The 72,089-nt window shown below is 42.7% G+C and overlaps 3 protein-coding genes across 5 annotated transcripts; all 3 read right to left on the reverse strand.

Annotated features, from left to right (window-relative positions):
- Positions 1–7,076: 7,076 nt before the first annotated feature.
- rinl (Ras and Rab interactor-like) lies at positions 7,077–29,918 on the reverse strand. 3 transcript variants are annotated; one of them, XM_080771404.1, is made up of 15 exons: positions 29,692–29,918; positions 28,889–28,938; positions 27,727–27,907; positions 22,409–22,517; positions 22,004–22,076; positions 20,086–20,177; positions 17,911–17,993; positions 16,717–16,951; positions 15,237–15,477; positions 12,146–12,380; positions 11,196–11,493; positions 10,466–10,783; positions 10,162–10,293; positions 7,606–9,578; positions 7,077–7,336 (listed from the first exon to the last, which is right to left on the reverse strand). In XM_080771404.1, the coding sequence occupies exons 2-14, from the start codon at positions 28,927–28,929 to the stop codon at positions 8,947–8,949; spliced, it is 2,670 nt and encodes an 889-aa protein (XP_080627530.1). In that variant the 5' UTR covers positions 28,930–28,938; positions 29,692–29,918; the 3' UTR covers positions 7,077–7,336; positions 7,606–8,946. The 3 variants fall into 3 exon arrangements, with proteins under 3 accessions (XP_080627530.1, XP_080627529.1, XP_080627531.1); XM_080771403.1 differs by lacking the exon at positions 29,692–29,918 and adding an exon at positions 29,138–29,159; XM_080771405.1 differs by lacking the exons at positions 7,077–7,336; positions 29,692–29,918 and having other exon boundaries at positions 7,579–9,578; positions 28,889–28,949.
- A 175-nt stretch (positions 29,919–30,093) lies between these two features.
- On the reverse strand, positions 30,094–45,590 carry sirt2 (sirtuin 2 (silent mating type information regulation 2, homolog) 2). Its single transcript, XM_080771752.1, has 16 exons — positions 45,467–45,590; positions 45,259–45,305; positions 44,173–44,224; positions 43,475–43,585; positions 43,119–43,160; positions 42,834–42,940; positions 42,173–42,229; positions 40,655–40,723; positions 39,112–39,241; positions 38,414–38,473; positions 36,348–36,403; positions 35,995–36,071; positions 35,753–35,804; positions 35,583–35,650; positions 32,949–33,015; positions 30,094–32,052 (listed from the first exon to the last, which is right to left on the reverse strand). The coding sequence occupies exons 1-16, from the start codon at positions 45,480–45,482 to the stop codon at positions 31,912–31,914; spliced, it is 1,152 nt and encodes a 383-aa protein (XP_080627878.1). The 5' UTR covers positions 45,483–45,590; the 3' UTR covers positions 30,094–31,911.
- A 616-nt stretch (positions 45,591–46,206) lies between these two features.
- dmac2 (distal membrane arm assembly component 2) lies at positions 46,207–51,978 on the reverse strand. Its single transcript, XM_080771772.1, has 6 exons — positions 51,946–51,978; positions 49,971–50,314; positions 48,721–48,801; positions 48,297–48,436; positions 47,897–48,059; positions 46,207–47,203 (listed from the first exon to the last, which is right to left on the reverse strand). Exons 1-6 carry the CDS (start codon positions 51,961–51,963, stop codon positions 47,005–47,007), a joined length of 945 nt encoding a protein of 314 aa, XP_080627898.1. The 5' UTR covers positions 51,964–51,978; the 3' UTR covers positions 46,207–47,004.
- Between the last annotated feature and the right edge of the window lie 20,111 nt (positions 51,979–72,089).

A 72,089-nucleotide genomic window follows, 5' to 3' on the forward strand; every position in this document is an offset into this window, starting at 1 on the left:
GTAGGCCAATATTGTATTGTTGCGACCACAAGTCGCAACAATACCATTTAAACTCGGTTGACCCAGGGCAACCAAGGTTAATTAAATAAGGTTAGGAAGCGAAGACGGTGGACTCCATGTTGCTCCATGGAATGAAAGAAACAATTGAGACCAAGGAAGTGTTCGCTGCATATAGCCCATTGCACATGTTTCTTTCCTTCCAGGGAGCAACATGGAGTATATATATATATACACAGTTAAGGCCAGGCCCTAACTGGGCGTCTGGGCCCTCATCAAACCCTGTACAGTGTACACTCAAGACAATCCTTAAATCTCCATATATGGAGCTGACCTGTTCTGACATTCCATATGTGGATCTGACCACATCAAACCCTGTACACTCATCACACTCTCGCGTAGTCTCGCGTAGCCAGACAACTATTCCGCACAATCTCAGAATGCTATATAGAGTCTGGAATTACACATCCCGAGTTAGAAAGCTGCTATTTCCCTTCACAAAAATATATTTTAAATTATCATTACATTTTATTTTTCTGCTAAGCAACAAGCTATATGTTTAGATGATTTCTATTTATATTAGGATAAATCTGTGCGACTGTATACGAAACGGAAGTGGGGAGGAGGCTCCACTAACGCTTTATATTTTACTCATGATAAAACCTCCGTTGCTCCAGACTGTATGACAGAAGCATTTGGTCCTTTGACATAGATATAGCAAGTTAGCAACATTTTTCCAGAAAACTGTTAGGATTTAGGACATTTTGCGGAACTGGCCCTAGGTCTTAATGTCTTAACAACTAATACATAAACCTAGGCTATGCCATGCAATGCAAAGAGGAGATCAGTGTAATTCAGAGCTATGGTGATGCTGTTCAGAGGAATGGTAGCTCAACTCTAGTAGCTTCCTGGGCCCGGGGAGGAGGGTGCGACGACAATAATAGGCCAGTTGTTTTCACAAGTCATAAAGAGGTCCCTTAAGTTTCGTCCCTGGCCCTGGGAATATCCATTGCAGCCCCACCTGTGTCACTACTTGTGGTGCCTCATTGTATATAAGCCTATAAGTTAGTCAGTTTCAGGATAGAGTATAAGCAGCTTGCACCAGTATATGTGAAGGGATTGTTATTTGTAAGCTTTAAACCACTTAAACTCTATATACTTTGTTGTATAAAATATAAAAACTAGCTTGAAGATATTTTCACTCCCAATCATAAAGGCATAGGATTGAGAACGTTTGACTGCAGTAGAGACACCAGGGTTGATGTGGTTAATCTGAGGCCCAAAGTTCATGACATTAATTGCTTCCGCTTATTCTTTCCATTCATTCATTCAAACCGTAATCTCTGGAAAGGGATAAGTTAGCTCACAAGAATAACTAACCCCTTGCAAACATTCCGTCCATCCTAACCTTTCTCACCCCCTTGTGTACGAGTCACATCCATAACATCCACCTCTTCCCCTCATTACGCATTGAAATCTTCACCCTCTGCACCCCAAAAACACAACCGACCCCGCCGCACCGCGCCCCGCCCCGCTACACTACGCCCCCACTGGGCCTGGAGCAGCAGGGGTCAGGGGGCAGAGATCATCCAGAGGTCAACAGGAAATGGTTGTTCTCTCTGGAACTCAGGTCCTGACCCAAGCGCCCCACCACTTTTCATTTCTCTCTCTTTTCGTTCCCCCTGAAAATGCACAAGCCCGTCCGCGCACACACACACACCCGTTGTCTGTCAAGATGGACCCTTTTCTCACCCTCTCTTCTCCTGCCTTCCCATTAGCTCCTACACAGGAAAAAAATAGTTCAAATCTGAGAGTATAAAAATGCACCCATAAGCTGTGTATTCTGTTCGTGAGCAGTGGCATGTGAAGGCTTTCCATGACAGAAAAACACACCAACCCCAAACACAAATATAGCTTTTTAGTTTTTAGTATAAGATAACTGTACATCGTATTGCAGTTGTACAGAACAGTATATGAATCCTGAATACGTTCCCGCTGGCATGCCAAACAAAAGATTAAGCCTTAACAAACTACATTTTACAGAAAATAAAAGCTTTTTTCCCCCTGTCGAAATCAACTGAAATGTAAGCAATGTTACTGCTCAGCACATTATTAAAACTCTGTACAAAACATATATATTTTTAATTCTCACATGCAGGCACATTCTACCCGTTTGCTTGTGTGTACAACTGAGCCTGCAGTGAACAAGAATGCAAAGTGCACCGTCTGTCAGCCCAGTATAGAACATTGCGATCCTTAACACATTGAACAGTGGCTTACAGCGTCAACAACACAAGGCAACAGTCTGGGGATGAAGCAGCAGAGAAGACTGAGAGGGCATTCATTCACACAGATCAGGTTTAGGATTGTGTCTGTTGGTTCTGCTGCCCTGCTGCCAGGCCATTCTCTCTCTCACCAACACACACTTCATTAGACAGTGAGAATGCATTATATTATATACAATGCATAAGATATGTGCTATGCGTAGTAGGTTCAGAAGAGAATTGGCGAGGGAGGGTGTAGCATCCACACCCGGTGCGATCGTTGTGTGTTGTGTTTTTAGATACATTTTGTGTGTTGCATTCAGTAATGTACTATAAAATGATGTGTTTATATGAGTGTGTGTGTGTGTGTGTGTGTGTGTGTGTGTGTGTGCGCGCGCGTGGCGTGCGTGTACTCGCGTGTGCGTGTATGTGCGTGTGCATGCTTGGATGTCTTTGTGTGTGAGTCGGGGAGCATTTACTGTAGGCCTACGTCTGAGCAAGAGTGACTCGTGTTTGTATGCTTCTTAGTAACTAATTTAACTAAGTAACTACATTTACTCAAGTACTGTACTTACTGTAAGTACAATTTTGAGGTATTTGTACTTTACTTGTATTTATAATTTCCAGTACTTTTACTTCCACTCCACAGTCCACTACATCTCAGAGGCAAATACTTTTACTCCACTACATTTATTTGAAAACTTCAGTTACTAGTTACTTAGTAGATTTTGATTATTATTACAAAACATACAGTAACCACTTCAGCCCTATATACAGTACATTTTAGTCATTTGAAAATAGCCGATCTACAAGCTTGTAGATTTGCTATTTTCAAAAGATGTTTATACATTTTAAAACTTGAAATGAGACACTCTGCACAATGAGTGCTTTTACTTTTGGTACTTTAAGTACGTTTTGATGTGGATTTTGAACTTTTACTTGAATTGAGTACATTTTCCAGCACTGACTCAAACACACACACGTACAGTATATATCAGAAATGATTTGAGTCATTGCACTGTCAATATTACAGTATGAAGGGGGAGGTATACCTAATAGTCATTGCACAGCTATACAGTATGTGAGTTATCAGAGAGTCATGGTACTGTACATACACGGTACAATATGCAAAGATGTGCACTGTCATGGTACAGCGCAAAGAGATGTGTGAGTCAGCGCACTGTCATGGTACAGTGTGCGAGTCATATGGTAGAGTCATATGGTACAGTATGAAGAGATATGTGTGGTGTCAGACTTCACTGGACGCAGCCTGTCGCTGCATGGCTGCTACAGTACACTGGCTACAGTGTGCCTCACTGCTCCTGCTGGTTTGAGTTCCAACATTTGAGCTTTGGGGATATTAAAAGGCAAAATGAACACACGTGTGCGACGCGAACATGATAATGCCTGTGTGTGTGTGTGTGAGAGAGAGAGAGAGAGAGAGAGAGAGAGAGAGAGAGAGAGAGAGAGAGAGAGAGAGAGGGGGAGGGGGGGTGGGGAGGAGGTACTCTGGGGATCATTAATCATTCAATTACACACCTGTCAGAGTTCAGACAAGGAGGAGGGGGGAGAGGAGGGAGGGGGAGGCATGGGGGAGGAGGGGGTGTTAAGCGAAATAGAAAGGAGTGGAGGACTGCAGGAAAGGGGGGGGGACATGGAGGAGGCATACAGGGGGGTGGAATAGACACTGGCAGGGAGGGAGGGGGGTGGAATAGACACTGGCAGGGAGGGAGGGGGGTGGAATAGGCACTGGCAGGGAGGGAGGGGGGTGGAATAGACACTGGCAGGGAGGGAGGGGGGTGGAATAGGCACTGGCAGGGAGGGAGGGGGGTGGAATAGACACTGGCAGGGAGGGAGGGGGGTGGAATAGGCACTGGCAGGGAGGGAGGGGGGTGGAATAGACACTGGCAGGGAGGGAGGGGGGTGGAATAGGCACTGGCAGGGAGGGAGGGGGGTGGAATAGACACTGGCAGGGAGGGAGGGGGGTGGAATAGACACTGGCAGGGAGGGAGGGGGGTGGAATAGGCACTGGCAGGGAGGGAGGGGGGTGGAATAGACACTGGCAGGGAGGGAGGGGGGTGGAATAGGCACTGGCAGGGAGGGAGGGAGGTGCAATCAAAGCATGCCGATCGAGGGATACAAAACAAAAAAAGGAGGAGAAAGAGCGTTGGCAGAAAGACCAATAACAACCCAACTGACAGGAGAAAGATTCTGGGCTGTGACCGTTGACGAAAGGCCAGGCAAAAGACACACATGTGTGCGCATGCCCACACACACACACACGCACACACACGCTCGCACGCGCTCTCTGCAGGGCAACGGACTGTCCAGGTCAGTCTGGGACAAAACAGATAACACTGTCACATACATAAAAGAATACTTTAAGATGATCCTATGCACAATACATTCCTAACTCTGTGAGCGTAGTACGAATGGTGAACCATTGTGGGTCTGTTTTGTTACACTTGTACACTCTCCGAGACCGAGTTACAAATGCATAAATTAATACACAGGATTTTACCGTGCACAGAAACCAAAGTACAAATAAAAAGGGAGAAGTTATGCTACCGTCACATCTCCCATCATGACAGACATCAAACACTCTCAGTCTATCAGCTGGGCAAAATTCAATGTGTTAATTATTCCCTAACTGCACATTATTCATGAATAAAATATTCATTATCCATTCTTCATGATGCAGTAATAATAAACCAGTAAGAGCCTCTATGTCTCTGAATTTGATTATTTTGAATTTGAAGACTGACACGAAAAACCGTAGCTAAAATAAGGCGTCTAGAAACATTTACAAATGGATCGTTTATCCAATGCCATGCATTTATGTATACCGGTATCTAACCACTTGAACCAAAGTCTATTTTACAAGCTCAAAACGCGTAGCATGGGGCACGCCTTGTAGATAGATGAAAAAAGAGTTGACAAAGTACGAAGAATAGAGGGTTTAAGTGGTTAGGTATGATTATAAGAGTGGATCCTTAGCACTCATTTTCACTGTGTGCTGCTAGCACGATATCAGCTTTTCCATAATCTCTGCAAGGGCAAGATGTTGACTCTCTCTGAAACACACACACACACATTCAGACATAACCATAACAACATGCATGAGTTACAAGAATACAGTTGTTTACAGGGATGCACCGAATGGGATATTCTTGGCCGAAGCTGAATGCCGAATATAGGAAACAGTTGGCCGAATACCGAATAGCCGAAACTGATTACTATTATGTTTTACCATTTTTTGTACCATTGCTGTCATAGCATGGGGCGGCGGTGGATCAGGGGTAGAGTGGTCGGATGGTAACCACAAGGTTGCCAGTTCGAACCCGGGCTCCCCCAGAGTTAGCATTGAAGTGTCCTCGAGTAAGACACTGAACCCCAAATTGCTCCTGATGTGCAGGTTGTTGCCTTGCATGGTTTCCACCACCAGCTGTGTATGAATGGGTGAATGTAATGCACAATCTATGTAAAGTGCCTTGGATGAAGGCGCTATATAAATGCACCATTTACCATAGCCAAACCTTTGTTGTAGAGCTATCTACAGCTAACTACAATTTGTGTGCGCCGCGCTTGAAGCCGTGTTTTGATCACGTCATCTCAACAAAACGGTAGCTTATACAAAAGGTTCTTTGACTACCGGTATTGTTTCCGCTCGAAAATCAACCAAACCGAATACCAAATATGCATTTCTTTTGCCACTATTCGGCCGAATATTCGGTGCATCCGTAGTCGTTTATGAGAATGAAACAGAAGTGAATCATAAAATGTATTTATTCCACACACTATATATGTGTCTGTGCAGGATTTTGTATTTGTATGTACTGTTTACGTAGATGCAGTGTGGCCTCTGTTGGTGTGTGTGTACTGCGCAAAGGGCGCACACGCATGCATGCAGTGGTGCAGCCTCTATATGTTTAGCAGCAGTACCCAGCACTGTGCCTCAGGCCATAGCCATCTGTGCACCCCCCCTCTCTCTCCTTTCCTTCTTTCCTCCTCTCCTCTCCTCCCTCCCTCCATCCCTCCCTCCCTCACATGCCACCACCATGGCCATATATCTAATTTATGGCCGCCCTGAGTGTGCTACGCACACCCAATGTATGCATAATATATCACATGTGTAAAAGAAGTGTGTGATCGTATGTGGGTCTGTGTAAGGCACCAAAAGGTAGGTGTGTGTGTGTGTATCTCAGACTGTATTCCTTCCTCAGTCGTATCCCCTGATCTGCTACTGTAGTGTGTGTGTGTGTGTGTGTGTGTGTGTGTGTGTGTGTGTGTGTGTGTGTGTGTGTGTGTAGGCCCAGCTGTTTCTGGGCTTGACATCCACATGCAGGCAGAATGCCAGATGTCTCATTAGGCAAATTTGATTGGCTTGGTCATTTAGAATTCAGCAATGAGATGGTTCCATATGTACAGATGCATAGTATGAGAAGGTGAGTGTTAGTGTGTGTGTGTGTGTGTGTGTGTGTGTGTGTGTGTGTGTGTGTGTGCGCGTGCATGTGAGAGAGAGATTTACATAAGAGGCCCTATCTATAAGTATTTACATGTGTATGTTGTTGCCTATGTATGTATATGCACTTTCATTAAGGCTTTGCATGCGCAGTAGTATATATGTAAAGTTTATACGTATAAATTTCATTATATAGATATTCCACTGTTACTTTCTTAGCTTACGCATGTTTCATGATGAATGTTTTTATGTGATGTATTCCCATGCTTTTGTTCTTGCTTAATGTAAGTCGCTCTGGATTAAGAGCGTCTGCTAAATGCCTAAATTGTAAATTGTAAATTGTTTGTGTGTGCGGGCAGCAAGGCAATGCATTTATGTGAGTGAAATGTGAGATTATTATCCATGTTGTAAGATTGTGTTCCAAATACTACTATAAGTCTACTTGAGGTGATATAAATACATACTGTATGGCCTACTAGTTATTTTCCAGTACATTCGAGAAAAGAACAAAGATATCTCAGTTCTATCAACACTATCGCCTCCCTTACCAACAATCCACGTCATAACACTTAATTTAACAGTCCAAACAGGTAAACATATTCAAACAGTGTTGCTGCAATGCAAAGGCCACACACACACACACACACACACACACACACACACACACACACACACACACACACACACACACACACACACACACACAAACACACAAACCAGTATCAGTAAAAGTACAGTAAACCTGTCTTTTCTTTTCAAGGTGTAATGCTGCACTCTAGTGGTCAAAATTGAAAACACACAAATATCATTGCTGGTCATAAAACACAGCAGTTTGGATCAACAAATGCAAAATGATGACAGATATTGGAATTTTAATCTTACGGTAAATGTTCAATACAGCCTGTTGCCTCAGGAGAGGATTGAGGTGGCTTCGCTGCTACACATAACTGTAGAGAAATAAAAAATAAACATCATGTAAGTAACACTATAGTTTAGATCAGAGGTTCCCAACCACTAGTCAGCTCAGGTACTAGTGGTACCTGAGCCCCCTCCGCTGGTACACAGAGGAGTCGCCCAAAAAGGAGAAAAAAAGACAAAAGTGGAATGAAATATTTATATTACTACAGGTAGTTCTTCTGACCAAGCAATTGTTTGAAATAGGCTCTCCAGCCGTGCTGAAATGAGCATGACGTACAGCACGCCTAGCCAATAGAAGATTTATTAGAAATAGGATTAATCACATTAGAAATATCATCCGTTGTGCTGATTAGTGATTTGACAGAGTTTTGTCAGAGCAGCAGCATTATTGGCTTAGGAATGGAACAAAAGGGGCAGCTCCTGTATTTTAACATCAGTTATTATGGTGGTACTATTTTCTGAGGTGGTATATAAGTAGCCTTGCCGAGCCATGGGGCCCATAGGGCAGGAGCCTATCTCCTGTTTCTGTAGCGTGAGGTAGCGTGATGTACAAGTACACCCCCTGGACATGATGCTAGTATGTCGCAGGGACTTACCCCCAATCCAACCCTTGATGCTGAGTGCCGAACAGGGAGGCACTGGGTCCCATTTTTAGAGTCTTTGGTATGACCCGGCCGGGGATTGAACCCCCGCCCACCCAGTCTCAGGGCGGACACTCTAACCACAAGGCCACTGAGGTGGTCACTGAGGTGGTACTTCAGTATAAACCAATGGTGTAGACGGGTACACCTTCAAAGGAATCCCTGAACGCCAACTGTACAAAAATAAATACATATGAAATTAAAAAAAAAAAAAAATTAGACCTTTAAAAGGGGGGTCCCCCACATGATTTTGGGGCGCCACCAGATGACAGCGAAGTGACAATTTAAGGATTTTAAAGTCAATTTCAATACCGTAAAGATGGAGTGCCACAATTTTTGTATTTTTCCAGTTTTTCATGTGTCTATGAGGTGACAGTACTTCATTAGACACCCTGGAGTCGTTTTTATGTGCAATGGTGTATTGACTTTGTATTTAGGGTTTCTTCCTGGAGGCTGAACCCTTGACAGTCAAACGGGCCAATGAAATAAACAATAATATAGTGACATCACACTATCAGCCCCTCCCCTAACCCCTCCCCCTTTATCATACAACTACAGCTGTGGGTGCGGCTTCAGTTCAGGTGGATCACCACCCATCACCACCCACCATTCAGTCCATTTAGGGGTCCTTGACATGAAAAAGTTTGGGATCCACTGCACTAAGCTATGGCGGCTTATGTGTTGTCCACGTAACATCACAGTGGTGGTAACTCCTGTGAACAGGAGCGTGCATGCTCTGCCCCTCCGCTCCTTCACCTTTTTCTCCTGGCTCTCTTTCTACTTCATCCCCCACTCCCTTCTTTTCCTCATCTCTTCTCCTCACCGCTGACCTCCGTCCGCCACTGCTCTGGGCCGGTGTTGTCCTTTGCAGCGGTGACGGTAGTGACGGAACATCACCACCGTTATCGTCATCCTGTGCCACCGCTTCCATCACCGGCTCTAGGGTTTTACCGGCGCCCTCGCTCGGCTGGGGCGGGTCAGCCGCGCCGCTGGAGGAGGGCACCGCGGCGCCCTCGCTCGGCTGGGGTGGGTCAGACGCACCGCTGGAGGAGGGCACGGCTTGGGTCCGGTCACTCTCTCCGTCCTGCTGTCGCTGACGTACTCTGTCGGTGCCATGCCTGCGGATGGTCCGGCGGTGCATGCTGCGGCGCGGCTTGTTGCAGTGCAAGGTGCGCCTGCGGTGCCACTGGTTGAGGGACTTCTGGGCCTCGAAGCTGAGCTGGCGGGCGGCAACCCGCGGTCGGAAGCTGCTGATGTAGTACAGAGAGGCGTAGACCGACGTCAGGTAGTAACCCTCTGTGGAGAAGAGGGACAAAAACACACTGAATAACTCAGAGAGGCAATGTGTCGCTTGCCAAAAATAACAGATTTTAAAACGTGACATATAGCCTAATTATACAACAGGTCGTTTTGAGGAAGCATTCTGATTGGTTGAAACCGCTTTTTAGCCGTGCTTAAAACACGATATAGCAGTGGCTAATCAAAACAAAGAATTCAGCCGTGCTTTTCTCTCAGAGCGCAGCAGACTCGGTGGCGAGGCAAGCTAGTTTCTTGGGACATTTGTGGTCGTAGTGACTACATCTGTCATTGAAATCTTTTAACTTTTCAGCGATTCTCTTAGATTTAAAAGTAACTGTTGTATAATTGCAATATTACACTCGAGTCGAGGGTGTTCTTTATCGTCAGTAATTACACTTCTGCGATACCTTTTGGCACCGCAGGCGTGCATTAATGACTCTCGTATAATATTGCTTAAATGTGAATGCTAGAAAGTGTAATTGTGTTTGAATGAGTGTCCTGAGAGTAGTATGTGTGTGTGTGTGTGTGTGTGTGTGTGTGTGTGTGTGTGTGTGTGTGTGTGTGTGTGCGTCTGTCTCACTCTCTCCTTGCAGCTGTGTGGGGTCCAGTAGCTCCATCATATAGTCGGTGTCCAGCTGTAAGGTGACCACATCACTGCGAAGCAGAGTCCACGTCAAGCAGGGCAAGAAGTCATCTGCTCCAAACACCGCTCCTACAGCAGAGGATAGGGAATGTTCATTGGTCTTGAACTTGGAAACATCTTCATCTGAGGTTTATGCAGAGGATCTTGACACAAAACAAGTGGGCCAGTGACGGAAGACAAACACATGCTAAGTCAAAGATGTCAGAAGAATCATAAAGCGAGACAGAAACATGGAATATACCTGGGCTTGCATTGGCGCTCATGCTCCTGTAGACGCTCTTGCAAACCTTGAGCAATATCTCCACCTTCTTGCTGGGGGAGTAGGCGTCGTGCATGTGGCTCCACCTCTGCTGCATGCGCTCCAGGGTCAGGCCGTCGGGGACCCCGGCCCCTGCGGACCCCTCCAGCTCCTGCAGCGTGCGGTCCTCCAGCACACGCTGGTTTCTGCGGAGCGAATCCAGGCTTCCGTCGTCTTCTCGAGGCGCTTGCAGGGAGGAGTATAGGTGGGTGGAGACTGGCTTCAGCGCCACCTTGTGGAGAGCCAACTCCACCATGGAGTCTAGAGGAGGAACGACATATATCATTTATCTGGATGCCTAAGAAATATAAAAAAATATTTTGTTGTCATTTCACAGAAGTGCTGAAGATGTTACAGAAGGGAGCTCGTATCGCTCTCATCCTCTCTCTTCGCATGGTGTGATTAATTTTACATTCAATATCGCTACACTTGATCGATAAATGTGTGTATTCTCTGTATTCATGTCAAGGTGCAGGTTTGTCTATAATGTGTTCAAATATAATGTCTATGTACTTGCCAGAGAATCACAGTTTACTTATTTATATCCATATTCATACATTTTCCCTCAAAAACACAGATTAAATTTCTTTGCTAAATAGTTACTGTATCGATTTTTAAATCATTGAATCGTATCGTATCGCCATCAAGTGCTAAGAAGTTACATCTCTCTCACCAAAGTCTTCTTGTGGCGCGCCGTCCAACAGCGTCTGGATGGCAGCGTCTGGAGAGTCCAGCAGCGGGTCCCTCAGTGCCGTGAGCGACAACCTCACCTCCTGCAGGAACTCCAGGCCTCGGACCCCGCCGGGGTCCACGCCTCCCCTCAGCGTCGTCTCCACGAATCCCCTCACGGCCTCGGCGAACGCCCCGACCCCCCGGTCGCACAGGTCCTGCGCCCGCATGGCCAGCCTCCTGTTGGGACACACCAGGCCGCCTATCGCCTGGCCCACCAGGGCCGATAAGCGGTTCTTCACCTTCGAGTGGTGGGGAAAGTACAGACGTTTTACTTAAACCCCCTTTAGGACTATTCCGATTCTAAAAACGCCTTCTAAATACTTCAATACTAATTAAAATATTCATTAAAAAATTACAAAAATGTTATGCGGCCAATATACTGTACATAGCAACAACAACCCCAAAAGGGGTAAAACACTAAAAGGGGTTCCCGCTTTAAGTTAAAAGTCAGAATCAATACTGACATATAGAAATGCTAATATAGAAATGCTCCTTTAAAAGTAAAGGTCCTGAATTCAAAGAGTAAGAAGTTAAAAAGTATTGGTATCACATTGTACTTAAAGTACCAAAAGTTGAAAGTACTCATTATGCAGAATGTCCCATTTCAAATGGGTTTTCAAATGCATACAAACCGTTTGAAAATAGCAGATCTACAAGCTCACAATGAGCGAAATGCTTCTGGGGCTGAAGTGTTTAATGTATGTTATCTACAAAGTAACTAAAAGGTTTCAAAAAATGAGTACTAAAAGTAGAACATTTGCCTCAGAGATGTAGTGGAGTAAGAAGCAAAAGTACTGGCAATTGGAAAATATTCAAGTAAAAACACCTAAAAATTGTACTTAAGTACAATCCTTAAGTACATGTACTCGGTTACATTCCACCACTGTTCACCTTGCTGGCCAAGCCGTGTGCGGACGTCAGAGTGAGAGATGTGAGAGTGTCCGGTTCGTCCTGGCTGTCCATGCTGCTGTTGGACAGCGAGTCCATCTCCAGGGAGTGGGGGTCCATCTCCAGGGAGTGGGGGTCCATCTCCAGGGAGTGGGGGTCCTTCTCCAGGGAGTGGGGGTCCAGGGAGGACGGAGACCTGGGCGGAGGCCGCCACACGCCGTCCTCTATCCACGAGACCCTGCCAAGTACAGGTATGGGACAGGTTATCAGCGGTGCACTGGTGCTCAAACTGTTTCCATGTCAAGGACCCACAGAGTTACCTGTATGTGGCAGTGGACCCCCAGTGAAATGTGCATAGGGTGGGTGGGTTATGACAGGGGTTCTCAACCTTTTTGCCTGAGGACCCCCGGAAATGCTTTGGCCATGTCTCGCGACGCCCGCCCTGCCCCCTCCCCACCCCCAATACAAACTGACTGCAAAAATAAGCTTATAATAGAGAAAATATATCATAAATGAATACTGAAACCAGATATAATCATTAAGGAAAGTTTATGCATGTAGTATAATGTAGGCCTACTATGTAAACTCTTCATTTCCATATTCCAGCCATTCAGTTGCAAAAAAAAGATACCAAACTAAACCTAACCCTAACCTCAGTAAAACTACACCAAACAAAACCTAACCCTAACCTCAGTAAAACTACACCAAAATCATGGCCCGTAGCACTTGCCCTAGCCCTTAGATTAGCACTTTAAATAGACTTAGGTAGCATTATACTTTATAGCATGTTACGTAGACAGCACTAGAATTGTATTTTACTAGAATTTCGTGCGCGCTATGCGCGCACTCATCCCAGAGCTACTTCGCCACGCACTATGGGAAGAAATAAATTGCGGGAGTTGACTCCACATGTAGTAACGGATGGGTTATTGGAAATGTACCATTGTTTTGTCCTGAATATTTCCACAGCCTAATTACTAAAGGATTGTGACTGTGGGACAGACATACAGTCTGACATACAATAGGCTATATATATATATTTACTATATATTTGCTGTTCATATATAATAGGAATGAAGTGATTTACATAGCATTTTGAAATTGGCGTGTGTACTACTTGCAATGCGATTTGCGCCCTCTCCCCCTATTTGACCGTGAGAAGTATCACATTCCAATGGTTACTACTTTACATAACAACAGCTTTCTGGTTATACCTGAGCGGTGAGCGCAGGCAAGCATGCACCCAACTTACAGCAGTGGACTGCTATGGCTGCTGTGTGGTGTCCATTAATAGCATATTTGTTAATAGCCTGGGCACCATTTAATTTCGGTATATGATCCGGGCTGGAGCCGGATGATATGCCTACGTCATGTTGTAGGCAATGGTTTGCCTACAAGAAGCTGTTTGTTGCTTCCTGTTTGATTAAAAGCAATAAAAGCTCTCGTAAGCGAGAGCTTTTATTGAGAGGGAAAAGGAAGTTGTCGCCGCCTGTTCATCCTGTCTGGCGACTACAAAACAATACTACAACATGACGTAACCACATCATCCGGCCCCAGCCGGGATCATACGGACTTTTGAAACAGAGACCAGGCTTTCCTCCGAGGCGGTGGAAAGCCTGGTGAGGCGAGGTTAATTTGTTAATAGCATATTTGGTAACAGGCCAATTCTGGTATGGAAGCATGAAGCTGGCCAAATTGTAATGAAATGGCCAATACGAAAAGTCAATTGAAATGAAAGAAATGGTTTTTCATTGTCAGGTCATGAACGCTTTTCATGAGACGAAAATAAATTTAAAATGCAATTGCTGACGCATCTACAGATTAGTTACAGATGCATGCATTCGTCCAAAGCAAACTTCACACACACGCATGTAGCAATGACGCATCTACAGATTACAGTTTCAGATGCATGCATTCGTCCAAAGCAAACTGCAATGGTGGACGTACACACAGACTCACACAGACGCATGTACCAATGACGCATGTTGTAGTTACCTGCAATTGTGGAAGACGTGGCGTCGTGTCCAAGTGACAGGTAATGGTGGAAATAGCCGTAGTCAGAAGTATCGTGTCCAAGTGAGTTTTTCCCGTTGGTACCACGGCAGAACTGTGGTGTTTGCATGAATGAAACTGTATGTAATCGCGCGTCGAAGTTGTAATCGTGTGTGGGACTGTGTGTGTTCACTGTGTTGTGCTTCTTGGGGAGGCGGGACTGTGTGTGTGTGTGTGTGTAAGGGCCTATAGTGTTGCCAGGCAGTGTTGCCAGGTTAGCGAATTGTAAGCGAGTTGTAGTGTGTGTAAGTAGCGTGGTTAAAAGGCCTTGTTTGTGGGCCTGTTGGCCTTGTTTCTGGCCCTGTTGGGGCAACAGCATACTCGGGGGTGTGGGTGATTGGGCCGATAATGTTTGTATTAAACAAATGCATTGCCGGCGTGAGTGTGGAAGGGAGGCATTAATTTGGCAGTGCAAAGACTAATGTTTGACGGCTGGTGGTCTGCTTTGTCGTCGGTCAGCTTATGAGGAGATAGCTTTTGAACACTGCGAAGGGTAAGTGTGTGACGTCACTGGCCGTGTGAGTGTGTGTGGGTGTAGTGTGTAAGATGGTGTTGTGGGTGTTGCAATAGCGACGTAGCTGTTGTGGCTTTGGGTTTCTTCTGGGTTCAACGTATTGCGTACAGCTTTTTGGGTACCACTTCTCCAATGTATAATAGATGTAGTCATAGCACTTTTAGTATAAAGTGTGTGTATAGTATAGTATGTAGAGTTTATATGTATAGTTTCATTATATAGATATTCCACTGTTACGTTATTAGCTTACACATGTTTCATGACAACTACTTTTTATTTATGTGATGTATTGCTATGCTTTTTGTTCTTACTTAATGTAAATCGCTCTGGATTAAGAGCGTCTGCTAAATGCTTAAATTGTACCTAATCCTAACCTCAGTAAAACTATACCTGGTCAGGAGCCAATCATGTTAACCATGTTAAGGTGGGTCTAACCTACTATATAACGTTGGTGGGATTCATAATCACGCCACTCCTACCTACTGTACCTGTAAGGGGATATGACACTGCTTGGGGGCTCACTCCTACCTGTAAGGGGAGCTTGGAGGCTGGAGCGCTGAGCTCATATCGGAGGACGTAACCCTGGAGGTGTCGGCAGTAGTGGGGAAGCTCCCCATGCTCCCTGCCTTCAAGCTGGAGCCGGAGGAAGAGCTGGGCCGTCTCAGTACCACCGTCTCTGTGGTGGTGGTGGTGGTTGTGGTGGTTGTGGGTGATGTGGGTGTGATGGTGGGCTGGTGGGAGATTACCTCTGACTGGGCTCTGGTTAGACCTGGAGAGGACAAAACATAATGCTGTAACCACAGACGTAGAATTAAAGAAGAAAGGGAGAGCCTCTTGCAATGAAATAATATGTCTTTGCTGTCGGGAGGGAGATTATCCTTTCATTGTCAATGGCATTTAATGTTTGTGTTGCCACAAAAAGCCGATTTGTTCAGACACATATGACGTAAATTCTCCTTTCATTGTCAATGGCAAATGTGACACATGTTGTGACGAAAAGCTGTATATAGCCTAGCGCCCCTAAAAATACTGAAAATAGCCCTTCTAAAAGATCACAAGTAGAAAAAATATGGAGATATGATGTTTCTGCCAGACAATTAACGATGATGTTTTGACCACTTGAAAGGCATACTTCATCCCCAAAATGACTCTTGTTCTTCTATCAATTACTCTATTAATTACTTACCATGAAGCTGTGATTTCATGGAGAATCTTTGTTTTTTTGTCACTGTTCACAGTGAATGAAGAATTCAGAAAATGAAAGTCACGATTAACAGCAAGACTATATCACCAATCTGTTTATAAACTCCAAATCCAAAAAAGCTTCTCACAGTACAATACTTTACTTTATTTGTTTATTTGGATGGGACATTGCATATGGACTTTACATGTCTTGTCTGTAGCGTAGTCAGTCATGATGGAAGCGCAGGCAACATCGCCAAAACTGCACTTCACTGGACACCAGAGGGCAAACGCAAAAGAGGCCGACCCAAGAACACCTGGTGTAGGACAGTGGAGGGAGAGTTGAAGACCCTGCATCACACCTGGGGATCTATAAAGACGCTGGCCCAGGACAGACTGAAGTGGAGATCCTTTGTTGCTGCCCTACATGCCAGCCGGCATAAAGGGCAGTACGTAAGTACATGTCTTGTATCCAGTTGCATTATTAGTACTACCAAAATACTGCATTATCACTCAAAACCTATTAACCTAGTATTAACACTTCCGCTATAAACTGTCTCAAGAGTGCCTGGATGTGTGCGTTGGGTTCAACATGAGCCGAGTTCAACTGAACGCAGATTTTTTTAATATAGTTTTGCTGTTTGCTGTTCATTTTGGACCCCTAGTGTCTTCAATGCAGCAAGGATTTTTGGAGGATTTTTCCTTCACCGACTAGTCAAGATATCATATTATACAGTATGATGGATTATTGCCATAACGTGACAGTAATCAAAGAACAGTAATCAAAAAAGAATCAAAAGGAAAGTACCAAGTAACACTCCCTTACCTGAGCTCTCTGTGCTGCCGTCCCTGATTCCCTGATCCAATGAGCACGCTCTCTGCTGGCTGCGTCGCCCCAAGCCTCCCCATGGCCCGGCGCCGCTGAGACGCCGCTCCTGATTGTAGACGCTCAGCTGGGTGGAGAGCTGAGGGCTGAGTGGCTGGTTAGCGAGCCAATCATCTCCGTGCTCGTGCAGGTAGAGCCGGTTGATGAAACACACAGCCTCGTTGGCTGGCGTCATCTGAGAAAACGCATACATACACACACACACACACACACATGCACGCACGCACATAGCTGAAAATATCTTGTATGTCATGTTGACAGATGGTACGTATTCACAGATAAAAGTAAACATTACAACGCAACAAAAATGTAATTTATATAGCACATTTAACACGACAAAGTCAACCAAAGTGCTGCACAGGTTAAAAGAAAACAAAGGGATATAAACAATAATAACAACAATATAAACAGACATTAAAGACACGTAGAATAGAATATATCTATTCTACGTCCGAGCGTAGACATGGTAACGCCCCGCCTGCCTCTGATTGGCCTACCGACACTGCCGGCCTTACCAGACTTTCCTCCGAGGTGGAAGATACATGCTGGATATTCTGCCGTGAGGTTACTCCGTGGTGAGAAATAAATAAATAATACAAGTACGATATAATACAAGAGAATGACAGCTAGGCACGCGCGACAGTATCTTTTATGTTTTGTAGAAGAGGCAAACTAATATATTGTTTATGCCGTTTATTTTACATGTGTACAGTGTAAACTTGAAACATTATTCTACTGTAAAAAGGTATCTTTTCCCTTGATCTTTATCTTTTTTAGTATAATAGTATTACTTTACTAGAATTAGATTAATACACGATAATCAACACTAACACTTTAATTTAGAACACACCCAAATCAAATCATACAAATACGTGTTCAATATATTAGTTTTCCTCTTCTACAAAAATAAAAAATAAGTCTTTATCAGGGATTTAAAAATATCTATTGACTGGGCGGCTCGGATATGTAGAGGCAAACCATTCCAGAGCCTGGGAGTACAGAGACAGAGACAGACAGACAGACAGACAGACAGACAGACAGACAGACAGACAGACAGACAGACAGACAGACAGACAGACAGACAGACAGACAGACAGACAGACAGACAGACAGACAGACAGACAGAGTGTTTACCTGTATTGAACACATGACAAGGTTTGGCTCCATGTTGGTCAGGTGATCGTCCTGTGGGTCAGAGTTCACGCAGAGCCAGGATTCTATATGTGCAAGAGAAGATTCAACTATAACAGTGGTTCTCAAAGTGGGGTTCCAAATCATGGACCCTTATCTGGAACCCTGAGCACGTACACGTGGAAAGTTCCATTTCTTCACTCTCAGAGTTATGAGTGTCCTTGCATTGTTGATTTTAACAGCAACTTTTGATTTAGTTTTAGTCATTGTCTTCTGAATAACATTTCATTTAGTTTTAGTCAACTAAATATAAGTTTTTAGTCCACTAAATCTACAGTTGATTTTGTCGATATATATTGGTTGGCCTTGATTACGTCGAAATGGCAGATTTTACACTTTGTTGCATGCTGAAAATAGCCGATCTACAAGCTTACAACGAGTCGTTCTGCGACGCGTTGTGAGGTTGTAAATCGGCTATTTTCAGAGCACAACATCTGAGAGCAACCAAACGAAAAAATACGTGTTTTTTAGTTTTACTGGATCTTTTCTCCACAGAATTGACAGAATTGTATAAAAGTATAAAGTAGAGGGGTGACTAGGTCCCTGTAGAAATAAAATACAAATAAATAATAATAAATAATAAAGCCACTTCACAGCATAAGCCTACAGTAAAACCACACATAACAGCACACTGCCATATGACAACAGCATTAGGTCAGGAACACAATAAATACACAGTATTAATTGATTGATTGATTTATCCATTCGTAGCTCTGATATTGTACAAATATAACCAAATGGAGTCCAACTGGTTACCTTTGTAGACTGTTAATGCTCTTACACACAAGGAGCAAGGAAAAACCAAGGTTGGGCTGAAAAATCAACCTTGTCTAGAAAGATAATTATGCCGCTTAATAGCCTCGTTATAATTGCAATGTACTTTTCTTATAACACAAACAGATGTATAAATTAATACAGAATTAATCGCACGAAATTAATGCTGCTGATTACGGACATTAGCATTAAACTAACCCTTATACGTGTGTGGGTATGTGTGTGTGATTTGTACAATATACATTTTGTCTCTGGAAACCCCATACTGTATCTCCAAAACTGTTACTTTTCAGGATTCAAATTAAAACATGGCAAATGTAGCAGATGTAATGCGTTTGGAGCTTGTAGTGAATAGATCCAAAGTGTTCATTTGAGGGACAGAAGTATCAGTGTGTGGGACAGGACGAGATGGGATGGGATACTTAAAACCTAACAAAAGGTAAACAAAATTAAAAAAGAAGGTTGCCTCTTATATCCATGGCATATTTTCATATTCCAAATTCCAAATTTGGAGCTCTGGCTCATGGACTTCCGACTTATTTTGGTATTTCCATTAACACCTGAATGCAGCCCGACTACTGATCAGTAATGTAAACCAACCAGAATCTCAACTGAGAATACAGTTTCTGTTTCAAGTTGCGTCTATAAACCCTGTCACCCTGCACTGCAGAGCCACTATTACATAGACTTCACAGACAAGCACTCACTTACTGTTGTTGTTCTGTAGCTGCTGATGCCCTTTTAGTCTGACCAGAATCAAATCCAAACTGTTAATTTGAGGGACAGAAGTATTTGTGTGGAACCGGGGGGACGGGGCGGCGTTAGCAACTTATTACTCAAATGCGTTGATGTTATATTCGACCATAGGCCTAATAATGCCTATCATTTTATTATTAAACCCTTCTGATGTCACATTTGGTTTTAAATGCAAATTGGGTAGTATGGCTGACTTGGTACCCTAGCCTAGGGGATATTTCTTATGTTATTTTAACAGACTTATTAATAGTAGGCTATACATTTTGCAGGAAAGAGGCAATGAGAGCTTTACAACAGAAAGCCAACTATTAGGGGACTATAGCGGGCATTTGAACACTGCTAGTCACAATGTGGGACATGGTCTCAATTTGTGGGATGTCCTGGCAATGAGGGACTGTCCCACACAAAGGGGGACATCTGGTCACCCTAGCTACTTCTGATGCTTTCGCGTGACGCTGTAGATTGATCAAGCACACAAAAAGGCAAAATACGGAGATAAGAGGTTTCTGCCCGACGATGTACCGTATCTGTGTGCATTGTAGCATTTCAAATGAAACACAGGCTAGTATGACAGAGAGCAGAACTCACTGGGATCCAGCTGAGAGAGACGAGCGTCCGTCTGCTCCGTCACTCCGTAGTAGACCCATGACGGGATGGACAGACACACAGACAACACATCCCTGACACGCGCACACACACACACACACACACACACACACACACACACACACACACACACACACACACACACACACACACACACACACACACACACACACACACACACACACACACACACACACACACACACACACACACACAATTTATTTATGTCCACATAAAGGAGAAACAGTCACAAAACCATGGCATACTGTATGTCTTCATGCTATAATAGGCATGTCATTCAGTACTCTAAGTAACAGTGTCTCCAATTACAGCAGAGACAGCACAACGTGCGCGCACGCACGCACGCACGCACAAGACAAAACAGAGCATACAGATCTGTTTTTACGGATAGAAATAAGTATGAGTCTGTACTGATTCCATAGAGCTTCTCAAAGTACAGTAGGTGGACACCACCCCAGGTTGACTAGAGCAGGGTTTCTAAAAGTCTGTTAAAAGACAGCACTGGAGCTGTCGTTGTCTGTGAATGTGTGTATTTGTCAGGATCTGCCGGGATTCTGTGTGTTGTGTATGTTGTTCTTGAGACTTATTTTGAAGTAATGATATGGTGTTCTTGATTCTTATTTTGAAGTGATGCTTTTGTGTTTCCTGTCCTCCTTTGTAGTAGTTTCCTGCCTTGTCTTGTCTCACCTTCCCTGATCTTTGGTTATTTGTTTCACTGTTAGCCAATCCTTGTGTTGATTTGATTTGAGTTCACCTGTGTCCTGTTAATCGTGTGCCTATTTAAGCCCTGTGTTTGGTTGTGTTCTCTGTTGGATTATTGTCTTGTATTCCGAGTGTCAAAGTCTGTTCGTTTGATAGTGTTGCTCTCCTGCAAACCTCTGTCTAATTAAACTTCCACTTCAAGATTCTGACTTCCTCACATTTGGGTCCTACTTGGAAACCACCTCCTGACAGTATTGCTTTATTTAAGTCACAAGACTAGTGGTTTCCCAACATGCATGTTGGGAAACCACTAGTCTGATTGAAGCAACACTAGTAAGGTGGGGGTGGACCGTGTTGAGACTGTTGACATCAACATCTGTGTGAAACGCATACAGTACGTATACATCTGAGTCAACAGCTTTGCATATATGCCTGTACTAGTGTGTACAGGCAGGAGTGTCAGGAAGGAGAATTATGATTTCAGTATAATTATTCATCTTGAGTTATGTAAATGTTCATTTAAAATTAAGAGATTAAAGCTATATACACACATACAATATAAATGTGTATATACTGTATAGCTTTAATCCTTTTTGTCCTTATGCCATGTCCTTTGATTGTACCTTACCTGTATTATTGGATTGTTTTTATGGTTATCATTTGTAGGCTTAGTTGTTGCTTTTCTGATATTTATTGGTTTGCAGTTAATTATTTATTTTCCTGCACCATTGTTTCAGCCCACCCTAGACTATGTTATTGGTTCTACTATTGGCCTTTGTGCCTAATATAATAATATTTCTACTTGACTATGCTCTAAAAATGTATGGTTATGTCAGTAGATGTGGGGGGGTGTGACTGTGACTTGACTACTCTGATTACCTTCATTGCAAAGACAGCTTGTCGACCTGTATATAAAAAACGCCTACTTTGTTGTATACTCATTCCTGATGAAGACCCGGAGGGGTCGAAACGTTGATTCCTGATCCCTTAAATAAAATTGATGGGAGCTTAAAGAACTTAGTGTGCGGACGTCCTACCTTCTTCCTGTATGTATATTTTTGTCCTGCACCCGTCAACATTTTTGAGATGTGTGTGCTTCCCGTTTGGAATGTTCTCTCATGGTTCACAGTACACACATGACATGACCGATCAAAGTGTCTTAATCCAAGGTACTCACCGAGTCAGAGAGTAGAAGAGCACCAGCTGAGGCAAGTCTAAGAAACCTAGATGAGACTGAGACAGCTGGAAGGCTGAGAGAGAGAGAGAGAGAGAGAGAGAGAGAGAGAGGAAATGACAGAAAATGCAAAAAAAAAAAAATGTTTCACAAGATAGTATTACTGTTAATGCAAACGCAGCTCCGTTTACACGTTTATTTTATTGCTTTATCTTCATTGTTTTGTTCCACTTTTGCTTTGGCAATGTAAACGTACGTTTTCTCATGCCAATAAAGCTCATTTGAATTGAATTGAATTGAGAGGGAGACAAAGAGAGGAAAAAGTGTAGTTTTTAGACACATTGCTAAAAACCTTGCCAGGTGTGTGCCTGTATGCTCTAGTGAATGTGTGTTATGTGTGGTCTCTACCTGCAGGGCTACGTTGTATGGGGTAGTCAGCGACCTGGTCCCCGCCTGTAGACACACACAACAGACCGGGCTCAGACCTCGCGGCGGCGTCCCTCACAGCCAGGAAACTCTGGAGATAACGATCACAGAGACCACACACAGACACACGGAAGGTGTTAATAGCATTATGTCTGTGTATGAGGTGCTGACGTGTGCCTGTCTGTCAAACAGGAACATGTTTGGAGTGTTAACTGGCTGCCACAAGGCTTGGCTTTTCCCCCTGATGGCTCCTCCTTGGCCACACCCACACAGCAAATCCTAAAAGAAACCTAGAAGAATTATCATGGAAAAATATGGGAATTTTGGCCTATGCCTATAGGGGAGACGATCTATTATGGGAACTGAGCAAAATTCATTGTATTTCCAAGTCCCAATGTATAAACAAGTTAAAACAACAAACCCATTTTTTTCTCACAGTATGAGTAAGGTGTGTGAGAGAGAATGGAGGAAGAGATATGCAGCATGGGGGGGAAAATCCTCTTCCTGGGGCATAGTGGCAGCTCAGCCAGTCAGCACACATACCACACACAGTAGACACACATCCAACTGTCAATCTCAAGGTTCCAGATGACTCACTATATGTCACATGATCACATCCCCTCAAACAAGTGCTTTGGAAAATGATTTTATAGGAATGATGTGACCAGTTCCTGTGTGTGTGTGTGTGTGTGTGTGTGTGTGTGTGTGTGTGTGTGTGTGTGTGTGTGTGTGTGTGTGTGTGTGTGCGCACGTGCATAAATTACAGACACTGTGTATACAAAGGTTAGTGCACCCTTTATTTTGTGCCCTGTGTTCCAGACTCCAGTGAATGGAAATATTAGGTTCCCATCCATAGGTACAGTAGGTCCATGTCCTGTCTCCTGTTACACAGGCCCAATGTTGTGTGTATTTTATTTTATCTCAGCTCTTCCATCCATAGGTAGGTCCATGTCCTGTTACATCCATAGGTAGGTCCATGTCTGGTCTCCTGTTCCATCCATAGGTAGGTCCATGTCTGGTCTCCTGTTACATCCATAGGTAGGTCCATGTCCTGTCTCCTGTTCCATCCATAGGTAGGTCCATGTCCGGTCTCCTGTTACATCCATAGGTAGGTCCATGTCTGGTCTCCTGTTCCATCCATAGGTAGGTCCATGTCCGGTCTCCTGTTACATCCATAGGTAGGTCCATGTCCTGTCTCCTGTTCCATCCATAGGTAGGTCCATGTCCTGTTACATCCATAGGTAGGTCCATGTCCTGTTACATCCATAGGTAGGTCCATGTCCTGTCTCCTGTTACATCCATAGGTAGGTCCATGTCCGGTCTCCTGTTCCATCCATAGGTAGGTCCATGTCTGGTCTCCTGTTCCATCCATAGGTAGGTCCATGTCTGGTCTCCTGTTACTATAGGTAGGTCCATGTCTGGTCTCCTGTTCCATCCATAGGTAGGTCCATGTCTGGTCTCCTGTTCCATCCATAGGTAGGTCCATGTCTGGTCTCCTGTTACTATAGGTAGGTCCATGTCTGGTCTCCTGTTCCATCCATAGGTAGGTCCATGTCTGGTCTCCTGTTACATCCATAGATAGGTCCATGTCTGGTCTCCTGTTACATCCATAGATAGGTCCATGTCTGGTCTCCTGTTCCATCCATAGATAGGTCCATGTCTGGTCTCCTGTTCCATCCATAGGTAGGTCCATGTCCTGTCTCCTGTTACATCCATAGATAGGTCCATGTCTGGTCTCCTGTTCCATCCATAGGTAGGTCCATGTCCTGTCTCCTGTTACATCCATAGGTAGGTCCATGTCTGGTCTCCTGTTACATCCATAGGTAAGTCCATGTCCGGTCTCCTGTTACTATAGGTAGGTCCATGTCTGGTCTCCTGTTCCATCCATAGGTAGGTCCATGTCCTGTCTCCTGTTCCATCCATAGGTAGGTCCATGTCTGGTCTCCTGTTCCATCCATAGGTAGGTCCATGTCCTGTCTCCTGTTCCATCCATAGGTAGGTCCATGTCTGGTCTCCTGTTCCATCCATAGGTAGGTCCATGTCTGGTCTCCTGTTCCATCCATAGATAGGTCCATGTCTGGTCTCCTGTTCCATCCATAGATAGGTCCATGTCTGGTCTCCTGTTCCATCCATAGGTAGGTCCATGTCCTGTCTCCTGTTACATCCATAGATAGGTCCATGTCTGGTCTCCTGTTCCATCCATAGGTAGGTCCATGTCCTGTCTCCTGTTACATCCATAGGTAGGTCCATGTCTGGTCTCCTGTTACATCCATAGGTAAGTCCATGTCCGGTCTCCTGTTACTATAGGTAGGTCCATGTCTGGTCTCCTGTTCCATCCATAGGTAGGTCCATGTCCTGTCTCCTGTTCCATCCATAGGTAGGTCCATGTCTGGTCTCCTGTTCCATCCATAGGTAGGTCCATGTCCTGTCTCCTGTTCCATCCATAGGTAGGTCCATGTCTGGTCTCCTGTTCCATCCATAGGTAGGTCCATGTCTGGTCTCCTGTTACTATAGGTAGGTCCATGTCCTGTCTCCTGTTCCATCCATAGGTAGGTCCATGTCTGGTCTCCTGTTCCATCCATAGGTAGGTCCATGTCTGGTCTCCTGTTACTATAGGTAGGTCCATGTCCGCACACACACACACACACACACACACACACACACACACACACGTGTGTTTGAGCGTGTGTGTGTGTGTGTGTGTGTGTGTGTGTGTGTGTGTGTGTGTGTGTGTGTGTGTGTGTGTGTGTGTGCGCGTGTTCGCTCACACGCTCAAACGGATGGAAGAGGAAGTGGGTTTTATTCTCGGTACGTTCAGACTATAAGTCACCAAGCCAAAAGCATCAAACACATGCAGGCAGCATTGCAGCTCGTGAGCAAGAGAGGCACATACCTGTCGATTGCCAATAACTCCACACAACCTTCACTTGTTCTACAAGTTCAACACTGACAAAGACAAACTAGACAGACAGTACTGACTCCCTCAGCCTCCCTGCAGGTTAAGGAGAACGCCTGCACCCTTTTTTAAGTGCTCATGAAACTTCCTGTGGTCCTATGCAGAGAAAAGGGCATAGAGCCCTGGCACATTCTTCTATTACCACATTACTCACGTGTCAGTGGCTTGTCGCTTGCTAAATAAGTCTTTGTCTCAGTAACTATGTACAAATACAAGTACGAGCTGTTTTTTGTTGTTATAATATCAATATCCCCTTCTTTCTTACCACAATACCACATGCATTCCGTTTTTTTCCTTTGCAGTACTAACAGGAGGTCTGTATTGTAACCTTAAATACTAAACACACCCTTTTATAGTAGCACCACTTCCCCATTAACCTCTGAAAGCAGCACTATCTGATGACCAATAAATAAGGAACTGCCTTTAAGATGACAGTTAAAGAGGCAGCTCACTAGATCGACCACATAAACACTCTATCCTTAGGAAAAAAGGGGCCTGCTAGGTTTTTTACTGTACTTGGGCCACGTTTTTCCCTCTAATACACCACATTTTGTTTGCCAGAAATAGCCAATCTACCCATAGATCGAATGTTGTTCCTCCCAGAAAAGGAATGCTGGGATTCAATGGTTCAATGGTTAACTGACTGTGTGCACCACAAAGCTGGCTCTACATGCACAGGGCCCACTGAATTCCCAATTACTGCTAATACAATCTGGCAATATGTCCCCTCCCGTTCCCTCAGGTCTGGTGATGCAAACCTCCTTGAGGTCCCCAAAACCAAATGGGGGCTGCCCTAAAGTTCGACATCCCTACTGGATTAAATACCTAAAATCTAAAACTCTCAGCGATGCCCCCCACTAGCCTGGCTAATAAGCCAGACTATTAGCCAGGCTAGCCCCCCACCCCTTTAAACCTTCAAACCACGCTCCAACTATTGATTTTATTCCTTAGTATTTTCCTCCTAATAAGTTGTTTTTAATTGTTGTCTTAAACAGCATGTGGTAGGCTAAAAACACAAAAAGGTCCTTCGAACTCGTTTCCTATTTGACTATTTCTGTGTTTGACTGTGCTGTGTTATGTTTAGTGTTTTTTCTGCATCATTCATGTCTCCCGAGTTTGGTTTTGAGTTTTAAGTTCCTGCTTATGGGTCCTAAATTTAACACCAGTTCCTGACAATTGGGTTTTAAGTTGTTAAAGCTGCACCCCATCCATCCATGCAACCACATTCAGGTCAGCACTGACTGGCATTCTGGTTAAACCGCTAAACCAAACCGGCGTGGGCGGAGGTTGGCGACCATCTCACAGGAATTTGCATAAACTGTTACACCTATTACCTATACCTACCTACCACATTAAATTGTTATCTCGGCAACAGTGAGTAAAGGTTAAAACAATAGTTCCAGATGCAACAGAAATGCATACCAAATGTGTCAGGATACCAAATGTATCCATTATCATCAGGATAGAGAACCCTGACAGGATAGATTAAACCAGTAAGACGCCCTGATGGCAGTTCATGTGGTTAAGTGGTTATAACGAGCAGAGAGCTACTGAATGAGTCAGAGGATGAGAACTGTCATAAAGGAGACTGAGAAAGACAACCGACCGAGTCTACTGACACGATCAACCCTTTTCATATCAAGGTCCATTATTTATTCAGCATCTGAGCCACGGGCCACCATTTGATGAGATTTAGCCTCGCAGACGCAAAACTAAAGAATATTTTGTTGTCGTTGGGCAAGATTTTGGCAACAATTCCATGCTGTATTGTACGAAGAGATAACAGCAAACCTTGATCATAATAACAATTCTTCTACATTATCTAGTTGTGTAGCCTTCTTTGTAAATTAAGCAATGCCAATTAAGCAATGGCAATTTAACTCTTGAGTAAAATAAAACCAAAAATTTCAAGCTCTCAAGAGTTAAAGATCTAATAATAAGCGTCCATTTGGTTAACAACTCTCCATCATTTTGCTGGGGGCCACCTGGAGCTATCCTGGCTAATAAGCCAGACTAATCACTAATAACACTTTTTCAATTTTCAACGGCTGATTAGGTCTGGCTTATTAGCCAGGCTAACCTGGAGCCACCCTCAAGGACCACTGGTTGAAAACCACTGATCTAACTGACTGAAGTCAAGTTCAACACAGCCTGACGGATATGTTAATGACAAAAGCCTGACAAAAGTTGGCAGAGGAAGTGTAGCGCCCATGGATTACATTAGATAATTGACACTGGGTGAAAAAAGTGGGTTGCAAAATCGTGAGATAAGAATTATAGAATAAAAAATGACAAAAGCCATTCCAGAAACACACAGAGAGAGAGAGAGAGAGAGAGAACTCACCCCGGCAGCGGTCCCAGACAGTGCAGCGTGGGCTCTCTCTCTGCCCCACGGTGCCCCGGGACACCAGGCGTCCTGACAGCCTCTCAGTCTCTCCAGGACGGGCAGGAGGGACGGCCTTCTTCTGCTGGGCGGCCACGGGAAGGCCGTGGTCCCGTTGACCGTCCGGTCACTACTGAGAGGCCTGGAAACAGAGGTGCACGCACACACACACAATTCTATTAATCAGTGGTGGAAAGTGACTAAGTACATTTACTCAAGTACTGTAAAAAGTAAAATGTTGAGTTTTCGTACTTTATTTGAGTATTTCCAATTTACAACACTTTCAATTTTACTCCACAGTACTACATCTCAAAGGGAAATATTGTAGTTTTACTCCACTACAATTCTTTGAAATCTTTAGTTACTAGATTATTATTACAAAACATACATTAACCATTTCAGCCCTATATATACTGTACATTCCGGCCATTTCAAAATAGCCGATTGACAAGCTCACAATGCGTCGCTGTGAGCTTGTAGATCTGCTATTTTTCAAAAGATTTGTATGTGTTTGAAAACTTTAAATGGGACATTCTGCATGCTGAGTACACAGGGCCGGCCCTAAGCAATTTGGCGCCCTAGGCCGGATTTTTCTCCTTTGAAATCTTTTCAGGGCAAACTTTCTACTTTGGGTTCTCTGGTTCAACAAGTTTCAAAGGGTCATATCCTTTTCAAATATCAAAAATAGCAATCTGCCGCCCTAGGCCATGGCCTATGTGGCCTATATATACGAGCCAGCCCTGTGAGTACATTTACTTTTGGTACTTTAAGTACATTTTGAAGCAAATACCTTTGTACTTTTACTCAAGTAAGTGATTACTTATAGTATTTCTATATTGCATTATTGATACTTAAATTGTGATTGTGACTTAAATTTCTACCAATGCTCACATGTATGTCCAACAAAGACATGATAAGGCATGAGTTAAGACATGAGAATCCAAATCCCTTTTGGAATCTCTTGAGCTGTGTAATTTCTACTGTACAATGATTGTTCTTACTTTCTATTGTTAAGTGTTCTTACTTCTTATGTTGTGGCATGGTAACTCTACACCTGAAGACAGACTGATACGGATCGCATTGTAAAAACACAAGCAAAGTCTGTGGTTAAAGTGCTACTCACCCATTTGAAGCTTGCTTCTCCGCCTCTTCAAGGCCTCGCATCTTCCCTGGCTGCACAAACTGACAGTCATGTACTGTAGATATCATCAGCAGGCAGCTTTTCATATATATTTACATACTTACTACATATACATACTTGCAAAGAAACAGACTTGAAATATTTTCTTTGAGACAATAAACAAAACGAAAACAAACATACAAACTCAACTCTAATAGGTTTATATGATATACAGATTTTAAAAAGACTTACTCGTGGTGAGCAATCTGCTACAGAAGTTACTAGTCCTTTCTGTTCCACATGGTGAAATCGCTCAGAAAAGCTAGTCTTTGCCACATTGCATGAGAGCTCAGAAGCATGTCTGTTGCAAATACGTTGGAAGGCAACAACCACCATTTAATGCCTTCTCGTCGTTTCAACGGTCGCCTTCTTCTGTGCGAGTGGCCGTGCGCATGCTGTCATTCGAAGTTTCAATCTTCCTCATGACACTTGAGACAAGACACATCCCCCCCCCCCCCCCCCCCACACACACACACACACACACACACAGTTGTGGTTAACCTAACTGAGCATCCTCACACTCAAGTAAGGCACACACAGTGACAGCATCTTAGAGTCTGAACTTTACTCGCGTGTTTCAACCTACACCGTCTCCACACTAACATGGTAGAGTTGAGAACTGAGAAGACGTGTTGAAAATGTTAAAAAGGCAGTACGTGTTGGTTTAAATAAGGTCTCAGATGTTATCTTGCAGGTGCAAAAGAAACTAACTAACTGTCTACAGCTAGACATACTACTGTACATACCTCAAAATGAGGAGGCCCAGATGAGAAACATCAACCTGGAGTCCAAAGAATCGGTTAATGTAAGTAATACATGCGCATGCATGGTGTCTGTCAAACACAAAAGACTTTTGGCAGGAACCACAACTGGAAGTGGCACCTATTGGTCAACAATATCTCCATGACAACTACCCTCAGCGTAACTCTGCAGTTTGTGTCACGCCTGCTGTTGAAATGGTTTCCTGCCAACATCACAGTCATGTTAAGACGCCACCTAGAGAGAGCATCACTTCCCCAGGTATACAGGAAGTAGCTATGTGGACACAGGCTCTTTACAACTCTTTGCAGAACACTATTGGCCTTGGGTCACTTTCGCCTTGTGAAAATTATGAGCATCACATTGGGAAAGAGGATGTTAATTTGTAATTCAAGATAAGCACTTTGACAGCCCTTAACACAGGCCTCTCCTATATTTACTGACAACAAACCATTCAATCATAATAATAAAACTAGTTTTTATTTGAGCATGAGGACAACTGCCTAACATATCAGAGAACCAAAGTGTGCAAATATTTGGAACAATTACTACCGGTAATCTGGAGATGCACGAATATGATGTCCAGTAATTGTCACGAGACTTAAGAAGTTAAGAACTCTTCCTGTAACTGGTCTAAAAACCCTTTTCTAAATTGACATCTCAGCTTCTAAACCAAGAAGATTTAAAAGTTTAAATCTTTAAGCGATCACACTTTATTACCTGGGCTGTTTATTTTCAAGGAAAGCAATGTTGGTCCTAATATTTTGTACACTTAGTGTATGTTCCAAAATAATCAAAACTAAGCATTATGTATAATGTATAAAGCATGACACGTATTTATGTTAATACATTAAAGAAAGCTTTCATAGTGAAAGAATCACACATCATAGGGGTACAAAGTAAACATGAGGAAAGGATTAAAGAGAAAAAATTACATTTGCATTCACAGTATACAGCTGTTGTGGCATTACTTGAGCACGCCGATCAGCAAATTATTTACTTTGTCAGTTCCGGTTAGGGATCAGCTCACCCAATTTGGGGATGCGTTCAGTTGGGCAAAACGTTAGTTAACAACTGTAATTAACAGCATACAAGTATTGCATTAAATTCAGAATAATGGTTTGCCAAACTCGCAAGGGGCTGAAAAGATGCGTTGTGAGACAAAATACAATATTCCAGGTTGATTACAATGCAGAGGTTTTTGTGATGTTGAATGCAATCCAAGCATTGTGAGATGTGGTGTCATGACAGTATACCACTATCATCAACAAGATAAACAGCCCGAGATTGTTCCGTAGGTGAACTGGATCAATACCATTGCATACAACAGCAATGAAGCCTGTCCATAACCATAGAATAAAATATACTGCTTTAGGAACAGACAATGTGTAAGCACGGAGAGATGTTAATTTCAGGTAAAAACACAGGTAGAAGAATGGAAGTGGGATATTAGTAAAGTGCAATAACTGACATGAACAGAAGTGCATAAGAGAGGCCCTATAGGTAGGTTCAGGAGGATTACATGATTACACTGGCCTATACGGCCTCTTACGACAAATATACTACTGTATGACATACAGTATTTTATACGTGACCTACTGCTTAATATCTGTGAAGGCTTGTAGGTTCCCCATACTTGCAAAAAATAAAGCATTTTTTTAAGATTCTTTTGATCTGATTCTTTAACCCTAGAACACTAAACCTGGGTGATTTTCACCCAGACAATTATGTTTATGTGATTTTCATAACGTTGCTGATGTGGGTGGGTCCTTGGGTAGCTTCATGATGCTCAGTGGCATAGAAGGTAGGTTTGTTTCCCTGCCCTGTTTTTGAGGGGTGCTAGCCCCTCCTACATACAGGTTTGTTTTTAGTTCAATGTTTGTTTTAAAAACGCCATTGACAATGAAGGGAAAATCTACGTCATCTTGTCCTGATATCCCATCCTGTCCCTTACTGATAGAGGGGGGGGGGATTTTTCCATACTCCCTGCCTACTCCCACAATGGGATTTATCTTTTGTAATATATTTTGATGAGAAATGTTTGTTATGGAATATATGACATCAGGTCAAATATACCCAGGTTTAGTGATGGTGTGACAGAAGTTGGGTTTAGTGTTCTAGGGTCAACACCCAACCCTCCTGAACAAACCCTTGGTTATGCTTTGAACTCCAAACTGGCTGATAATACTGTATTACAACGACATTGGTCACTCTTCCTTGTCAGTCTGTGGAGAGACCGATGCACAACCTGGCTTATCTGCAGCACCTTTGCTCTGCTCTGTCTTCTCCTGGCTATCCTGGCTGTCGATTCTGGCATGTTCCGTCTTCACCAGCTCTTCCAGCTCCGCCTGGGGGACAAGAGAGGGAGAGGAGAACAAGAAGGGAGCCTTAAGAGTACTGAAAGCATTAAGTGCCATGTTGCATATCAACTAGTCAAACTATTTTGTATAGGAGGCTGTGATCATCCGTTTTAGAATTTCCATTCCCGGGGGGCGTCGATAGCTGCTTATGGCACGTACCACATAGAATCTGATGCCTGACAGCGAGTCCTGGGTTCGATAGAGTATGTACATGCATGATTTTCCCATCAGGACACGCCCCCCTCATCTATCTTTGGAAGTGCTCGTTGGAAATCACTCAACCGTCCTGCGTACCACCAGTTTCTAAATGTCACATAATGCAGGAGGCAGCCAAATGTTGTGTTATTGAAAACAAGCACTTCCAAACTCTGACAACTCTGACAAAATAATCAAATGCAGGGCATTTCTTGACAGAGTAGTAGCTCATAACGTTTCATTGGTGGATTTTCATGAAACAAAAACTTTGCAGATAGAAAGAGGATAATTCAAGCTTTTCATACAGCTGCAATGTTGGTGGGTTTAACATTGTTTAATGCAATCAGACAGGACTTTTCCGTTTGGATGAATGAGCTGTCAAGGCCAGAAAGTAGTTTTTTGCCACTCAGTGGGCGTTCCCGCATAACTTCCAGGTACGATGATGTCACGCGAATATCCTCTATTCCCAAGCCGGGTGGACCTTAGCTGCGTGTCACTAGAGGCAGAAAAATGCCCCAAAACCATACAACGAATTTCCATTTCACCTAATCAGCAAGCTAGATATTGTAGTACTCTGATTCACTGTAGTAGGACTTATTTACATGACTGCAAAGGCCAAACGGAAGTGGAGCCAGGAGCGGGAATATACAGGGTAATCTGGGTTATTGTCTCAGCATATTTTATGTTACCTTCCATCCCAGCAGGTCAGCCAGAGCCAAACAGCCATCATCACATGTACTGATGTGGGCCACATCTCTGCAAAGAAAAACACACGGACAGAGATACAACTATACAATCTTTTAATATCTTTTAGCAAAACGGAAATGGTGGACATTTTATTTAGAAATTTCAAACCGTTTCAGCTTGAAACAATCTGAGTGCAATGGCTTTTTCAGTCTTTTTATTTTGAAGTTTCAGTCTGAAATGGAAGCCTGTACGTTTCTGAACCAATTGACTATTGGATGTTCGTAGCTCCTCTAAACACGGGTGTAGTCTGTTTGTTTACAAGTGAGAGACAGATGGCCGTCTCAGCATGTTTACTACTATGTGGCATATTTCTAACCTATAATGTTTTCAGATATACATTTTAGCGTGCCAATTTAAGTTTAAAATGAGTAATACGCTGTCTGGAATGTCATCTTGAATGCTGTAATCAAAATCAGCTGTGTATAGACGAACGCGCAGCAATGGGAATCAAACAGGTGAATGAAATCAAGTTTCATTTAGATTCATCTTGCCTCGTTACATCATCCCGCAGCACGTTTTCGTTCAAAGGAGTAATTAAAATTGGCTTTTTTATGGACCTTTGATACACAAAAATGGAAATGTTCCCATTGTTTTGGCATTTATTGTAGGTATGCAATCAAGAAACGGCACAATAGTGCGAGAAACGGCACAATCGAGAAAACGGCACAATCGAGATAGTGCGGCACAATTGATAAAACGGCACAATCGATAGTGCGGCACAATCGAGAAAACAAGAAAACGGCACAATTGATAAAACGGCACAATTGATAAAACGGCACAATTGAGAAAACGGCACAATCGAGAAAACGGCACAATCGAGAAAACGGCACAATCGAGATAGTGCGAGAAACAGGACAACAGGACAATCGAGAAAACGAGCCCATATGATGACCATGGATATCTAATTTAACAATTCTTAAGTTGGTCACGTGCCAAAAGCGGTGGACAGAAACTGGTCGACACGACATGCCCCAACACGGGCAGAAACAAGGCCTTTTAACCAGGCTACTTACACACACTACAACTCGCTTACAATTCGCAAACCTGGCAACACTGCCCTGTGTTCATGCTGTTGTCAGAGGCCCGCCCCCGGCTCACACGTCACTACTCTCTGTCTCTCCGCTCGCAATCGGCAGCCATCTTGCTTTTTATTTATATGGGCGAGTGGCAATTTAATGCAAATAAATTAATTATAGGTCCAGCAAGCAAATCATGATGGTCTGTAGGTCACAATCACATTCCGATTTTAGGTGTTGTGTTTTGTATGACATTTTGGCCAGTAGTTTTATATCTATCTCAGCTTTTGCCTGATAGCACACATGCTAACAGTGCTGATCACAACGTTAGCAGCATTTGATGACAGGTTGCCATAGCGATAGATAGCAACGTACAGTGTGCGCAGACCTAACGTGAGCTTCTGGGACAGAAACTTGCGTTTTCATGACAGCAGCAGCTGCTGCAGCCTCTGATAGCTACTGTGCTAAAGATGCTAAAGCAACACAAAAAAACATCCACTGTCCACACGCAAACCAAAACAAACCAGGGACCAGGGTTGCCACATATCGTGGATGTGAGAGTGAAACAAGCAACCAGGTCTATAAAAATGTTAATAGTCCAGTTCAAAGTAGGTAAATCAGAAATGGTCCGGAAATTAGTCTTAAAATAATCAATTATAGTGTTGACTGTCAAACTTTGTTGTCTAATGTTGTTTCAGAGCAGTGGAACTCAAACATTTCCATGTCAAGGACTACCAATAGATAAACAAGTCCAAAGTAGCTTATAATGATCAGACTTGGCAACACTGTCTCTAGGTTGAACGTTCTACTTCACAAGCTCACACATATGAAATATGTTTTTTTGAATCTTCAAACTGAGACATATTTTATGATAATACTGTTAGCACAGTCATCATACTCCAAGAGCATACAAATGGAACCAAATGGACCCTGATTTTCCCAGAGAGCAAATGGTATCAAATGGGGGTCTGTGGCCTAATGCATTTCAAACTGGGGCTTCTTGGTATTATATTCTCTGCATATCTTATCAACTTGGGGTGAATATTTCACCACAATACTTTACTGAATATTTCACAAGAATATAACACAAGAGTCAAATGTACGGTCAAATGTAATCACAATATAGGCTACAGATGTAAATATTTATGACACAGTAAAATGTCGAAAATTAGTGCTATCCCCCCCCACACACACACACACACACACGACAGGCAAGGCTGTTGTTTGCATCGTTAGCAGGCAGCAGCTACCTTGGCACTGCTCTCTGTGACTGTAGTTGTTTCACCATGTTTGCGTATTTATGAGAAATAAAAAACACTTTCTGTTATTATAATAATTTATAACCCATCCGTTACTACATGTGCAGGGCACACTACTGAGTTTAAAAACACAGCTGAAACATGAAGTGGAGTCTGTCAACTCTGTCAACGCAATTTCCTTCTTTCCATATTGCGCTGCAATGTAACTAGGATTCGCCGGCCGAAGGCCGGCGAAATTCTAGTGCTCTAAAAGTGTCTTTAAAACCACTGCTCTAAAGATAGACCAGGTTGTGTAGCTCACCTGTAAGCCTTGTCTGAATCAAAGTCCATCCCTCCTCCAAAGCCTATCAACCCAAACAGGGGATCAGCCTGCACAGGAAACACAAAACAATCAATGCAGGAGTTACACATGAGAGGAGGAACAGAGAGGAAAGGAGAGAACATCAAGACAAAGAAATAAGGGAAACTCACCTGTCCTGCCTTCTCCATGTTAATGAGCAGCCTGGGACAGTTTTTAGAAACCCTGAAGTGAGAAAGAGAAAAGGGGAAGGGAAAGAGAGTGTGACGGAATAAGAACGATGGAATATAGTTTGAGGGGTAGAAAGTCCAAGAGCAAAAGATAGAGACGGGGGAGAAGAGTGTTTCAACATTTCATGAGCACATAAATAGGATGTTGAGGGAGACATGAGTGAAATCTAATTAATGTATGGTACCTGCCAACAAGACCGGCAAATGGTTGCACCTGCAGGGATGTACCCATGACGATGAGGAGGTCACAACGAGGAAAGTCCTGAGAGAGACAGATTAACCCATTTAGGCCTGATTTCAAAATAAATAAATAAAAACTCCAGTTTTCTGAAATAAATATTTTCACGATTTTTCAAAAATAGCAGACCTTCAAGCTCGTAGTGTGCCACTCGGTGGTGCGCTATGAGCTTGTAGATCTGCTATTTTTCAATAGCTAAATTATAACATAATGTTTAAAACACCAAAATGGGTTAAGGTCACTGATGCTGCTGACAATGAATAATACCAATATATGAGATCATAAACACCAAGTTCTCACCATCTTCATTGATGTGAAGAAACGGACAGGCAGGCTTTCTCCAAAGAAGACAATATCTGGATGGTAGAGAAATACATATTCATCTGGTTGCCAGCCATGTTTGTAAAGAAATGTGTGAATAAATGTCAAATGATCCAAAATTCACACCTTGGAGTGGATGAACATTTAAAACCACAAGTGAATCCTGAATAAAATTTCTTTCAAGCTTAATGCTAGGTACCCTTTGCCCATTTTCAACCTTCATATAATAACGCTCATTATAAGATGGCACCATTTCTCTACTCGCTGTCTCGGAGGTGGGTTGTGCACAGTTCAGAAATGTTTTTGAAATGACAGTGGTCATTTCAAACAATATTACTTGATCTCTATTTCAGTACGACAAGTTTCCACTTTCCAGGAAGATAAAAGCTATAGTTTATAGCTATAGCTATTTTCAATAGCTTGAAATCCTCCTCACCTATGATGTCGCTTTTGTGTGCAAGGCACTTTTTTCTGGCCTACAAGTTACAACCGACAGACTACAACTTGTTCAAAATGCGGCAGCCAGTTTGAACTAAAACTAAGATGAGAGAACATTACAAGAATACGGAATGTTACGTTTATAAAGCTCTCAATGGTTTAGCACCTTCCTACCTCTATGACTACCTGCCTAAATACAGTATGTTCCAAACCGGCCCCTCGGATCCTCCACTGCTGACCTGCTCAAAGTGCCCACAATGGCATATAAAAAACACGGTGAAGCAGCTTTCTGCTTCTACGGGCCGACGGCCTGGAATAAACTCCCATTGCACCGTAGACAGCTTTAAAACAGAGGTCTGAATATTGAGAGGTCGGAATAATGGGTGGACAGTGACACCATTTTCTTCACTCTTGCTTCTAGTTGATCACCTAGTGGTCTGGGGAGGTAGTTAAACCCGGCCGACGGAAATTACGAGATTTCTAGTTTCATAGATACGAGGCATAGAGAATTTTACTTTGACTTCTATGGGGACCGTGTGCAAAACTCCTGGTGCTGGGGGTGACGGAGGCGTTGCATAGCAACCGGGATATGACTACAGGTTGGTTTGCAGCGTAGCCGTTTCATTGATATAAAGCGATCAAATACGGGATATCCCGTATTCGACAGTTAAAGAATGAAATATCTGTGTTGTTATGCATCATTGCATGTCCTCACTATTTTACCTGATTTGCTATTATTTTAATGTGGTTTTATTTTTTTTATAATTTTAATGCCATTTTATGTTTTTGCTTTTCTTGTTCCTTTGTTGCTCTGTAAAGCACTCCGAGCTACCTTTATGTCATGAATGGTGCTATATAAATAAATAAATTTATGATTATTATTATTATTGAAGGAAGGTTTCTGAACTGTCCACAGTCAACCTGAGACTCAGAGCGAGTCGATAGAAATTGTGCCATCTTGTAATGACCATGAGTGAGGACTAATTACATGAAGATAATAGTTAAACAATGTGCTCTAAAAGTGCTCCTTTAAAATGCCACCAAAGTTAAATGAATCAAATGAGACTGAATTTGCAAAGAAAACTAACAAACAAAACAAAATAAAACAAGAAATGATTACATAGTAATATTTGTGAAAGAAGCGATGTCTCCGTTGTGTGTGTCGTCGTCCCCCCCTCCCTCCCCTCCCCATATTAGTATTATTATTTTAGTAACGTGTATGTTTCTGTGTCACAAACTCGTGGCGTTCGTTTCCGACGTTCTGTGCGTGGTTCAATGACTGTTTTGTTGTCTCTTTCCTGCTGTCCAGCTCATAACATTAGCAGCTGTTGCTTCGAGGCTGTCGCTGCGGTTGTACAGCTTGCTCGCTGCGGTGCAGAGTGTGGAATTAAATCAGCCCTTTCGCGGTGCATGTGGCATAGCTTAGGAGGCAGGCAATCATACTACACTCCCATTGGCTTAGGCAGCGTGTGTGTGGCAGCCAATCAGGCTAGGCCATCAGTATGACTAGGGTGTCGATCTGTCGTCTACATTTCATGAGCTTTCATTAGTCAGGTTTCACCTGACAAAAAACATCTAAAAAGACAAAAAGACTGATAGAAACTGACCTGGCTTGACCAGACTCTTGCACTTATCACATGTGGGGATTTCATCAGAGAAGATCTTCACTGCAGGACAGAGGAATGACGTTGACTTGACACCAAAACATACTCAATCACACTCACACAACAACTGTACAGAAAAAGACCTCACAGCTGATCCACATAAGCGGCGGTGTAGCAGTTAAAACCAATTGACTTAATCGATTACATTTTCAAAATGTGTTAAATACTTATTTTATTTATTTTAACTGTACACAGGCTATAACTTAAACTATGTGTGTTGACTACATGTTGTCTGTATGTATACACTATGTTAGTTGTATTGTCTTGACTTGGACACAAGACAAATTTCCCTTGTGACTCTGACACTAAAGTCTATCTAATCTTCAATGAATAGCGCTATTCCCGAATACAGTTCAGTTCATATAACAGAAATAGCCAACATTAATATGTGACTACCGGGATATACAGGGAAATATTTGACTGGGAGGACAGCATAGAAGAGGAAAATACAGGAGAATTGTGAACATTAAAACGTTAACATTGATTTAAGCATTAACAGCCTAAATCCAAACCGATTGTGACTACACACCTATTGTTCACGAAGTTAAATGATGCACGCAGGATAAATCGGTCCCCCCCACACCCACACCCAAACACACACACACACACACACACCCACGCACACACCCAAACCCACACACCTTTCATCCAGTCCAGGTCGTACTGCTTGCGGCATATGAAGCTGACACAGTGGGACGTGAAGAACGTGCCATGGGCCTCAATCAGGTCATCTCCCTCCAGCCCAGCCACACGCTCAAGAGTGTCAATATTCTGGAAAATAACAGATTAAAAAAAGTATTCTGTAGTTGTAATGTATTCTATTATTGTAAAATAACTATTCTAAAAAGGTTTGTATGAGTGTGTGTGTGTGTGTGTGTGTGTGTGTGTGTGTGTGTGTGTGTGTGTGTGTGTGTGTGCGAGAGAGACAGAGTGAGAGACAGAGTAGAGAGAGAGAGAGAGAGACAGAGAGACAGAGTAGAGAGAGAGAGAGAGAGACAGAGAGACAGAGTAGAGAGAGAGAGAGGGAGAGAGAGACAGAGTAGAGAGAGATTAGAGAGAGAGAGAGAGACAGAGTAGAGAGAGAGAGAGACAGAGAGAGACAGAGTAGGGAGAGAGAGAGACAGAGAGAGACAGAGTAGGGAGAGAGAGAGAGAGAGACAGAGAGACAGAGTAGAGAGAGAGAGAGAGAGAGACAGAGTAGAGAGAGAGAGAGAGAGAGAGACAGAGTAGAGAGAGAGAGAGAGAGGGAGAGAGAGACAGAGAGACAGAGTAGAGAGAGAGACAGAGTAGAGAGAGAGAGAGAGAGAGTGAGAGAGAGACAGAGTAGAGAGAGAGAGAGAGAGACAGAGAGAGAGAGAGAGAGACAGAGAGACAGAGTAGAGAGAGAGAGACAGAGAGACAGAGTAGAGAGAGAGAGACAATGTACAGACTGAGTGATCATAGTCTGGCAATAGAGAAGGGCAGACACAGACAGACCTGGCTGCCCAGAGAGGAGAGGCTGTGCTGTCACTGTGATGACGGAGCTATAGAGACAGAGTTACACTTTTTAACACAATGTAAAAACTACACAAATATTAGAGACGAGTTCTTCCCAAAATTTGAAACAAATTTCCCAGAATTCAGAAGTATGACAGAAAGGGAAAGATTACCAGTCCTTCTGGGGGAACAGAAAGAATGTGCAGTTTTGGCTGCAAAATATGTCAATTCCTGTCACAAGAAAAGGGACAACCAGTAGGACACACATACAGTATGCCATGTTTTATTTTCTGCACCACCTGCTTTATTTTATATTATTTTAATTTATTTTTTCATGTCATTGATATTATGTTGTTATGTTGTTGTTTGTAATATCTGTGATTGTGCTTTGGCAACACTTGTAAAACGTCATGCCAATAAAGCCTATTGAATTGAATTGAATTGAATTGAGAGGGAGAGAGAGACAGAGTAGAGAGAGAGAGAGAGAGAGAGAGAGAGAGAGAGAGAGACAGAGAGACAGAGTAGAGAGAGAGAGAGAGAGAGACAGAGAGAACTTGAACTTCATGCTTTGGCAATACTGTAGCTACTACATTCATGCCAATAAAGCTAACTGAATTGAATTGAATTGAATTGAATTGAATTGACAGAGTAGAGAGAGAGAGAGAGGGAGAGAGAGACAGAGTAGAGAGAGAGAGGTGTGTGTCTAACCTGGGAGTAACAGCGTTTCAGGAGCCCCTTGTCCTTCAACAGCTTCATGAAGTAATGACACACTGTGGGCTGAATAACACACAGAATACAGAACCCTTTATACCAGTGGTTCCCAAAGTGGGGTCCGGGGACCCCCAGGGGTACCTGAGGGAGTTCCAGGGGGGACCCATCTATTTTGTTCATGTTCATAAAGTGCTAAAGTGTTTAAAGCAGTGGTTCCCAAACTTTTTCATGTCAAGGACCCCCAAATTGACACTACTTAGCCTGTGGACCCCCATTTGAAAAGATATGCCAGGGACCCCCATAAGAGAAGACGTACACATTTAGACGTCTACATTTAGACGTCTACATTTAGACATCTACATTTAGACGTCTACATTTAGACGTCTGTATTTTTAGGCATTTAGCAGACGCTCTTAATCCAGAGCGACTTACATTAAGCAAGAACAAAAAGCATGGGGAATACATCACATAAAAACATTTAGACGTCTACATTTAGACGTCTACATTTAGACGTATACATTTAGACAGTGTCCCCCCGAGTGTCTCCCCAGTGTCCCTCCGAGTGCCTCCCCAGTGTCTCCCCAGTGCCTGCCCAGTGTCCCCAATAGCAATACAAGAGCAATAATACAAATTATTATTAATTAATGAATCAAATTAATTAATGAATCAAAATTGCGGCCTGTGCCCAGCAAAAATATCTACCCCAAAAGGGGTACCTGGTCCAAAAAAGTTTGGGAACACCTGCTTTATACAGCTACACTATGACAGAAACAGCACCACACAGAACCCTAGCCACAAGCAACCATCTGCATCAACAAGCTCCATTGACAGCCCATTCATGAAACTCCTCTCAGACTATATTAAAACGACATTAAACTCACCAATCCGAGTTTTTTGTTGAGGATAACCCAAGCTTTCCATACAGCTGCAATATTGGTGACGAGTTTATTGTTGTTTAGGAACTTAAAAGCAAAATGCAAACTAAAAAGGTTCATGGAGGCCTGGGCCGTGGCTCAGCGGTCCAGGCACCTTGGCTGGCAGTCTGGCAGTGCCGCGGGTTCGACTCCCGATCCCGACGGCCTTTACTGCATGTCATCCCCCCCCTCATCTCTCTCCCCATTTCCTGTCAGCCTACTGTCTGTCCCTCCATAAAAAATATAAAATAAAGGCGAAAGCCACGAAAGAAACATTTAAAAAAGGTTCATGGATTTACAAATGATATGGACGTGGAGACATGAGAAGTTAAAATACTAAATACTACATGCTTACACACTATGATGTAATGGTAGACTCAGTAACTACTAACTGATTACCAACAGACAGTTACCATACAGGACCCCACATACAGTACAGCTACTAACACTATGACACTGTACATTTTGCAATGATACCCACTGCTTGATGGATAAAAGATTATTAATATTTTCTCCACTGCTGGGTAATTCTTTCATATTTATAGTGACTATCTACTAGTATGGATTAGTGGCCTAACAGACAATGGTAATTGCGTTGTACCTTAAACTGTCCTGGGTACAGTTCCTTGGCCAGGGCGAAGAATGGCTCAGGGTGTTTCTGAACGACACAAAGGAGGTTGAAGAAACAATAAATATGTGCTTTAATGTGACAACACAACAGTGACAAACATTTATTTCTGGAAAATGGCCACTGAGCTCAATAACAGACCTCTGTCTAATCAAAGGCTCAGAGCACCTGCTGCACTGATTCATTTTATGCTATATTCAACTTTATGCTGCATCCCACTGCCATGGAAGCCATGCAAACAAACGCACAATGTCATTTACAGCTCAACATTGCTCTCAAGAATACATTGCTCTCGAGAATGTTTTTGAAATTTTCGGAATCGAGAAATAGACAATGCAGTAACCGAAATAAAATTGATCAACATTTGCTGTTGTTTTCAGAGGCGACAGCGTTGTGTGTATGGACGGCCACACCTGGCATAATCAATGGAATACTTACTTTTGGGTCAATTTGTTAATGCATTAATTAACTGTCCGTGTAATAAGTGGCATAATTAACGGTGAGCCAGTTATTGTTTTGAAATAAACCTCTTCAGAGCGATTAAATCCCTCGGCTTCGGCTCGTTAATTGTCCCTTTGCTGAGCCATTTCTTTACAGTGTACTGATATATTACAGTATGTAGTGTTCAACACACCTTGAAGTAGTCTATCTGGAAGATGGCTTCTGGGTAGGGCAGGTTGTATTTTGCCAGATTGGCATAGAGGCCTGTTTCTGGTGAGCGGAAATCAGGGATCCCAGCCGCTGAGGAGGTGGTGATGGGGGTACAGTTAAAATAAAGAAAAACTTTTTTACTAAGACTGCAACAGTTAATCAAACAAATCAGATAAAGAATCGACTGAATAATTGCTAAGAAGATGATCGATAGTTTGCAGCACATGATTACTTTTATCATAGCCAATGCTAATGTAGAACTACTCACATGTAGATATTCCTGCACCGACCATGCAGATGATGTTTTTACCTAAATGGTAATCAAAGCACAGTTAATTATTTTAAAAAGTGTAAAATAATAAAAAATTAATCACATGAAAGAATGGTGTTTTCGTAACCCATTAAAACCGGGAAAGCATCCGTGTCATTTTCGATTTTAGCTTTGGCTGTTCAAAAACAGCAGATAGCAAGCTAGCGAGTTTTTTGATTTTATTTATTTTTTATCTTGAAAGTGTGATTTGATTTAGAAGGCATTTTGTAGAATCGGACTCTGGTCTTAAAGTTTAAGATAATAAAGTATTTAGGGGGGATTGGGTTGTACATAGAGGTTGGAGAGAGACTCACATTTGCCACTCTGTATGTGCCGAGCGACCCCTTCTAGAGTGAGCTCATCCAGAATCTTCTCTTCTGAGCCCGATCCCAGGGTTCTTGAGAACAGGTTGCGCAGGAAGTCCACTGAAAAAAGCATGCAGAATGAGAACAACAAGCAATCAATGATTGGCAAGGGTGATAATGATAATACTGCAGCCGCTGCACATCTGAACAATAACTGATTGTAACTGATGAGATCACTTATTCAAATAGGATCACCATCTGTTGCACCAGATCACCATCAAAGGAGTGACTATGAACTGTTGTTTTTGTTTTTAAATAGGAATCTGTGTTGCTCCCTGTCAGCAGATGCCAGGTCTGTTACGTTATCCTTATTGTGTATTAGTGTGTAGATGGTGTATGGGTCATTTTATTGTATTCCATTTCCGACGTCTGATCCCTGCCTACGTAGTACACACCCTGAGCTGATCAGGTGTGCATAAGACATTATGCATTCATTTTATATAGTTCCAAATAACTAAAGAAGTTTCTGCATTTCTTCTAGGCATCCCCAAAGCAGTAAACCGGCTAGCAAAAACACTGAAAATGTCAAAGATGTTTGCACAATTTAGAAAATAGGGCATAAGTGGTTAATGCACCAATGGTAGGAAAATATATTAATGTTACAGTATATAAAATTAAATATTTGACGTGGTTTTCTTTCCACCCACTTTCTGTTTCTCCAGACGCCTCTTCCTCGTCACTGCTTTCGTCAGACAGATTCTACAAAGAAAACAAACACAAGCAACATCACACATTCAACTATAATGGATCCATGGTTTCTGCAGCTTTAAGTCATTGTCATCATCATATGATCTTGTCGTTTGCTGAATTGTGTACTGAGAGCGCAACTTCTTTAGACACCCTTTGACCTTGCAGGGCCTCACTACAAGGCAGTATAGTCTCCTAAAGGCCTCGACAGAGTCCGTTTTTGCCTTACACAAAAGTAAGTTGTAACCATGACGGCCGGGGGAGGCACACGGATGCTATACCCTGCCCATGCATAAAGGGTGATGAATTCCCGTTCTGCTCTTTGGCTTTATAGAAGTGTATATTTGCACGTCTTTAAATGTTTTGATTAATTAAACAAGGTGGACCCTTGTAAACAAGTGTAATGCTTTATTGGGTCGTCCACTCATAGTTAACAGTCTTTGTATTGAGTTGTGCTTGAATTGTACTGTAATTCTGCAAACTGTTAATAAATATTTCATTCAATCAATCAAAAATCTTGTCCGACTGAGAACACAGATTAATGAGGCTGGGCTAAATATCATAATATTTTAAATACTGGTACTTTGGATTTGTGGGATTGACAGACTGAAAACATGACTAACGAGTTGACAAAAAACAGTAACACCCACCATATCTCTGCTGGGCGAAGTACAACAATGTGCAAACACAGCAGCAATTTACCTTTTAAACACGTTTGAAAAACAGCTACTGTATTTGTGCACAACTTTGCATTTATACATTGGTTGAGCCCATCTTGTCAATAACATTGCCCAACCCCATAGCCAAAACCGCACGAATGATTCGCAATGCATACTTGATAATTTCAACTCCTGCAACTGCAATCATTATCCCCAATGGCAGTTACAAGGAGTTTCATAGCCCCAATACGTTCACTTCATTCTGTAGCTGAGCGTAGGGACGGAGGGAACGTATTGGGGCTAAGAGACGGAGTTGCATTGGTGCAACTCCGTTGGGGCTTAATTGGGCTTTACAGGAAATAACTTTTGTTTAAAACTCTTAACTACCTCTGGTTCAGGGGTAAGAGACTCCTCTTCTTCTCTTTTAGGGGTCTCTGCGAACAGAACATTAAATACATTGAATTTCACTTCCTCCCACTCATCAATAGCAAAGCATTTCATCCACCAAGCTAATGTTTTGATTGGTTTGCTAAGCTAGTAACTAGTACTAACTACTTATATTATGTTGTTAAAAACAGACTTGTAACCTTCATACCTGATGCTTCAGACATCTATCCGTCTACGCGAAAAATATTAAGAAGAAAATATTCACGGTGTCATTAACACGGTGTCGCAGACGTTTACAACTCAGCTGACGCGATCAGATTGTTGTTGTCCGTCGCCTATAGTGTCCGACTCCGTCTGTGTTGTTGGGAGCAGTCAGTTCCTCCCTGCCTTCCAGCCAAGTCTACTTAACTGTCTGGAGCCTGCAGTTGCACCGCAATGGCATTGGAAATGCAACTGCAAATGCCACGTATTGTAATGTTGTTTTTGTTTATTATTAGGAAATGGACTAAGAACGGGGGCGGAGCAAAACCGAGTTCCCGATTTTTTTACACAGAAAATACAGACACATCTGACCACAATGTAACCAACTAAAAACTATAGCCTATTTTGTGCCATTCAATTGTCCTCAAGTGATACACGTACATGACAAATTTAAAACAATGCACAGATTAAAAAAGTTACATCAAAAACAGCTGTCAGGAAGATGACAAAATTAATTACAACATACAAAATAGCTGTGGATCCCTCATTCAACATCCAATCTCTGGCTGGCACCGCCACCTACAGTAGCCTACTAGCCCAGCCTGGATTATAGGCTTTACTGTCTAATAAGCTTGCTATAAAACCATAACATACTGTTTAACCTTATGGTTGGTTTCCCCATGTCTGCTATGTACAATATTTCACAGACTTCCATGCAATAGTCATATATTTTTTTAAACAGCAGAATACTTTACAATAAAAATCTTTATTTGATAAGTTACATGACCAACATATTTACAAATGAGGACTCATTGCAACAGTTGCTAAAGAGTACAATATAGAGATAGTGCCAAAGAATTGTACTGTCCCATAGCCAAAAATGTATATCTCTCAATCCTACAGTATTTATTTGTGATACTGTACATACATGTCCAAGTAAGGAAAATAATAGTTTTTCCTAAAGCAATATTACACTGAGCTTTACTTTTTACCTTTCCACACTACAAATGTCCAATGGAAGCTTTACAATGTTGCAACAATGCTAATAGAAACAAATGGTAACTTGGTACGTGTGATATGATGTTACCCACATATTTTTTGGCTCAAGGACAGTCAGTCTCTCTGATTCAAAGCCAGGGAGCTCTGGCAAGCCTCAAGTTCCTCAACAGAAGGAGCAGCTTGAGGTTAAGATTCTCCTCCTTTGATTTAGTGTCACAGACGCACAATACAGCAGCCAGGAAGCAAAAGCAAAGGTTATACTTTGACGTACAGAGGCTTCACGCACCAAACATAGCCAACATGACTTGGAAGATCTTGTAGGTCAGCTTACTCCATGTTACCACAAAGCATACATTGGGCATATGACTCACGGTCCAATCTTTGCTACAAGCCTCCCCCTTCTGCAACCACTCAACTTGACTCTTCATCCCTTTCCTCCATTTAAAAGCCCTATCCTCTGTCCATGTCCATGTTGCCTCTCTCTCCCAGGCTGGGGTCGTACCACAGTGGACGTGATGTGGCACCAGCAGTTTCTCTCCTTAAACCTCATGCACTACCCTCTACTAGTCTCCCTCTATCCGACCTCTGCCCCTCCTCCACCATCGTTCCACCCTCTGGCCTCAGGCTGAGGTCGTACCCTGTAGCAGTGATCAGACAGTGGGGCAACATCTCCTCCAGCAAGATGATGACCAGGCCTGGACTGCTGAGCCCGGGGAGGGACGATATGTCCAGACGTCGCAGCCGTCTGGAACACACACACAGAAGAGCAACAGTGGTGATGGTGCTTATAGTACACAAGTGAAAACACACATACACACAGTCACACACAAATAATCAACTTAAACTTTGTCACATCACAGTTGAGTTTACATGTGTCATTTTTTTGTTACTTTGTTAGTTAAGAAAAGGAGAGCAAGAGGGAAAATATTCAAAATATCTACATGTCATAATATACAAATCAAATCAAACAGCGTAGACCAGTCCAGCAGGTACAGTACACACACACTCTCGTGCACATATGTGAATATCTACTAACTATGATATACAGAATCAACACCACACGCTCTCTCTATTTCCTCTTCAATTTGCCCATCTGTTCCTGTCACTGAACTTCTGTTCCAATGAAGCATTCATCCATTAATTTATTCATTCCAGTCTCAATGCATTCTTTCTTTCTGAAATTCACAGAATCACCCAAGAACCCGTTGCTCCATATATTAATTCCCCCAGCTATTCTGTAACGTGATTGCTTTGGTTCCATATATTGATCCAGTCATGACTCTAATGAACTTAACTCAGTTTGTCATACATATTTTTCAATCATTTTATCTATCTATCATCTAACGTTGGGGAAACTATTACAGTAGGTAAACGATGATTTGCTGATTAGCCTGTGCAGTGTGTGTGTGTGTGTGTGTGGGGGGGGGGGGTTAATTACTTGAGATGGCTCAGAGCCGACAGCCCACGGACGGTGATGTGTGGACAATGAGAGATGTCCAGTTCCTCCAGGCTGTCCTGGAACTCATGCAGCCTGGTCAGCGACCAGTCGTCCACTTCTGGACACCCCCGCAGCGACAGAGTACGCAAAGATGTCTGACCCACTGAGGGAAGATGAGACGCTAAGGTTAGTTCTCCATGTCCAACACAAGATGCACTGACACACTGAACATTATATAGTTTAACCACCAATCATCCTTTGTATGTATGTAAGATGTAAGTTTTTCCCATGCCAACAAAGCCACTTTGAATTGTCAAAGAAAAGATCATTGTTGATAAGAGACGATGGGGAAGGAGGGGGAGCTAGAGAGATACAGAGAAAGAGTATTTGAGTCCAGTACCCAGGTTGTCCATCCCTCTGTAGTTAATAAGCGTGTTGCTCATGTCGATTTCCTCTATGAGTGTTTCTCTGTGATTTAGGAAGTCCCAGTTGAGTCTGCCCCATCTGCCTGGACGGAACCACTCAGAGTGGCCGATGTGCCTGAGGACACAACGGAGTGTAACACAGCAGTATACTGTAACAGTAAACAGCAAAAAGATCAAATTAAATAACAGATAATTTACACCTCCACATGTCCTAGAGACCTGGGCTGGGAATTTATTAGGGGTGCAATCAAACTAATCAGTTCTAAAAATCTACCGGTAGTTAAATAAAATAATTTAACAGGAGTACGGAATTTTGCATGTGACTCGTAGACAAAAAATAAATAAACATGGTGCTACGTAGTTGTGCTATATCATACAACGAGGCTATGACACACTCACCTGAATCCTCCCTTCATACACAGGATGTAGTAGGCTGTCGCTATGTTTTCCCCATAAAGACTCTGAGTGTAACCATAGTAACTAAATGAAAAGGAACAATACACATCAGATCGGTTGAGGCAGTGGTAAAATGAATGGTCAACAGCGATATTAAATACCTGACTACAGTACAGATCATACATAATATGAACATCACACACAACATTTATTCTAGACTCGGTTATCCATTACTTTTACCCTCTAACACCGTCTTGGGATTACTGGAGAAAATGTTGTCATTGTTTATTAGTATTGTGAAAATTGTCACAATTATAGACTCAATACAGAATACAGGCATATCAGTCCTGTAACAGGCCCCCTTTCCACTGCTGGACTTCATTATTGCATCCATAATTTATTGGGCATGTCATTATTATAGGCAAAAATAAAGAAATTATAATAAAACAGCAAATCTACGAGCTCACAACACACCAATATGTGACGCACTGTGAGCTTGTAGAAGGCTATTTTCAAGAAACTAATGTCTAAAGATCTTTTTGTGAACGTTTGGACCTCACTTCGTCCTTCGCAACAACTCATCAACCTTTAAGGTTCTTTTCAAGAAGATCTGACGTGAAAATAATTTGAATGTTTTGATTTGACATAATTCTTGTATGGGGGTCCCTGGCACAAAATATTTTCAGATGGGGGTCTGCCGCCAAATACATTTTGGGGTCCTTGACATGAAAATGTTTGAGAACCACTGCTCTAAAGTCTAAAGCAGTGGACCTTGAGGTGGTTCCAGGTGGTCCCCAAATAAATTATGGAGTTGGTAACCAAATGGACCCTTCTAGATCTTCATCTCTTGAGCGTTAAATTAAACCAAATGAACACAACCAAATGAATACATTTGGTTTCATTTTACACTCTTAAAAATTAATTGTTGTTGTTGTTAATTAAAATTAAGCAATCTGCATTGCTTAATTTACAAGAAGTCTACACAATTAGAGAATGTAGAAGAATTATTATTTTTATGAATATTTGTCTATCTTTTGTTATCTCTCCTATGGTGCCAACATCAATACACCATGGAATTGTGGACAAAATCTTATCCAATAATAACAAAATATTCTAAATTTTGGGGTTGAGAGTTTAAATCGCATCAAATGGTGGTCCGTGACTCAAATGCTGAACAAATAATGGGCCTTGATATGAAAAGGGTTGAAAACCAGTCCACTGGTCTAAAAACATCCGTGTCTAGGTGGCCTTACGCATTCTTCCTCCTCAGTGAACCGTGCTTCCACCGAGAGGACCAGTTGAGGAGCATGTCAATGTCGTAGAAGCGCTGAGAGAACAACAGAAGCAGGCTGGAGCGCAGTGTGGCTGGAGCCACTGGGCTGGAGTGCAGTGTGGCTGGAGCCACTGGGCTGGAGCTCAGTGTGGCTGGTGCCACTGGGCTGGAGCGCAGTGTGGCTGGAGCCACTGGGCTGGAGCGCAGTGTGGCTGGAGCCACCGGGCTGGAGCTCAGTGTGGATGGAGCCACCGGGCTGGAAGTGGAAGTGCACCATCGCCTGGCCACCAGGAGGACAGATGCCTGCCTGCAGCTGCAGCATCGCTGCAGTCAGTGGCCATGGATGGAGAACAGAGCGAGAGAGAATGAAGAGATTGATTATTGGAAAATGTGTATTCACAGTTTGTAGAATAGGTACCTATTCTACAAACGAAAGTACAGGTCAATACAAAAACTGCTTCGAGACTATACAACCAGAAAATGCACTAAGACTTGTTTTACATCAGGGTCCGAACATCAGGATCAGAACATTTCTATGACATGCAAGAGGGGTGGTGATAAGTAAGAAGGTAATGAACAGCGGAAAGCATCTGTGTCATTAGCCCTAGAATGTATCTGTTGTTACATACAGTTGTTACAGTATTTCACATACCAGAGCCATATAACTCTTCCATAGACTTACGGTTTCAGCGGCAGAACGGCGGCATAATGAGGTTGGTACTCCGTGTGCACTCGCTCAATAAATAATTCCAAAGACGTGGGAGTCTAACTTCTATCATAAAATGTTTGTTTAGTCAAATATCTCCACATTTTCACGAGCTGCACCAGGACAGCTTTCTCTCCGGTCAAAGGGGAATGGCTGACAGCTGCCGACTTCATTTATCAAAACTTCCTCTGATCACCACAAACATCATCATGAATTGACCAGGGAAGCACAAAAGTTTGGGGCAAACAATTGGCAGGTAGTGTGATTAATTACCCAGCACCTATCGCAACACACCTGCCAATTGTGTGCCCCAAACCTTTGTGCTTCCCTGGTCAATTCGTGATGATGTTTGTGGTGATCAGAGGAGGTTTTGGTCAATTCAGTCCAGCTGTCATTCCGGACCCCTTTGTCCGGAGTGAAAGGTGTCCGTGCGAATGCGGTGGAAAAGTGTAGATATTTGACTAAATACACTTTTGTGCCAGAACTTTCACATGGATATGAAAGTATGTAGACTGTATGTTACAACAGAGACATTCTAGGGCTACTGTGTCATTAAAGATTTTTGCAGGTTTTTTTTAAATAAATACCAGATAGGCCTATACAAGCTCACAGAGAGCTTAATTCATCTGCTATTTTTGAACATTTTAGAAAAATCATGAAATTGTGAAAACTACTGATTTAGAAGGCATAGAATCAGCCTCAGGTCGCAATGGCTTAAAGGGGTTTTCAGAATGTACAATGTATACAATACATATTGTACTATGACAGTACCTAATCAGAGACCGATCATGCACATGCACTCTTTCCACTCTGTCACAAGACAGTTCACGTTGGTTCAACCAACTTGGTTGTTCATGAGAAAAGACAAACTCTTTAGTAATAGGCTACAACACATTATTTGAAAATCCTACCATTTAATGTAAACTAAAATAAACCTTTATACGTTATAATGATAACAGTGTAGCGCCCGAGGCGGACTACAACAGTACAGTTAGCAAAGAATTGTCAACTATAGGTCGGAGAGTTATTTAGCTCATAATGTCTCAGTCTCCACTCTCTAACACCGACGTCGTAAACAGTGGGATCCGATGTATGTATCGTGTATGTGGATGGCGTCATGGCGAGTTCAGAGTATTTACTACCGTTTTATTATAACTTATAATTATAAACCATATTGTTAAATTGTTAAAATAACTGAACATTAACGTTATAGTACTTTACTGTCTTGTAATAAGAAGGGTACACTTACCGTCAAGGGGAGCGCCATGACACCTGGCACATTGACGGCGATACGCAAAGGACACACGTTGTGCTTTCGCGTTAGACTTGCGGTTGTTCACCGCTTCCACCATTGGGGGGCGCTCAAAGCTTATAGCATGGATCTGACATCATCGGGTGGGTGACATCATCGTGAGCCAAGCAGAGGAAAATGGAAATTACAGGTAGCCTAAACAATTCTCAGAGCCATGCGTTGCTTCTTCTAAGTTCTCGCTGCTAATATTTTGAGCAGGCCTGCTTGGACAAGCAGCAATAAGCACTCAATTACTAAAATAATGACCACAAGGTTAAGAATGTAATTGAGATCCTATTAGTCCATGAGCCAGACCCCCCTAATCTGCATTAATTACGAAATGGGTTGGCAAATTCTTGTTTGAATTTTTGACTATAGCTGCACATCTCTACTTTCTTTCTTTCTCTACACATCTCACATTTTTGTATGATAACAATCATCACAATGATAACAATAGCATTGAATACATGCTCCCCTATATTGCCTTTTCTGCATAATTCAAATATGGGGAATGGATTGGAATAGTTATTTCACTTCCACAAAACTTCCATATATGCTTAAATGGGCTTTTACTTTGCACACTTTAAATTTAAAATAAGGTACGCAAATATCCCCATTTTGGAAGTGTGTGCTAAGAACCAACATGTTCTTAATGGCTATAGAAATCTCAAACTGCTCACCATTATAAGCTTTAATATGAGAGGTAACATGTTTTTGTAAGTTTTGTAACTCTAGAGATACAATCAGAAACACTAATGATAGTGTGATAACACGAGCTAGGGCCATAGCTATAGAATCAAATGGGTGGGCAAAGCTGGTGTGATTTTTTGACTTGTTGTGCATCTCTATACATAACAGTTTGGCATGATAACCATTGCAGACACATAGCTTAGTGGTCGTTATCATGCATTTAATATGTGGACCCCTATATTACCACACACGTTCTTACAAAAATATATGATCAACGTTTGAGCCATTATTTTATAGAGACCTTTCTGCATAATTCAAGTATGGGTAATTGATTGGAATAGTTACTTTACTTATTCAATACTTCCATATATGCTTAAATGGCTTTTTAATGCAAAAGTCTGCATACAAATGGAATAATTTGAAAATAAGTCTTTCCTTAATTTGAAAGTATGTGCTGAATGAGGACATCAACACATTACGCCACCAGCTTTTCTGTGCCCAATGTGGGGCACTTGAGTCAAGCCAGCTGACACCGTGTGAGGATTGTCTTTTCATGCATGCCATGCGTGCCAACTACCAGGCTGGCATTCGGAGAGGGAGTCTTCAACAACACCTGCAAGTCCCAAGCCCAGTTCAGCATGGCTGGGCCAGAAATGATGATGGTTGGCTCCCTGTCGAATGGATGCCGGGATCTCCAGCTCCTGATGTAGTGTTGCAGCTGCTGCAGTCGCAAATGCAAGCTCCCAGGATGCACTTGCTTGACATGGCTTGAAATGCACATCAATGTGCAAATTACAAACATGCATATAACCAACCCCAAGAAGAGGACCTGATTATCACAGAGGCAGACTTGACTGACTCGGAAATAAAGGACTGAATTTGCTATGCATTACCCTTGTTGTGTCCCAGAAAAACTAAAGGAGGTTATTTGAACATTGAACATTCCATGGTAGGCCTATATACTGATCTGAGTTCTTTTAAACTTTTTTTAAACTTTTATACTTAGTATCGTTTAGTGGTGGGAACTTTCGTTCTTTTCAGTGAACGGATCGGTCGTTCGTTCGTTCACTAAAATGATCCGTTCATTTCGGTCATTTCGGTCATTTCGGTCATGTCCCTATAGGATCTCCCGCACGGACCATACTCTATGGCACGGACCCACCAGTCACTCGAACGAGTCGTTCAACTTCAATCATTGGCCGAGCCAGGCCGATCGTCCTTCCAGGCTATGGGATTTTCTCTGGGAGGGATGGGGTCTAATCTAATCTCCTCTTGTGCAGAGTAGCCATTTTTTCCCCTGCGGTCTATGGTAGTAGCAGAGTAGCACTGCCAATTAGCATCGAACATTTGCACTCGTTATAGCTAAATACGGTATTAAAAAAATATGAATTATGATCTAAAATCTCAGTTACAATGAAACTGAATGGAGGTGTTTTTTTGGAGGGTAACTGTTCCGTTTTGGCAGAGTCAGACGATCCGCGATGTCAACACCAGTCACTCCTCCCAGTCTCCCCCAGTCATGAAGCCTTCTACCCGGGCATAATTTCTTCTTTACGTCCCCTGTCTGTCTGGGACCACCAGAGCTCCAATAGCTATAGCAATTATCACAATTTAAATAAATAAGCATATAGAAACTATTTCACATTAACAATGTTGGTAAAACTAAGATATTTGAGGGGAAATATATAATTTATATTTTATATCCACAAATAAAATATTATCATTGATTAACTCCATTCCTCTACGCCCCTCCTATATTTAATCTATACTAACCAATTATGGTAATATGAATTGTATGCTATTAGTATAAAGAAGGAGCCTAATCTATTTTCATTTTTTTTATAGCATTAAATACTATATATTTATTGGTATGCATTAGCCTGTTTATTTTCCATTGATATAATTTCACCATAATATTATAATATCACCATAATAGTAGTACATTTAAACAGAAGAGAGCAAATTTAATAACCAGTCACTTTAATAACCAGGTGGACCACCTTGTTCAATTCATCAAAGAGTGACAAACAATCAATAAAGCAAGCATTAAAAGTCCACAGACTTGGCTGCCATGACATCACAGGGGAGCATGAATAAAGCAAGCATTAAAAGTCCACAGACTTGGCTGCCATGACATCACAGGGGAGCATGAATAAAGCAAGCATTAAAAGTCCACAGACTTGGGTTTCCAATGCTAGACAATGTCAGACCCAAGTCAGTCATTATATATATATTATATAAATAAAAACGTATGGGTTTCCAATGCTAGACAATGTCAGACCCAAGTCAATCATTATATATATATTATATAAATAAAAACGTATGGGTTTCCAATGCTAGACAATGTCAGACCCAAGTCAGTCATTCGTACACACTTCACAGTTGGTTTACAGCACTTCGTTCAGTCACCACCCCCTTCTCCCGGTCGGTTATACTGTTACAGCTCTTTGAACGAAGAACGAAACTTTCGGTCTCCTCGGTCAATGTACCTTTGTACCAGTATGACCGATCCGACCCACTTTGAACGAAGAACGAAACTTTGAACGAATGATTTCGGTCTTTCGGTCAATGTACCAGTATGACCGATCCGACCCACTTTGAACGAAGAACGAAATATGCATTTCGGTCTTTCGGTCGTATCGTATGACCAGTCACCACCCACTTCTCCTCTGCAACTGTGTTGTGCGGCGTGCGCTGTGGGAGCCCTGGAGACGGAGAGCATGGCCCCGCCCTGGCAGGCTCCGTCTCGCAGCCTCGCACTGAATGAGAAGAGCAGCCGGGCGACTCCCCGTCATTTGCATTTTGAACGGATCGTTCACGGAAGTGACCGGATCGGTTTCGTTCACCAAAAAGAACTAGTTCTTTTGATTCGTTCGTTCATGACCGACTCATCTCTAGTATCGTTATTTATTAATTTACTGTTTAACCTTTTCACAATGCTGTACCTGTACGTCTGTGTGACAATAAACACCTTGAACCTTGAACCTTGACTAGGACTGGTGCTCATGCACACCAGGAAATAGTCATTGGTGGGGATGGGGTAGTGATTGTGGAGGAATACAAGTAATTGGGTACAACGATTGATTCCAACACTCATTCCATCTATAAGAAAGGTCAGTAGAGGCTGCATTTTATGTGCAGACTGAGAGTATTCATCTCGAGCAAGAATGCCTGCTTGATTTGCCAACCCTACTGGGCGCCACATAGAACTGACCATGGCTGAAGAAGTCTCTCGTGCAGAAGACCCCAACACGGTGTAGTGTCTGGCCCTGGGACTTATTGACAGTCATGCCGAAGCAGGGTCTCACTGGAAACTGTCGGCGGGGCAGAGTGAATGGATAGATGATGTCGGTTGGACACAGGGTAATGCGTGGACTGAGTGTGCATCCCGCATTGACACCAACCATCACCGTGCATCTCGTGCTTTGTCTGACTCAGCTCTCCGTGCACACTGTTGTGTGTCACAAATCCGGTTGTGGTAGGCTCGGGTACCTTTGGGCATATTGGCATGCAAAAAAGGTGATCTGTAACTGCCATCTATTAGCCAATTTACTGTTGAGTTGGTCAAGTTATCGTGATGTCAGAAGTGATGTCAGCAGTATCACCTTTTATGCCCATCTTTGTCAGGCATGCCCAAATATGGAGTCTATGCAGATGTCAGAATCTCAGAAGTCGGTGGGACGAACCCGTATTTAAGCATGCCCAAATATGGAATTTGTCCCGGTCAGAGGCCATGTGATGTCAGCTGTGGCCCAGGCAGAGGCCTTTTCTAGCGGTTCTGGACAACGTGGGTCCGACCAACTCGACACCAGGCACTGCACTCCCTGTGGGGGTGTGGAACACATGTGTCGAATTTGAAGTAGGCGGGGCAAACGGTTCTCGAGTTACATGCATGGATTACAGACGTACAGATGTACAGACGCAGAGACTTTGCATTTATAGTTAGATAACACATTGGCTACTATATGGACATTGAATATTCCCTCGTTTAAAACCTTTGACTTTGAAATATTAACAAAATTAAATAAGAATGTTGACACTGTCAATCCAATATTCAATCCAATATTCAGAGTTTGATTCAGGAAAGTTAGGCTAAAATCAGGCATATTTTCCTATATAATGCCTAATTTGCATATTTAAATATACAATTTCAGAAAACTTGTAATACAATAAATCATTGTTTTCATGTAAGGGAAGTTTCATGGTGATCACTAGTTCTTATTTCTTTTCATCCTATTCACCCATCAATGTATATATGTGAAAATAACAAAATGTGTGATAAATATGAAAAAGCTGCTCCTGTGGAAGTGTTATCATATATAAATTTACTTATATTGACCTTACACACAATTTAATATAGGTCTGGTTTTGCCCACTCATTTCGTAATGAAAGCTAGGCTACAGACTATATATTTTTGATAGCTAATTGTTCTTGGTTTAACTTTTCTGGAGGAATTTAGGAAAGACTAACACTCTTTACATAATGTGATTACTGTACATACTGCTACGTGTACTCATTTCTCACGTGTGATCATTTCAACCTATATCTTCCACGTTTCTGCCTAAAGAACTCTGGAATGAACTCCCCAACCATCTCAGAGTTGCACCCTCTCTCCTCTCATTCAAAACCTCACTCAAAACCCACCTCTTCAGGATAGCTTTCCCCAGCTGAGGTCTGGTTAGGATGTCCCCCCCGGCCCCCTTCCCTCGTTTATCCTTTTATCCTTTTAACCTTTGCTTTGTTTGTTTTCCTATTAAATTCTGTTCCTAGTGTTCTTATGTAAAGCGCTTTGGGTATTTAGAAAAGCGCTATATAAATTTGAGCTATTATTATTATTATTATTACATACCGTAATTGGTCCTCACTAATGATCATGATAAAATAGCACAAATCTTTTCTACTCAGTCTGTGTCTCATATGAGGTGCTGTGGGCAGTTCAGAAACATGTTTTATTATTATTATTATTTATTTTTAATTATTATAATCGCAAGAACAATGGCTTCCATTATCAATGCAACTTTTCAGGAATAGAAAGCCTGCAGTTTCTATTAGTTTGGATTAGTCCTCATCAATGATGTCACTGGTGGGACAGGTTTCTGAACTGCCCACAGCCCTCCTATGTAATGACTCTGAGACACAGACTGAGTAGGAGAAAATGCTATTTTATCATGATAAAATGAGTGAGGACCAACTATATAATGGTAGGTTGAAACCTGAGAGTCGAGTGTCTGCTATTAAGTTCCTAAAAGAGGAGGAAGAAGAAAATGATATATTCAATATGCTGAGGTTGATTTGATCTATGTATGACACTGCCACAACTACCCCAGGCAGCAAGAAAAATAACATACATTTTTAGGTTGATGAGATTGTGCATCCCTTGCGATACTTAATAGGAATCTGTCAAGGAGAGATGGGGCCCATTGGGTGCATACGGCATCTCCAGGCGAATCTCTCTTGTTAGTTCAATTTCCTTCCAGGCCTTCTTGGGGAGTACAGAACAAACAGGTTAAGACATACCTGCTATCTGACAATGGAAAACCAACAACATCCCCCCGATATGAGTCCCCCATTACCACCAGCTCTCACACTGCATGTAGCCTGCCCTATCCCCCAAGGTCCCAGCACAGTGGTGGAAAGGAACTAAGTACATTTACTCAACTAAATATGCACTACAATTTTGAGATGTTTTTACTTTACTTTGAGTAGTTGCATGTTTTGATACTTTATACGTATTTTCCTTTGGCGCTGCAATGCCAATATGTTTGTACTAGTACTACTTTTACTCAAGTAGGGGAGACACAATCTAAATGTCTCAATAGAAGAGCAGGGAGACACAGTTATATTGTATTAGCATAGGCTCTACCATACAGATTGTTACAAAATTACATCTCTAATATCTATCATGAAAAAATCACACCCGTGTGGTGGGCTCTTATCATTGTATATCATCATCGCCGACTTCTTACTGACAGTTTAGAGTTGAAAGTCTCCTATGTACACAACTTATCAATGATTGTGTTATGCAATGTTTACACTATGATGTAAAATTGTCCATTCATTGTCAATGGGAATGTAATGTTTGTGTAGGACAAAGTGTGCACACACAGTGTGTGCACACGTACACTAAAAGTTGGGGGCCTCGAAAAAAGTTACATAGTGCTGCTTTAAGGTTTTTTTTAAATCACACTTGTGTGACGCTCTTATCATCATACATCACAATCTGTGCTCAGCCAATCCTCATTCCATGGTTAAACGGACAGACAGACTGACAGTCAGACACACATACACACAAAGCTGTGCATATATAGGAGCGGCTAGCTAGAGCATCTAAAGTACTTGTGATCTTCCACCACAGCATTTCCCTCAGACCCTCACACTCCCAGTGAGTGTGAGGGTGGTGACAGCACTGACAGGCACAGAGGCGCTGCGCTTCACACCTGTTCCTGGCTGCATGGGGACAATTACCAAATCACTGAATCCTCCCTTGCACTTTTCTATACTGTGTGCGTCATGTGAGTGCGTCAACAGTAACACACACGTATGATGGAGCAATAGAAGAGGCTATAATGGAGATATTTAGATAATGAGATTTTTGCGTGGTGCAACCACTTAATTAGGTAGCTTTGTGTGTGTGTGCCTGGCTGGCTGGCTGGACCCCAGGAAGACTAGCTGACTGCCATTGCATCAGCTATAATGGGGTCCTTTTCAAATAAACAAATTGTAGGAATTCAGCAATCCAGTCAAACCCTATAGTCAAACACACAGACTTCATTATTTTTCAGGCCATAGGGTGCAAATTGCAGTTGTGCTTAACTTTCTGTATAATCTTTCTTCAGTGTGTCAGTCCAACTTGTGTTGGTCACATCATAGAGCTAACCTTACGTCTTCCCTCAGTAGGACAGCTGTCACTGTGGGAATGTCCAGAAGAAGTGGAAGACTGGTTGCTGACCATGAGTTCCAGGACACCCAGATGGGAAATCTCTCATTGTCCACACATCACCGGGCCTTGCTCCAAGCGCTGGTATGAACAACTAGCGGGAGACACAGTGAATAAACAGTGAACTCCTGTGAACACAGGTAGAACACACCCACTACAAACAATGAAGTGTTAGTTCTGTTGTTATAATTGCAGCATTCTCGAGAATCACACGATCCAATTGACTTCACACTTGAGACTTGACACTGTACTCCCTAATTGGGTCCTCAGCACCCAAGTGTGAAGTGATGAAAGGTTTTCATTTTATGTGAAGGAGAGACAGAGATTCCTTGAATTTATAGTGTGATTTATAGTGTGAGGCCTTTAGGAGGGCCATTCAAGCCGCAAGCGGAGCCTGCAGCGCCACCATTGCTCAGGTGGAGCCATGCAGAACCATTGCAGCAAGAATCCACCACTCCTGAATGAAGTGTCTGGTGCTGGGACTCTGGTGCAACGCACAAGTCCTGGACCTGGTGAGAGCAGGACTTGGAACCTGGTGAGACGTAGGAGGGGCCCAGACAGGAGTCAAACCACAGAGCCTAGTCCTTCCATGCGCCAGAAACGTACTGTACCTCCCAGTCCCGGCAGAGTAGTTCCAACGGATGGTGTGGCCCTGGTCTTTCCCGAATGGACTGATCGAGGGTAGCTACTGGGACGTAAGTCGGGACTTGATCAATATCAGTATTGTTAAGTACTATTTTCATAACATTTCCACCAGTCTGATACAGCTCTCTGTGAAATATACCATGAGACTGTAATTTAGGCTATAATATATTATCTCAATAAAATGGTTAACTCTGACAAATTATACGGCACTATTGGTAAACAGGGGCTTGATAGCTTTACCACCATATTCCTGTGGGTTAGATGGAGGGACGCATAAAATGATTGAAAAATACTGCAGCGTATGACAAACTGAGTTAAGTTCATTAGAGTCATGACTGGATCAATATATGGAACCAAAGCAATCACGTTACAGAATAGCTGGGGGAATTAATATATGGAGCAACGGGTTCATGGGTGATTCGGGTGAATGACGGAAAGGAAGAATGCATTGAGACTGGAATGAATAAATGAATGGATGAATGCTTCATTGGAACAGAAGTTCAGTGACAGGAACAGATGGGCAAATTGAAGAGGAAATAGAGAGAGCGTGTGGTGTTCTGATTCTGTATATCATAGTTAATAGGTATTTACGTGTGTGTGTGTGTGTGTGTGTGTGTGTGTGTGTGTGTTAGTGAGTGACACTGACATGCACTCACTGGAGCAGCAGACTTGATTCTGGCATTGAGATTAATGATCTTGAGGCATTTCAGCTGGAAAATACAATTATATTCTGTCCATATCCCTATAGCTTTACTTAATCTATCTCTGCCGGGATTAGACGACAGTGTATTTACTGATATCAATCTGATGAATATTAATGTTTTTTTTTGATCAAACGTTGTTTTTTTTGCTGTGAAAGCCACCCTGCTATATTATTGATGGATTTTCCTTAGTAGTCATTGTATTTTGATGTATTCATGTACGTATGTTTGTGTGTACACATACATTTTTCATTGTGCCTTAATGGACTGTCTGAGAGCCAGGCATGTAGGCCACTGTAACAGTTTGAAGCTGTTGTACATTACAGCCCAGTGGATATGCTAAAACAGTGAGTTACGCTACGGAAAAGATAGCTGCAGTTGGATATGTCATGTCTCAAATCATAAAACATGAAAAAAATGTGGTAATCAGATAATAACAGCCTAGATCCAACACCTTAATTGGAAGGTTGAGAACAAACTAATTTGCAGTTGAATACAAGTCTGATCTTTACCCAGAGCACCAGAATGGATTTATTTACATCTTTGAAGGTTTCTGTGCTGTGATCCATGTTGGAACAGCTTCCCATAGCTGTGACAGTGATCCCATCCCTCTAAGGGTCCATTCGTCTTTGGGGCTTTGCAGCGCTGGTGAGAGAGGGCTGGAACACTGTTCCACAAGTGTTCACATTGAACCCGCTGGAGTTCCTACGGTGCCCAATGGTATTCTTGTGCAATATAAATTAATTATAACTTTGCAAACTTGCTGAACTGTATGCTTATTAAGCTGCCCCAATGGGGGAGCTTAATAAGCAGAGAATGTGCTGACAGTGTCAAAATACTCTAGTCTCTACTGTACCTCTCGTCCTCTCCCAGTATACCTCTTTGCATAGTCATATCGCTGGCTTCCATTGACAATGGATGTTAGACTGAATCTTTGCATAGTCATATCGCTGGCTTCCATTGACAATGAATGTTACTGCATCTTTGCGTCTGCCCATGTGAACACACCATTTGTCTCGTGTAGCCAGACAACTATTCCACAATCTCCGAATGCTATAGAGTATGGAACTACACCTCCTGAAATCTGAGTAATCTATTCTTTCCGTTCTCAAAAATACATTTTAAAATATTTTTAGCATATATAAATTATTTGAATTTCCATTTCTGCTAAGCAACAAGCTATAGGCTATATATGTTTAGATGATTTATATTTATATTAGTATACATTTGCGCGACGAAACGGAAGTGGGGAGGAGGCTTCACTTCTACTTTATATTTTACTCATGATCAGAGCTTCCGTGCTCCAGACTGTAGGACGGAAGTATTTGAAAATTGTCTATGTAGTGTTAAGATTACTTCTGTCAATTGATGTTATGTTGTGTATTGTAATTGACAAAAATCAAAATAAAGTATGTAAAAAAAATTAAAAAAAACCATAGCTGGTCTCACCACCGTCTTGTACATCTTCCATTTCATTCTTTCTTCTTCTTTCGTGTAACGTTAGAGTTCCAACTCGGTGTCGTGGAGCCACGCTCGCATCTCTGGTCCCAGGTCAAAGAGGCCGGCCTACTTCATTCTTGCTGATACTTTCCTATCACACCTGACACTTTTACCCATTCTAACCTGCTTGCACTCATTTCTTCACTTCTTTTCCACACTCCATTGCTCTGAACTGTTGACCCCTAAGTACTTAAAGTCCTCCAGCTTCTTCACGTCTACTCCCTGTAAGCTCACTGTTCCACTTGGGTTCCTCTCATTCACAAACATGTATTCTGTCTTGCTGCGGCTAACCTTACCTAACCTTGCGTTACCTAATAGAGTCCGTTGCCTTTGCCTAATGGGTGCCGTTGGCTGGTATGTACGACGAGCGTTGCCCAATGACGATTTTCTCTGACATCAACCATGTTGATGTCACGATGATCTCCATATATGGGTGCCTGTGTGTGCATGTGGGCATAATCCGCATACGTGTGCCAAACAGACAGACAAGCCCACAGACAACTTGAAGTTTATTATATAATGTAACACTGCACTGCACTGAATCACACCTAAGCAGCCAGGCACTTCTATGGCCTTATTAAGGGCGACTTACGTATACATTAGGCATTGAGAGGTGACGTCCCAAGCTTGGTATTAGCTGCTCGAGTTTTCTGCCCGTCCATTCCCCACTGTGAGCTGCACTAAGTGATGATACTGCAGGGAAGCCATTAGCTGCTGATTTCTTAATGCTCGTCTCTCAGCGGTAGTGAAGGCAGACCCCTCTCCCCCCCCCCCCCCCACACACACACACACACACACACACACACACACACACACACACACACACACACACACACACACACACGGTACAAGCTACTGCTGCAGTGCCGAGTCTGTTAGCAGCTGCCAGGGCTGTTTTGTTTTAGCCAATTCCCATGAGGCCCGGCAGAGTCTGTAAATCACTGTAGTCTTTGGCAGGGCGGCCATTACGGGGTGGTCATGTGAGGCCAGTCGCTTAATGCTCACGTTGAATGACAGTGACGGGGAGGGCAGCTGTAGGGCATGGAAGGGCAATACAATGAGGAAACAGGCTATACTGAATTAACTCAGCTGTGTGAATGTATACCGGTAGCTAGGGATCGACAGGAGGATCGCTACGAAAACATCCCGCACGTTTTTCTGAATATTGATAAATTGGTTCAAACAAACACACACACACACACACACACACACACACACACACACACACACACACACACACACACACACACACACACACACACACACACACACACACACACACACACACACACACACACACACACACACACACACACACACACACACACACACACACAGATTGATTGATTGAAATATTTAACAGTTTAAAGCACAAACTCAATAAAAAGACTGTTAACTGTGAGTGGACGACCCAATTAAGCATTACACGTGTTCAATTCATCAAAACATTTAGAGACGTACAAATAGACACTTCTATATAGTCAAAGAACAGAACAGGAATTCATCATAAAAGACACACACACAAACACACACACACACACACGCGCACACACGTTATCACCTGTACATGTCACGAGTGGAATGTTAAGTTGATGTGTGGCTTTATCTCAATACTCTCTTGCTGTTCATTCAAGCACTGTTGTATTACAGATGTAGTGTGTGAGTGTGAGTGTGAGTGTGAGTGTGTGTGTGTGTGTGTGTGTGTGTGTGTGTGTGCGCGCACCTGTGTGCGTGTCGCGTGCACATGCTCATGTGTGTGCGTGCTTACTGTAATCATCATGGTTCTTATCTCTCTTTTCCACACGTGTGGTAATTTCCTTCAGCAGAATTAATTGCCATGGTGATGAACATACACTAACGACTGAGCGACATCACGGCGACCCTGCCCACTGTAATGCTCACTATGCAATTACCCCATTATCTTGTATATAACTGTCAGTCAAAATGCACAGCTGGCCCAAAATAGCAGCGCCTACCATGGGGCAGCTGAGTATTATTTCAGCAAATGATTGTGTTCGCAGAGAAAAGCTGCTGACTTTTCACAAATGTGCACAAATGTCACACATACACGGACACATGCGAGCACTACACGCGCACGCACGCACCGTGACGCACGCACGCACGCACGTCGCACGCACGCAATCCAGAAACAACATTATACTGTATGCTGTATGCGCACAATGCCCTTTCCATTTAGATGAAAAATATATTTCTCTCTCTCTCTCTCACAAGCCTCACGAAATGGAACACGCTGTTATCCAGAGATTAAAATTCTCCTGTGAATGAGGTCTTGTGGGAACATCCCCAGTGAAGTTACATCGCCGTACGGCTGTTGCTCACAGAAAAGAACAATTAAAAGCACTACGTTCTTCAGTCGAATATCAGTTATTCTCGGCCGATGGCACAGTTGTGCTGCAAAGACTACGTTGGGTGTAGCCACTTATACCCTGGTCTATGTTCTTAGTTGACCGGGGTCCCCGAGGGCTGAATATAGGTCCGACTTTGCCGAGAATAGCCTGTAGAGTGTAGATCTGCTATTTTTACTCAATGTTCGCCCCAGAATAGGGACGCTGTGGTTCATATGGTTAAGTGCGGACCATTAGGAACAAGAACGAGGTCAGAGTCGATGCTCCTCCGAGACTGCATGCACGCTGGATATAAAAAGTTGATGCTTCTTCCCCATAAACATGCAAACCAAGCAGCGTGCACAGGGCCGCTCTGGAGTCACTGCACATTATGAAATGAACTTTAAGTGCTGATAATGGTGCGTTTATTACTGCATACAGTAGATAGACCAGTTAACATGCAGTAAGAGAATCTCTCTTTGTCTCTCTCTCTCTCTCTCTCTCAAGATAGCTGTCGCATAGTGTATGTGAGTGTGTGCGATATAGGCTATACTCTATTCCCATTGGGTTCAATGGGTTGTATGTAGAGTGTCTAAAGCGTTAGCTACATAGCAGCCAATAAATAATGCAGCGGAAATAAAAGTTTTTTTCTGTACAGCATCTCCATGCGATATGATACTTTATATACCGGTTGGTATGTTGCTGTAGCCAGGGCTTCTGCTTGTTAGCGCCCTATACAATCGTGCGCGTGTGTGCGCGTGTGTGTGCGTGTGTGCATGCGTGCGTGCGTGCGTGACTTTTGGATGACTCCAATAATGCATTGGCAATCATGAAAGCCATTGTTAACACCTCCGCTATAGGTGACCAGGAATGCTTTGATGAGCTCTACTGCAGAGACTATCCATGCATTTTATTTTAATAGATTTTTGATGGCATCTTTTATGGTTTTAGAAAAGCGGTATAGGCCTATATATCTGCATAAGAATACATGATCCTCCTCACTTAATCACACCCACAACGAGGCTATAAATAGGCTCAGACCAAAATTGGCTAATGTATTATGCATTTTGGTCTTTTGATATCCCGTCGACATCCTCTGTTCCAATTAGACCTTTTCTTCTTCTCTCTTTCGTCTTTTGCTGATATTTTCTATAATCCTCCTTTTGTCCTTCGTCCCGCTCCTCCATCCAAGGCTACCCCAAACCCCCCCCCCCCCCCCCCCCAGGCCCTCCCACCATGCTCAGTAGCCAATGTTATCTCTCCCCATGCAACACACCTGCTATAAGTCAAGTTCTCATGTCCTTTCATCTCTCAATGTCTCTTTGGCCGGACTGTTGCCGCTGATGGGGAAGGATTTTTTTTAATGTATAAATTCAACTCATGCATTATCACCGCCTTTCACATTCTCCTCCTCCCCTCTCTCCTCTGCAGCAGCTGTGTCAGCAGAATGCTAAGTTTGACTTGTAGCATGAAATGAGCACACGCGTGTAATCCGTTCCGTGCACTCGCACACACACACGCGCAAAGACACACTCACTCATGCATCTGCACACACGTTGTACTCATAGACACATTGCACACACGTGTAAGAGAAAGGGGAAGGAAAGAAAAAGAGGAGGAAGGAGAGGTAGAGTAAAATCAAGTGGAGAAAATATTTCAACAGCTCCAACAAGCGGAGATCATGAATATCTAATGATGGGTTTATTTTCTGCCTGCTTCCCATGACCCCCCCCCCTCTTAGGCTCATCAATCAAAGAGCTGCCTCCTCTCTCCACTATATAGACACATTAAGCTGATAATAGCCTCTCTATGCTGCATGTCAACCAAGAAATATGAAATGCCTCTATATGTTCCTCAGTTCGCTTCACAAACCAGTGAAACCAACTCAACTCAAAGATTACAGCACTGTATGCTAATGCCTTGCTCCACTGTGTGGTCGTGTCCCGCATGCTGAAAATCACAGATCTACAAGCTCACAACACATAACATCCGCAACGCTATGTGAGCTTGTAGTTTAGTTTAGGTTAGTTTTTATTTTATTTGATTAGACAGAAAGTAAGGCCGGGATACAATTTTTTATCCAACCAGGAGAGAGAGATAACAATAAATAAGTGAAATATACAAAGATAAACAAGGGTAATTGAAGTGATTGGACAAAAAAAATCTAAATTGGAACTTGAATATTGTAAAATTGAAGCTGAAAAAAGAATAGTATTAAGTATTCTGCCCGGAGTAGAGATGGGGAGACCTCTGTTACTGAACAAAACACTCTATATCGGAATATAGTGCTTTTCTTTAAATAAAAATACAACTTTTTAAAAGAAAAATCAACACCTTTACACCACCTGATGCTTCTCTTTTGTTGCTTTACAACTGGAAAGATATGTTGAGCAACAATGTTAAGTGTATTGTGGGTAGGCTGTTACATAAGACCTTGATCTTTCTGTCCCGTGTGTGGCTCACTGCACCACAGCCCACCCCTCCTACTCACGGCCCAGAGTCAGGAGTCACGACCCTGTGCTCTCGCAGGTGTTAAGCTGATTATTGAAATCACAGACAGCCTTCTGTCACAGGCAGAAGAAGGAGACGTTGCGTGCGTCACAAACACATTCTGCCGTGAAGTTTAAACCCACATATACTGTATGTTGTATACTTGTATGTAGAGAAATGTCACCAAAGACATTGTACTACTGAATGTATGAAGTAAGGCATGATATAATCGGTAGCATTATTATTTCGATATCGGTCATAATTTCATAATCGTATACACCCCCAGTATGAAGGTTACCAAATATACTGTACTATGTACTGTATGAAGGGTACCAAAGGTGCAGGTCTGCTAAATAGTTTTATAATTATCTAACCAAACAAGAATTGGATTTCAAACACATTACTGGTGATGTACTATGAGTGACCACAAACGTCATCCTGGGTTGGAATCCGGTTCCAATGGGTTGCATTGCCAGTTCCTTTCTCTCTATAGCCTCATTTTTATTTCTCTCTTCAGTAAAAAAAGAGGGAATCCAATCAGCAGAGCCTGCATGTCCACAAAAAATCAATCAAGCTGTCCAACTTTGCTGCTTGCACTGTCTTGAATCAATGAAAGCAATCAATAGACACAGTGAAAAGAAGGGGTCAGAATCAGATCATTTAAAATTCATATTAGATTATGTTTGATTTCATTTGCATGAATTATAACTAACGCTCCAGGGAAAACGGTGGTCCACATCTCCATTCTGTGTGTGTGTGTGTGTGTGTGTGTGTGTGTGTGTGTGTGTGTGTGTGTGTGTGTGTGTGTGTGTGTTGCGCGTGTGCGCTTGGTGCATGCGGGCGTAGTACATGCATGCGTATGTGTCTGAAAGAGGGAGAAAAGTGTGTATGAATATACTGAATGTGTGTGTGCGTGTGCGTGCATGTGACTATACGAGATGAGACACTGCCAGGAGATCAGTTAATTATTTCAAATATAAAAGACGTGTAAGATCTCTCTCCCTGCATGATTCCTCATTTGCCTGCAGGGAATATAAACATATTATAATGATACAAATCATTATGCAGCATCAAACTAATGTCCATAGTCTCCGACAACAACATGCATCATGTTCATCATAACGATCACCGCTATCATTTTTCTTCAATATGATATCCCCCTTGTGAATTGTGTGTGTGTGTGTGTGTGTGTGTGTGTGTGTGTGTGTGTGTGTGTGTGTGTGTGTGTGTAGTTAGACAGATTAGTCTCTCTTTCATTCTCTGATCCGCATGTAGTGAAAGTCAATCCGCGTCTCTGGCACGCACTCACTCACTTCTGTCATCCGCTTCTGCTTTCATCCAGTGTCTCTCTCTCTCTCTCGCTCTCTCTCTCTCTCTCTGCATATCCTTTTCAAGTCTTATGTATCGATGCAACACGTGAGGTTGTATATCTGCTATTTTCAAAATGCCTCAGAGCATATAAGCTTCAGTCTGTATAAGCATATAAGCTTTGTCCTTCCATTTAGTCACTTTTAACAGAATTATTTCCCTTCTGCTCTCTCAGTCTCCATCCATCCATCCATCTCTCTCCACACTCCTGGAGGGATGTATAAGTACCAGGTCTTATTACTTAACTTAAGACCTGATCGCGTGATCAATGCCATTTGGCTATTCTGAGTGGCCAAAGAGCATTGACCACGCCTCCAGGTCTTAAGTTAAGTAATAAGACCTGGTACTTAAGACATGACGCAAAATACAGCCTGGATCTCTCTGCACCCTCCATCCAACCACCAACTCATCCACCCATTTTGTCCATCTCTCCATCCATCCATGCACCCACTGCCCACACACTCACCCTTGTGTTGTGACACATTGTGAGTGTGTAGATTTATTTTGCTGATCGTCACCTACTAACCCTCTATTTTCTATTCTTAGTAAAACTGACCTGAGTTGCAAATGTAATCAGACTGCATCCTGCCATCTGCATCTGCGGAAATAGCAATTAAACACTGTGACGCTTCGTGAGTCATACTGGGGTTCAACTTGCCTCAATCACACCCGCGTGAACTGAGTGGTGCAACTCCCCTCTCCCCCCCCCCCCCCCAACACCCCCCCATCCCTCCTCTCTCTCATTAGCAGGCAACAGTGCAGCACTAATACTATCTCTCTCTCTGTTTCTGGCACAACAGCGCCCCTACTGGTACTCATAGTCATACTGGTGCTCATGGCCACATACAGTAGGTGGGTTAACGTCACATAGGTGAACACATAGGTAGGTGAACACGGACATTGCTGTTCCTTGGAGTGGTTTGCACCACTCAATTATAAAACCTGGCACTTTCCCTTTCACGGTACCCTTCCCTTTCTCTCCAGCCATACCCCCCCCATACTTTATCTTCTCGAGGCGTGGAGGAGGTTGAAGGATAATTAGCAGGGCTCATATTTTATACTCACTCACTGATGAGCATCATGTCATCTGAGCACCAGCCTGTGGTTGGACCGACTGTACGGCGTGGAAAACCATGCCGCCTGTCCTACTAAATCCTCTTTCACTTCCTCCCTCTTTCCATCTTCTATACCCCCCCCCACCCCCCCCCCCCCAGTCTCTCTCTCTCTCTCTCTCTCTCTCTCTCTCTCTCTCTCTCTCTCTCATCATTACTCATTAATTACTTCCCCCATGCCTTCTTCTCTCGTATAGTCTTTATCCTCGCACGCTATTTCTTTCCCAATCCTTCTTTCCCTTATTCCCTGCCCTGGCTCCTTCCTCCTTAATTATTATTTTTTTCACCCCTGACTGTGATGGCTTGAATGGATGGGGAACATTTTTTGTTGCATACCTTCATGCCAGTTCATGTTTCAGTATTTGGTGAATTGAACATAATAGGCGACAGCAAAACTACAATCAAACTACAATCATACTATGTTTTGCACTCTCACACGACTGTCACACCATAGTGTTAGTCTTCTTTCTAGTCCTAACCACAGTACTTACAAAACGTAGAATTTTCAAATGTTACTAAATCACTGATCGAGGAGCGCACCATGGGCCAGCGTGTGCAGGTGTAACCAGCATTTTTTATTATTACATTTTTATGAAAATAGTGAAAAATGATCTACAGTACAAGCTCACAAAACGTGGCATCGCGACACGTGAGCTTGTTGATCTGCGGAAAATATGACGGTTTCTGACTGTACATGCAGGAACATATAAAATGATGCAGATGCTGTCCCTGATGGAAAGGTATAAAGATGTTAAACAAGTCTAAAGGTTTAAGAAGATCCAATATAGGTTATCCTCTTCCTCACTGCTCCCCTCGGCCCCTGTCTGTGTACCCCTCACTTCCCTCTCCATCATCCACTTCTCTTCTCCTCCTCTTCCTCACTGCTCCCCTCGGCCCCTGTCTGTGTACCCCTCACTTCCCTAGCTCTCCATCATCCACTTCTCTTCTCCTCCTCTTCCTCACTGCTCCCCTCGGCCCCCTGTCTGTGTACCCCTCACTTCCCTCTCCATCATCCACTTCTCCTCTCCTGCCTCTCCTCATCCTTCTTCTCCTCTGGTCTCCTCCTGCAAGGCTGAGATATGACGGGTTACCCTCTCTGTATGCAGCCAGAGTTAATAGGAAAGTATGGCGTGAAATGACGGATGGGTGCCCTGGTCTTTGTGTTCCTTCACTAACAGCACACTGAATATGAAGAGGAGGGTACTAGAGACATGCCCCTTTGTCTTCTTCACCTCTTTCCGTCCACCTTTTTCTTTCTGACCTTCTCTCGTTTATTTTTTCACAGAGAGGAGAGGCTCTCTGCGGTCATGGGAGGCTTGGGCAAGCTTTGTCATGTAATAATGGTGTGGAATATAAAGACTGTTCAAGCACTCAAGCTTTTAACTATTTTAGTATCACCTATAATGACGTGCCCAAAATAAGGATGCCAGGGTTAATGTGGTTAATATGAAAATAACATGAATCCCAAATAAATTGGACAAACATCAGTTCTGTCATTAAAACCAGCTTCAATTTAATCTTCTCACCAAGGTTAAAGGGGAATACCACTCATGTTCAACATTGAACTGTCATTAACACCATCGGGGCCCATGACGTAAATCACGGTCAAGTTCAAGTGCACGGTCATGTGCACAATCTGCATAATCGTAAAATTAGTGCTATGAAAACTGATCGCATCGCTCTACAGCCTAGAGGCGCTTGCTGGCGATGGGCACATTTTATTAATGGATTAAATAGGCCCAGCCCTCAAGGTGTTAATATATCTCAGAGTATAAAAGTCTCCTCCTTCTGTTATAGCCTATAGAACTGGACATCTAGAACTGGACATCATGTGATCAGTGACATATGGTGTAGCTGTATACTCTGCAGGCTAAATAGTACACCTTCCCTATATGCCACTGATCACATGACCCCCAGTTCTAGATGTCCAGTTCTAGGCTAAATAGAAGGGGGAGACTTTTATTATTTCCACACAATAGTTCAATGTTGTAAATGAGTGGTATTCTTCTTGTATCTCCCCCCGAACTTCACGCCTTTCTTCATTCAAGTCACTCCACTATTGTAACTCATTGTCCACTAGCATTACGCAGTCTCAGACTATTGTAACTCATTGTCCACTAGCATTACGCAGTCTCAGACTATTGTAACTCATTGTACACTAGCATTACGCAGTCTCAGACTATTGTAACTCATTATCCACTAGCATTACGCAGTCTCAGACTATTGTAACTCATTGTCCACTAGCATTACGCAGTCTCAGACTATTGTAACTCATTGTCCACTAGCATTATGCAGTCTCAGACTATTGTAACT

Source organism: Protomyctophum bolini (genome assembly GCF_963924005.1).
Source record: "Protomyctophum bolini genome assembly, chromosome: 9".
Classification (NCBI taxonomy): Eukaryota; Metazoa; Chordata; class Actinopteri; order Myctophiformes; family Myctophidae; genus Protomyctophum; species Protomyctophum bolini.

What these genes read in the sequence shown, in the direction of transcription:
- sirt2 (XM_080771752.1), bottom strand. An exon ending in GCACATACAGAGTGGCAAAT is followed by an intron (nt 43,161 to 43,474) that starts GTGAGTCTCTCT and finishes ATTACCATTTAG; the next exon opens with GTAAAAACATCATCTGCATG. An exon ending in TCTTCACATCAATGAAGATG is followed by an intron (nt 36,072 to 36,347) that starts GTGAGAACTTGG and finishes TGTCTCTCTCAG; the next exon opens with GACTTTCCTCGTTGTGACCT.
- dmac2 (XM_080771772.1), bottom strand. An exon ending in TCACTGAGGAGGAAGAATGC is followed by an intron (nt 48,802 to 49,970) that starts GTAAGGCCACCT and finishes CTTTTCATTTAG; the next exon opens with TTACTATGGTTACACTCAGA. An exon ending in TGTATGAAGGGAGGATTCAG is followed by an intron (nt 48,437 to 48,720) that starts GTGAGTGTGTCA and finishes TTGTGTCCTCAG; the next exon opens with GCACATCGGCCACTCTGAGT.
- rinl (XM_080771404.1), bottom strand. Translation starts at nt 28,929, where the DNA reads ATGCGAGGCCTTGAAGAGGCGGAGAAGCAAGCTTCAAATGG. An exon ending in TGTCTGGGACCGCTGCCGGG is followed by an intron (nt 22,518 to 27,726) that starts GTGAGTTCTCTC and finishes CGTTATCTCCAG; the next exon opens with AGTTTCCTGGCTGTGAGGGA. An exon ending in CACACAGCTGCAAGGAGAGA is followed by an intron (nt 9,579 to 10,161) that starts GTGAGACAGACG and finishes TCTTCTCCACAG; the next exon opens with AGGGTTACTACCTGACGTCG.